General features: G+C 44.3%; 4 protein-coding genes and 1 long non-coding RNA gene across 8 annotated transcripts; 2 read left to right on the plus strand and 3 right to left on the minus strand.

Moving 5' to 3' along the window:
* Positions 1-4574: 4574 nt before the first annotated feature.
* Positions 4575-12198, minus strand: sdhaf1 (succinate dehydrogenase complex assembly factor 1). 4 transcript variants are annotated; one of them, XR_006002085.2, is made up of 3 exons: positions 12011-12192; positions 7832-7963; positions 4575-5167 (listed from the first exon to the last, which is right to left on the minus strand). XR_006002085.2 is itself a non-coding variant. In XM_041885867.1 (3 exons), exons 1-3 carry the CDS (start codon positions 8538-8540, stop codon positions 5027-5029), a joined length of 330 nt encoding a protein of 109 aa, XP_041741801.1. In that variant the 5' UTR covers positions 8541-8696; the 3' UTR covers positions 4575-5026. The 4 variants fall into 4 exon arrangements, 2 of the variants coding, with proteins under 2 accessions (XP_041741801.1, XP_041741802.1); XR_006002084.2 differs by lacking the exon at positions 12011-12192 and adding an exon at positions 8516-8696; XM_041885867.1 differs by lacking the exon at positions 12011-12192 and adding an exon at positions 8484-8696.
* A 4495-nt stretch (positions 12199-16693) lies between these two features.
* On the plus strand, positions 16694-40951 carry LOC121573701. The gene is made up of 3 exons (XR_006002086.2): positions 16694-16746; positions 40570-40575; positions 40643-40951. It is a non-coding gene; the product is annotated as an uncharacterized LOC121573701 (long non-coding RNA).
* qpctlb (glutaminyl-peptide cyclotransferase-like b) lies at positions 21633-48543 on the minus strand. Its single transcript, XM_041885869.2, has 7 exons — positions 47769-48543; positions 47280-47426; positions 46827-47129; positions 46180-46341; positions 23143-23242; positions 22597-22713; positions 21633-22269 (listed from the first exon to the last, which is right to left on the minus strand). The coding sequence occupies exons 1-7, from the start codon at positions 48000-48002 to the stop codon at positions 22124-22126; spliced, it is 1209 nt and encodes a 402-aa protein (XP_041741803.1). The 5' UTR covers positions 48003-48543; the 3' UTR covers positions 21633-22123.
* Positions 48544-59891: 11348 nt separating this feature from the next.
* On the plus strand, positions 59892-60383 carry LOC121574357 (meiosis initiator protein-like). The gene is made up of 2 exons (XM_041886976.1): positions 59892-60053; positions 60171-60383. Exons 1-2 carry the CDS (start codon positions 59950-59952, stop codon positions 60328-60330), a joined length of 264 nt encoding a protein of 87 aa, XP_041742910.1. The 5' UTR covers positions 59892-59949; the 3' UTR covers positions 60331-60383.
* Positions 60384-64573: 4190 nt separating this feature from the next.
* Positions 64574-67565, minus strand: LOC121574183 (signal-induced proliferation-associated 1-like protein 3). The gene is made up of 7 exons (XM_045222709.1): positions 67325-67565; positions 66850-67215; positions 66439-66604; positions 65605-65833; positions 65330-65456; positions 65003-65081; positions 64574-64869 (listed from the first exon to the last, which is right to left on the minus strand). The coding sequence occupies exons 1-7, from the start codon at positions 67342-67344 to the stop codon at positions 64726-64728; spliced, it is 1131 nt and encodes a 376-aa protein (XP_045078644.1). The 5' UTR covers positions 67345-67565; the 3' UTR covers positions 64574-64725.
* Between the last annotated feature and the right edge of the window lie 3152 nt (positions 67566-70717).

The raw sequence follows: 70717 nt of genomic DNA on the forward strand, positions 1-70717 counted from the left end.
TGGCGCAGTGGTCTAAGGCACTGCATCGCAGTGCTAACTGTGCCACTAGAGATCCTGGTTCGTATCCAGGCTCTGTCGCAGCCGGCCGCGACCGGGAGACTCATGGGCGGCGCACGATTGGCCCAGCGTCGTCCAGGGTAGGGGAGGGAATGGCCGGCAGGGATGTAGCTCAGTTGATAGAGCATTGTGGGTTGTGGGTTCGATTCCCACGGGGGGCCAGTATAAAAAAATATGTATTCACTAACTGTAAGTCGCTCTGGATAAGAGCGTCTGCTGAATGACGTAAATGTAAAATGAAGACCAAGGAGCTCTCCAAACAGGTCAGGGACAAAGTTGTGGAGAAGTACAGATCAGGGTTGGGTTATAAAAAAAATATCAGAAACTTCCACGGAGCACCATTAAATCCATTATTAAAAAATTGAAAGAATATGGCACCACAACAAACCTGCCAAGAGAGGGCCGCCCACCAAAACTCACGGACCAGGCAAGGAGGGCATTAATCAAAGAGACCAAAGATAACCCTGAAGGAGCTGCAAAGCTCCACAACAGAGATTGGAGTATCTGTCCATAGGACCACTTTAAGCCGTACACTCCACAGAGCTGGGCTTTACAGAAGAGTGGCCAGAAAAAAGCCATTGCTTTAAGAAAAAAATAAGCAAACACGTTTGGTGTTCTCCAAAAGCCATGTGGGAGACTCCCCAAACATATGGAAGAAGGTACTCTGGTCAGATGAGACTAAAATTGAGCTTTTTGGCCATCAAGGAAAACACTATGTCTGGCGCAAACCCAACACCTCTCATCACCCCGAGAACACCATCCCCACAGTGAAGCATGGTGGTGGCAGCATCATGCTGTGGGGACGTTTTTCATCGGCAGGGACTGGGAAACTGGTCAGAATTTAAGGAATGATGGATGGCGCTAAATACAGGGAAATTCTTGAGGGAGACCTGTTTCAGTCTTCCAGAGATTTGAAACTGGGACAGAGGTTCACCTTCCAGCAGGACAATGACCCTAAGCATACTGCTAAAGCAACACTCAAGTGGTTTAAGGGAAAACATTTAAATGTATTGGAATGGCCTAGTCAAAGCCCAGACCTCAGTCCAATTGAGAATTTGTGGTATGACTTAAAGATTGCTGTACACCAGCGGAACCCATCCAACTTGAAGGAGCTGGAGCAGTTTTGCCTTGAAGAATGGGCAAAAATCCCAGTGGCTAGATGTGCCAAGCTTATAGAGACATACCCCAAGAGATTTGCAGCTGTAATTGCTGCAAAAGGTGGCTCTACAAGGTATTGACTTTGGGGGGGGGGGTGAATAGTTATGTATGCTCAAGTTTTTTTTATTTTTTTTTTCTTATTTCTTGTTTGTTTCACAATAACTAATATGTTGCATCTTCAAAGTGGTAGGCACGTTGTGTAAATCAAATGATACAACCCCCCCCAAAATCAATTTTAATTCCAGGTTGTAAGGCAACAAAACAGAAAGAAATGCCAAGGGGGGTGAATACTTTCTGCCTGTCTGAGCCTGCCTTATTAACACCACTCACTACACATACATCACACACACCAAACTACAACACACACACAAACATACAAGCTTAATATACCCTAAAATGCTAAACAAAGTGGGTACCCACACAGAAAACCTATACACACAGCTGCCCCCCGAGGCCAGTGGATGTTGATGGTTGGTCCATTCAGAGCGCTCTCAATGTGGTGTAATGTCTTGAGTGGTCATTCACCTCTATGAGTTCTGAATCTGATGATGTGCCCACTGATTAAAGAGGACTCCTGACTGTCTGGTCACAGTGTATGACTATGAAATCCTGCACTGGTCTGTGAACAAGATACAGGTACTACTGGGTAATTAACTTGGTATTGGCATTGTTTTCAATCAACAAGTAGAAATCCTTTTTCCATCTTCTCTCAAAATGTGTATGTTAATTTACTGACATCTGTCTTGTAAAGTAAAACCATCATGAATCACTAGAGCTCCTTACTTTGTCTGAATATCAAAGAGCATCATTAAAACCTACGCCTCTCATACTTTTTTTTACATGAATTGCTCAGAAGGCTTCTCGATAATTCATATCACATATTATCTGAAATATAAAGAGAAACAAAACATACCTGATTTTTTAGATCTTGATTAATCCGATAATTCCACACTTTATTCAAACAGTTTTTGCCCATCGCCATGGTGAGACTTGATCCACAGTTTGAGGTACCTGCACAGAGCGTGCTTTTCCGAGGATCTGATGATCAGTGACCATGGAGATGAGAGGGAGTGAGAGAGAGAGCGAGAGAGAGAGCGAGAGCAGATAAAACCCATGTGTGCAAGCATACCTTGATTGGTGTAATCATTTCTAGATTTCAGAAGCTTTTCTATTCAGGTCCTCCAACCTGTAATCAACATTCAATCTAATATTCCCTCTCACTGGGCAGACAGTGACTGATGGTCTTCAATATATTATTGATATGCAAATACTGTATCTTAACTGATTAAAACACTGGATTTGGACTGTAAACTGATTAAAACACAGCAACTTGTTATTCAACAGTTTAATTGTTTTTAGAGAACATTTTGCCTGCAACATCTGACTGCAAATGTGGCATTCAAATACATTAGACCTTCAGAGGTCTTCTGAGGTGGTTCACAGCTCATTGATTAAACTCTTATCAGGCTTCATCAACTGATTAACTGAGTCTAATTTTCAGACAACCAACACATAATTGATTTTCTCCTCTCTCTTTTGTTTCTGTACCAAATGTCTCAGCTACAAGTTGTGCCTCCTCTCTGTTGTAGGTTGTGTGGGAGGGATGGCTTTGTTCTCCCTGACTGCTCTTTTGTGTTTGTCCATCTGCCTTTAATCTTGGATGAGGGCTGAGGGGTACTAGAGGGGCATTGGTCCATGCTATGACACTAGATCACTGAGTGCCCAGGTGCAGAAGAAAGCGGCTGTGCATGAATGAGTGACACCTGCCTTTACACCTATAGTGCTTTCAGAAAGTATTCATACCCCTTGACCTTTTCCACATTCTGTTGTGTTACAGCCTGAATTTAAAATGGATTAAATTGAGATTATCACTGGCATACACACAATACCCCATACTGTCAAAATTAAAAGCTGAAATGTCAATAAGTATTCAACCCCTTTGTTATGGCAAGCCTAAATAAGTTCAGGAGTAAAAATGTGCTTAACAAGTCACATAATAAGTTACATGGACTCAGTCTGTGTGTAATAATAGTGTTTATTTATTTTATTTTTTTACCCTCTTTTCTCACCAATTTCGTGATATCCAATTGATAGTTACAGTCTTGTCCCATTGCTGCAACTCCCGTACGGACTCGGGAGAGGCAAAGGTCGAGAGCCATGCGTCCTCCGAAACACGACCCTGACAAGCCGCACTGCTTCTTGACACACTGCTTGCTTAACCCTGAAGCCAGCCGCACCAATGTGTCGGAGGAAACACCGTACAACAGGCGACCGAAGTCAGCGTGCATGCACCCGGCCCGCCACAAGGAGTCACTAGAGCGCGGTGGGACAAGGACATCCCGGCCGGCCAAACCCTCCCCTAACCCGGATGACGCTGGGCCAATTGTGCGCCGGTAATAATAGTGTTTAACATGATTTTTGAATGTCTACCACATCACTGTACCCCACACATACAATTATCTGTAAGGTCCCTCAGTCGAGCAGTGAATTTCAAACACAGATTCAGCCACAAAGACCAGGGAGGTTTTCCAATGCCTCGCAAAGAAGGACACCTGTTGGTAGATGGGTTTTTAAAAAAGCTGTCAATAACCTAAAACACAAGGCCAAATATACACTGGAGTTGCTTACCAAGACAACATTGAATTTTCCTGGGTGGCATAGTTACAGTTTTGACTTAAGTCGACTTGAAAATGTCTGTCAAGCAATGATCAACAACCAACTTGACAGAGCTTGAAGAATTTTTTAAAGAATATTGTGCAAATATTGTACAATCCAGGTGTGCAAAGCTCTTAGAGACTTACCCAAAAAGACAAAAAGCTGCTGCCAAAGGTGATTCTAACATGTATTGACTCAGGGGTGTGAACACTTATGTAATTAAACATTTCTGTATTTATTTTTCAATACATTTGCAAAAATGTCAAAAAACATGTTTTCACATTGTCATTATGGGGTAATGTGTGTAGATGGGTGAGAATTATTATTTTTAATCCATGTTGAATTCAGGCTGTAACACAACAAAATATGGAATAAGTCAAGGGGTATGAATACTTTCTGAAGGCACTGTACAAAATATCCTTCAGCTGACTCTTCTTTTAGTGATTTCAGATCGTATATCAATGTGTCTAGGAAAGCCTATTTTAAGAGCATATCTGCTAGTACAAGTTTAATGCTGTAGTCTTGTGTTCATAAGTTCTATTTGCATCCATTATTTATCCGTCTTAAAATGTTCTTGTATCACTTACCACACTGACACTTTTCATGCTGTTATGCACAGAATGAAACATGGCAATGTCCCTAAATCATACAACCCATTCCTGTTCTTTATCCTGTGTTCAATAATTTGCCAAAAAAAGCATCACAACAGTCTCCCTTTTAATATAGATTCATTACAATAATTAAAATAAGGCAATATGTATCATATTAGACAATATATGAAGACAACATACAACAGATTGACAACAATTAAATCTGCCTTAGATAAGGCTAAAACTACGTTATGAAAATTATATCAAAAACATGGTTTAGATTAATTTAGGTTTGATAACAATCTAAACATTGGTCTGGTCATCTCCTGGTCCATGACATAAAGCTTTTTATCCAGTATTCTTTGTACTGTAGCACAATCTTGCAATATGGTTGTTTGCAATACAGCAATAGGGGGAGAGAGAGAGTGCAGATAGAACCCATGTGTGCAGGCATACCTTGATTGGTGTAATCATTTCTTGATTTTAGAAGCTTTTCTATTCAGATACAGTGGTCAGTCAGAGATAGTGAGCTACAACAAAGAAGCTGTGTGTAAGCTGTGTTGGACTCATAGTAGGGGTGCAGAATCAAGTGCCTGTACTCGAGCAGCAAAAAGCAAAACCTGCTTCTCAACCGCTGCATTGATTTCCTCCTGTGAGGCACGTGGATTCTTCTGCACAAAGTCTGCAATGCTCTGGATACATTCTTTCTGTGGGGACAGAGGTAAAGCAAGCAGGTTAGCAAGTGTCTACCCAGACACATAAACATGAACCACATGAACACTACAGTCAGGGCCGGCTCTATGGGTTGGTAAAGCCAGGCATGGATCCCCCAGATAGAATTTGTGCCCCCCCAGTTTTGTTTCCCCATAAACATAACAAATGGTATATGAAGTACCCTGCCCGGTTTTGCCAATGTAGTGCTGCCAGGCCTGCCAGTTGCACAGACCGGGACAGAGGCTATATGCCGGGTGTACGCTCATGGTCTGAGGAGGGGTGAGGGAGGGGGGATGTAATAATGTCATATTTAGCATTTAAAATCCCAAAATGCATTCTGATTGGGCACCTAGCCATGCAATGTCACAAGGTACCGCCTTTATTGCCTTGTTTAGGAAGCTCATTGGATCCCAGTGCCATTAAAAAAAAATATTATTACAGAGAGGCAGCTACAGCTAATAATAGCCTAGATAGCAGCTTCATTCAGTTTTGGTAACGGCGCGCTGAATAATTATAGCTAGTTGGCTAAGCTTTGATCAGCATGGATATCCAAAAATGGCTGGGCACTGCCAAGAGCAAAAAAACTGAGGACCACAATGTCGAGAGTGATGCCAAGCTCACCGACCAGCCTGCAGGCCCGACCACCAAGGTTGAGGAGCCTAGCAGCAAATGCAATAGCCGCCCATCCCCCACACTGCCTGCTGACCAACAAGATCAAGCAGAGCCAGGCCCTAGCACCAGCAGCACGAGGGTAACATCACAACAAGCACCTGCACCTCTATTACCCCAGCCACTGGAACCTGACGACCTGTTGAATCTAGCCCAAACTGAACCAATGGAATCAGAGTTTGTGGCTCGCACATTCTTGCAAAGTGAATTCACAACCACAGCCAGCAACAACAAATGGACCCCACTCAGTGTTCTTCAAAAGATACAGCGGGCCTTTGTCAGCAATGCCGACTGTGCTGGTGGCACTGAAACATGATTAAACATTTTTGGGGCATCTACAGCAATGTGTGAAAATTCGTTCACCACCCTGAAGAACATAGTCATTGAACACAGACTCTGAACACAGAGCATGTTACATCAACGAAAAGTCCAACTTATCCAGATGGCATTTGAGAGGGACCTCATATAGCTCAAATGAACAGCAAACCTGGTTTCTAAAAACAGATAAAGCAACACCTCACGGCACAACGCCTCTTCCCTATTTGACCTAGATAGTTTGTGTGTATGTATTGATATGTATTGATGTGGTTCTGTCTTTGAGCTGTTCTTGTCTATTAATGTTCTGTATTATGTCATGTTTCATTTTTTGTGTGGACCCCAGGAAGAGTAGCTGCTGCTTTTGCAACAGCTAAATGTGATCCTAATAAAATACCCAAAATACCTGACAAGTAAATTTAGCCAGGAAGGAGAATGAAAATAGAAACTTCTCATGAGGTTCAACACAGCATCGAGGAGGCTGCAACTCTTCTAAATGTTAAGCTGCAACCTCTATGGCCCTGGCTACCGTGCCAGAATTATTTATTCATTGGTTTTCCCTCATGTAAGCCTACTGGTTGTTTGGCAATTCTTTTATATGTAATGTATAGTTTAGGCCTTTGCTTTTTACTTCAATGCATCTTTTAGATGTATCTGTGATTCTTAATGTCATCGATTGCTTTTACGGGTCTAATTGCTATTGATAAATATACAGCTTTGCGTTATTTGATGGGTATAAGGACAATGACCAATGTAGCCTAATTGGTTGTGCTATGAGGTGAGCCCTGGCACAGTGCTCCTGTTGTCCTGGCTGTCCACTCCGATGGTGCTGAAATTGGCAGCGCATCTAACTTTATCCTTTCATCGGGCTCTTCAACATCACGTGCTTTCTTGTGTGCAAAATGACATTTGTTGTGTATATGGCTGCATTTCAGATAGGCCTACATTTTTTGTACATTTTGTATGTCGCAGAAATAGGACCAATACCGCGTGTAGCCTACTAAAAGAAGTAGGCATTACACAGTCATTGTGTGATAGGCTACTGTAAAAGTGGCGTCAATACTATGAAAACAACACATAGCCTACCCCCCTCCCTGCTCTCTTGCTATAGCGTGTGTGTGTGTGTGTGTGTGTGTGTGTGTGTGTGTGTGTGTGTGTGTGTGTGTGTGAGAGAGAGAAACTCTCCCACACAGAAAATATTGCGCACCTGGAGAAGTAGCGGCTTGGTTATGCTTATTGCGTAGTGTCACAAATTCGACAGCAATGTAGCCTATAGTTCTAATTATTGAAGTTTAAGCTATGAAGCATGTAAGAATCTTTGATAGCCTAGTGGTGCTCATTCTGTCAAGCTGATCTGTGTGTGTTGGTATGTGCAAATTATGTGTAGGCCTACGACAGCTATGGCTGCATTTCGGATACTCTTGTATGTCGTAGTGGGGCGCATATCTTTCTTGTATTATTATTTAAAACAAAGGTTTTTGATATGTAGGACCATGGACTTAAAATGCCCGCTCAGGCAAGTCATCCTCGAGCCAGGCCTGACTACAGTATATTTGACAGGTTGTAATTTTAAAATTATAAAACGCGTGTCAACTTCTGCCAAGATTGTTTAGTATGTAGACTGCTCCTATAGACTATAAGAATTGTCTTTCCATTCTGTTTCATCAATTCACCTTAAAAGCGTCCACTTCTCTTTGTCCTGTGAGACGGTTCATGAGCTCTTGTGCCACCTGAATGCCTGTGAAGGCCTTTAGGATCTCCTTGTCTTTTTCGCTGTCTGAATGGAGCCAGCCCAAAAGGGCTAACTGAAAAAAGAGAGGGCAAGTTAGCAACTAAGTACATGTTACAACAACCACATCTATGATCTTACAGGCACCACTCTTCATTCATTTATCAGCCAAACGACAGCCCTGCCCTGCAGTGCCACTTAGTTTTCTATAGCTGAGCTATGGGGCTGGAGAAATAACCACTCTCAAATTCAAAGACGGACCTATGGATGCAAGAACTGACATTCTTTATAAACAACAGAGTAAAACAACCTTGTATTTTGGGATATAATGGCATAAGACAAAATGGTATTTGAAGTACCCTGCCCGGTTTTGCCAATGTAGTGCTGCCGGGGATATCATTAATTCAAATGTCCACATTGAACAGATCAAACAGGCTCTAACCAATAATGTATATGCCTATGACCCTAACCAGAGCCATGTATTAAGATACATCTAAATATATGGCTCTGACTAACCAATCTATCTGCATGACATTATATCTATTAATTTGTTAGCAAGTAAATAAATCCAGGCTTTATCAATCGAAAATGCTGACCTGCTGGAATAACTGCGAATTGGACATTTCACCTGGGCACGATGATCCGCCGGACATCTTTTACGTAAAACAAATATAAAAGCTACTATAACAAGAATTCTGTAGATATGTAATTATCCGATTAAAATGAACAAAAATGTAGTCTCAATCTCAAAAGACTCACAGGCCAAGAACGAACGCCGTGTCTCCACTTCCTGTTTACATTTAACTACATTACTTCGTGTGCTAAGATCTGCTACGCAAATTACCGCCCCCTAGTGGCTATAGTGAGAACCTTACATATTAATATATAATAATAATATAATGGTATATATAAACTGGGTGGTTCGAGCCCTGAATGCTGATTGGCTGACAGCTGTGGAATATTTAGTATTTATTAGGATCCCCATTAGCCGCTGCAAAAGCATCAGCTACTCTTCCTGGGGTCCACATGAAACATTACATAATACATATTACAGAACATTATTAATCAAGGACTGAAATACATACATTTTAAACGTCACACATTGCCTATGTCTCTTCACAGTCCCCTTTGTGCAGTAAGGTATTATTTTATCTGTTTTTTTTTACTTGTTTTATTGCTAGCTTGAGTTACCTGGGGGGCAGAGAGTTCCATGTAGTCATGGCTCTATTAGAAAAAATCTATTTTGGACAGATTTTGGCGAGAGATAACCCTCTCGCTTCGCCTATTCCTCTCTGATAAGGCGTAGGGTCAAGGGGTCCATTTGGGATTGGGCCATTAGCTTTGTCTACTGTCTGGTGCAGACTGGCAATGTCTAAATTACTCAGGCATTTCTAATTTACTGTATATTTCATTAGCATTCAATCAAATCAATCAAATCAAAGTTTATTGGTCGCATACACAGTTTAGAAGATTTTATAGCAGGTGCAGCGAAATGCTTATGTTACTACCTCCTAACAATGCAGTAAAAGTATACAACAATTTTATTTTTATTTTTTTATTATAATACAAATATTAAATGCCATAACTTGACCTCTTGTCACACGTAAGCATTTAATAGTGTTAGCTAGACCTTTTACATAATAGTAAAATATACTTCCTATACTGATGATAAAGTCTTTAATCCAAAACACGTAAATGTAGCTAGATGAAAGTAAGTATTTTACAACAATGACCAGAGCAACTGGTCTGCTCAACCCAACAAACTCACTGGCCAGAGATTGACTTAAACATTTTCAGTGGTGTCCAGCTCTATGACAGAGTACATTGGTGCTGTCATACAGTTCAGATCCATGGCCATCGCTTAGGACAATACTGCACTTACTCAGCTACAGACTGAATGGAGTAGTAATCTGACTAGTGAATGATGAATGTAATACAGTGTATTATCCACATAACTATAGGTAGCTACAACAGAGGGTGTGAAGACGGAAATAGTGTTGGTTATCTCTCTGCCTTAGGTTTGGAGAAAGTTCCTAGTTGCTTTGTGTTCACATCTTTCAGCTGGTCTAGCTGTCTCTGTCCGCGCCGGTAAAGGTATTCTATGTGCATGACATCAGTCTTCTTGATGCTGGAGTTCTCTCGGAACTCATCCCGGATCCTGGGTAGAAAGCCTGGCTTGTCCTGGCCAGCACGCAGGAACTGGCGGTACAGAGACAACACCTGTTTCTGCAGCTTACTGTGGCGTGCCATGGTGTGGAACACAGGGCACCAGCAACACAGATGACCAGGGAGGACGACTGACCTGAGGATTAAGCAGTCTCACCGTTGACTAAGTCACAACTCATGCATCAGTGTGTAGATGAAGTGTCTCCTAAACCTATGGGAGAAAGACATAGTGGCTGGTGAAACAAGGATCTTATCTGGCCATGTTAGTTGTCATTATAAATCTTCTCTTATGGTTATAGCTAGGTGTGTTGCTGAAGATACAACTATAGCTACTGTCCTAAATAATTTATTAGCGTCACGACAATGCCTCTTCCCCCTCAGAAGGCTGAAAAGATTTGGCATGGGCCCTCAGATCCTCAAAAAGTTCTACAGCTGCACCATTGAGAGCATCTTGACTGGCTGCATCACCGCTTGGTATGGCAACTGCTTTGCATCCAACCGCAAGGCACTACAGAGTGTAGTGCGTACCGCCCAGTACATCACTGGGGCCAAGCGCTCTGCTATCCAGGATCTCTATACCAGGCAGTGTCAGAGGAAGGCCCTAAAAATGATCAAAGACTCCAGCCACCCAAGTGACTGTTCTCTCTGCTACCGGACAGCAAGCGGTACTGATGCACCAAGTCTGGAACCAACAGGACCCTGATCAGCTTCTACCCCGAGCCATAAGACTGCTAATTAATTAACCAAATAGCTAACGGACAATCTGCATTTACCCTTTTTGCACTAACTCTTGACTCATCACATACGCTACTGCTACTGTTTACTATCTGTCACTTTATTCCTAGTTATATGTACATATCTACCTCAATTACCTCGTATGCCGGTTCCAGGCATAAGCGGTCGCTTAGGGCCCCCAGTAAGAATAATAGAATACACCAGGTGCAATTTCGAAATTTGGTTGTGCATCAGCAGTTTTTCTCTTGTTATGTCAGTCACTGACAGTTACTCAATTAGCCATGTCAGCTAACAACTTTTAGATTGGTAGTTTGTCTAGCCAGCTTTCTAAACTTGTAGTATTCATGGCTGAATACCGACAAGCACGCAGGGCACGTGCCCAGGGGCCCTGACCTCCAGGGGGCCCCCATTAATTTTGTTAGTCATTCTCACTCAGATATCATATTAACATGACATAAGTCATTACAAAATGTGTAGAATTGCAGGAAATTAGCTTTAAAACTGCAAAAATGTCTCCCCACCCCATGGCAAATGAGTAGAATTGCAGAAAACGTGCATTAAAACTGCATCATTTTCTCTACGCCCCATGGCAAAATGTGTAGAATTGCAGGAAATTAACTATAAAAACGTACATTTCTCTCCACCGTCAAGAGGGTGGTTACTATAATGTTTTACCGTGAGGTGGAGTGCCCCCCAACCACATCTTGCTTAGGGCCCCCAAAAGTATTGAGCCGTGCTGCCCTTGTATATAGCCAAGTTATCTTTCATCATTGTGTATCTATTATTACTTTTATTATAATGTGTTTTACTTTTCTATAACTTCTCAATTTTTTTCCTCTCTATGCATTGTTGGGAAGTAAAAACATTTCACTGTTAGTCCACACCTGCTGTTTACGAAGCATGTGACGAATACAATTTGATTTGAATGACAGCCCATGAACCCTATTATCCCTGATGATAAATAAAGTGTGGACAGTACAGCAACAGTATTATATCACTGAGTCACATCAATAAAATCCGAGAACTTCTAGCTTGCTCGCTTTCTGACTGACCTATTCAAACCACAAAGAAGAAAACTTTACAAAACATTTTACATATAGGCTATTACTCAAACACCACAATATGGGTTAAAGTCAATTAGCTAGATAGATAGCATAGCTAGCTAGCTGACTTTACAGGGGTAGATAGAACTGCTAGCTAGCTAGCCAGCCAGCTAACCTACCTTTGGCTTGACAGTCAGTGTCAACTTCGAAAATAGCTTCGCTGGTCTTTGACAATGAAGTGCGTCTCATATCAACTGTGAACCTTTCATTAATAACCTATTTAGCTACCACTTCAACAGTCTCAGCTAATATTGCTAACACACTACCACAGATGGAACAATGAGACAGATTTTTCACCGGATGTATAAATCTGACGCATCCGGTTGGCGTTTCCACTCACCACCAAATATGGGGAGTGGGAGAAGATTGAGCGAGATGGATTTTGGCCGATATTCCGCAAATTTTCTCATCGATCAAACATTTGATCTCAATATAGTTTTCTGTTCCAAAACTATAATCTGTTATGAACAGAGTGGCCTAAGTTTTGCTGACTTTACCCTTTGCCAAAGTTTCTAGAAAGGTGCATTGTTTTGGAGTGCAAGAGCGAATTGAATTATTGCACATGCGCACTTCACAGCGTAAGCGTTCCCTAACGGAAATATGCAAATACCAATAGGATCTCGCTAGCTCGTACTTGGCTCGGCCCACTATGATTCATTTGCTTCATTGAAAACGACAGTCTGTGGTCTATCTTGGGTTAGCTTTAAAAAATATTTGACACTAGCTAACACAGCACGACCTTAATGATAACTCATGTTATGTTTATGTTACGAAAGCCAAAGACGACGGTGCTATTGCTTTGGGTATTACACTTCCCTCTATTGGCTTGGATGTCTCACTTCACAATGTTGCTGTCAGCTCAAATCAAATCAAAGTTTATTGGTCACATGCACAAGATACAGGATGTAAATGGTACAGTGAAATGCTTACTTGCAAGCTCTCAGAAACAGTGCAATACACATTTATACAAACAAATACACAGTAAGTGATAAAGTAGTAAAAAATAAGAAAATTCGTAATGTTTGAAAATATATACATATAATAAGAATATACAGAATAGACAATGAAATTTGCTAAAGTGAGTAGGGACATGGTTGAGTAGCATAGATAAATAATTGTGACATGCCTTTCATTATTGTGATGACTATTATTTATCGAATAATTACCTACTATGTTTAATTGTTACTAGATTAATTTAATCATGTAACAATTAACTCATTAGGAATTTGGGGCACCACAGGAAAAGTTGTTTAATGAGTTACCGTTTCCCGAATTAACTAAAGATATCTTGATATCTCTGTTTCAATATGCTTTACATTGTAGTCACGACAGACAAAGATATTTATTTTTATTTTACCTTTATTTAACTAGGCAAGTCAGTTAAGAACAAATTCTTATTTACAATGATGGCCAAACCCGGACGATGCTGGGCCATTTGTGCGCCGCCCTATGGGACTCCCAATCACGGCCGGTTGTGATACAGCCTGGAATCGAACCAGGGGGTCTGTAGTGACGCCTGCACCACAGTTAAGCAAACTTTACTAGGCTTGTTGTCAACCCGCACATTCATACAGTACGTTCCAACTGGTTTCCGTTTCCTGTGTAACATCAATATGAGTAACATCAATATTGCTACATGTTCTTATTTTTATTTATTTTTTAACAACAAAGGCAGACTCCACCTAACTTTGGCTTGTAGTCCATGTCTGCAATAAACTGGAATGTGAACTGAATGTTTGTTTACGGTCTGACTGTCCATTAATTATTATTATTTTTACCTTCCCACAAAGTCTTTCAGGTGTATAGGTATTCAAATGGCCCTACCAGACCTTGTGTGGGGAGTGTTGATTACATCAGGAGGTGCTTGACCTGAGATGTTCGGATCTACTTGTTGAGGTGCAGCGTCCACCTCTAGGTTGTGTTCAGCACCCTGCTGGGTGTCAGCTGGTGCTCTGTTTACTGGCTCTGTGCCAGGCTCCTCAACAGTGGGGAAATCCTCCTCTATTTCTCTGCTCTTCCTCAGGTGTCACCTGTTCCTCCCGAAGACTTCTCCCTGTTCTGTCTTCACCTCATAGGACCTTTGCTCCACTGGTCTGACTACTGTGGCCCTCTGCCACCAGTGTTTCTGTCCTGTGAGTGGGTGAACTCTCACCCTGTCATCTCGTTGCAGCTCTGTGAGATCCTTAGCAGAGGTGTCGTAGTACTTTGCCTGTTTCTGCTGTCTTTCTTTGAACTTCTCCAGCTGACAGTTTGCCATCCCGGGTCTCAGAAGATTTTCACTCATTATAAGTAGTGTCTTTGTACGTTTTCCCATGAGCACCATTGCAGGGCTGCTGTCTGTTCCTTGTGACGGGGTATTTCTGTGATGCAGCATTGCCAGGTATGGGTCAGCACCTGCTCTCTTTGCTTTTGCCATCAGTTTTTTGGCTGTTTTCACTGCCGATTCCACTTTCCCATTACTTTGCGGGTATCCTGGAGACAATGTTTTGTGTGTAAAGTCCCAAGCCTTGCTGAAACTTCGGGACCATTGTCTGAGTAAAGGATGTCAGGTATCCCATAGCGTGCAAAGTGTGTCTTCAGTTTTCGAATTACCGTTTTCGACTGTGTGTTCTCCAAATGGTCCACTTCCCAGAAGTTGGAGAGATAATCAACTGTGACCATGTAGTCTGTCATTGAACTGGAGCAGGTCAGTCCCTATTTTTTCTCAGGGACGCTTTGGTGCATCATGGGGCCTCAACGTTTCTTTCTGCTGCTTCAAACCCCATGCCGTGCAGGTGCTACATTGTGCCATGTATGTTCTCAGCTGTGCATTCATGCCTGGACAGTAGACACACTCGCGAGCACTTCTCAGACATCCCTCTGTTCCTATGTGTGAGGAATGGATTCTCTGCATTATCTCTGACCTGAGGGCAGTAGGCACAATGACTCGCTCACCTCTGAAGATAACTCAATTTTGCACACTCAGCTCATCTCTGTTGTGAAAATACATGGCTACTTCCAAGGGTACATGTCCTTTCACTTCAGGCCACCCCTGCAGGATCACATTTTTCAGTGTCTGGAGCTCCCGGTCCAGCTCAGTGGCTCTCTGGATGTGCTTTAGTCTCTCGCTTGACACAGGGAGGAAGCGTATCATATTGATTGATTCCACTTCGACCTCCACAGGGCCTCTGTTGTCTTGTTCTGTGAGGTACGCCCTGCTCAGGGTGTCGGCCAGAACCACATGTTTTCCCGGAACGTATCGGAGACTGACCTCATAGTCTTGGAGTCTCATGAGCATGCGTTGTAGTCTTTTTGGTGCGCTGAGGAGAGGCTTTGTCATGATGCTCTCTAGAGGCTTATCTGACTGCACTTCCACAGTTCGTCCATATGTGAATTGGTGGAACCTCTTCATGCCAAACACCACTGCAAGCAGCTCCTTCTCTATCTGTGCATACCCTTGTTCAGTCTCTGTCAGGTTTCTGTCATGGTCCAGAGTCGCTGCTTCATTGTTGTCTCGTTCTCCCACAATCAGGATGTCATCTGCTATGATTTTGACTCCTGGAAGACCTTCCATTGCCTGGTTCAACTTCCTCTGAAAGATCTCTGGGGCTGGACTGATTCCCATTGGCATGCGCAGCCACCTGTAGCGTCCCATGGGAGTAGAGAACGTGGTGAGATAGCTGGATTCCTCCTCCAGTTCCACATGCCAAAATCCATTTTTTACATCAAAAACAGAGAACACGCGTGCTCTGTTCAGATCTGGCAGCACGTCTTCAATAGTGGGAAATGGGTAATGGCTCCTCTAGAGCGCCTTGTTGAGAGGTTTCGGATCAATGCACACTCTTAGTTTTCCAGACGGTTTCTTCACTACGATCAGGCTGCTAATCCAATCTGTGCTTTTTTCAACTGCTTTTGTCATCCTTCTTTTCTCTGGACCACTGAGCTCCTCTTTGAGTGGTTTATATAGTGCTACTGGCACTCTTCTCTTTGGCAGCTGGACGGGCTCCACTCGCTCATCCACTTCCAGCTTCAGTTTGCCGGGTAAGCATCCATCTCCCCGGAATACATCAGAGTACTCGTTTAATTTGCTCTTTAGTCCAGGATCCTGTTGTTTTCGATGGCCAGGATGTTGTGATGCTGCACAGTAATCAACTCCATTGCCTGGATAGCCTTACTGCCTAGAATGGGCCTGTGCACATTCTTGTTGACTACGATGAACTCAACTCGGTAGGTTTTCTTATTGCGTGGATTGATCACTCTAAGTGTGCACTTCCCCAGTGGCGTCAGAGTACTCTTGTTATACATCACCAATACCTGACTGCAGAGCTCTAGGTGACTGGCTTTTATGAGGTTTGCAGGGATAACATTACAACTAGCACCACAATCTAGCTGAAATCTGACTGACTTTGTTGACCAGCATGGTTGCAAAGAGAGCTGCATTGGGGTCTGTGGTTTTCTCCTGCACCACGTTGATGCTCTCTGACTTTGGCCCTAGTGTGATGCAGAGAACATCCTCACCGCTCTTTGAGTCAGCTAACGCATTTTCCATTGCCAGGACTCTGTTTCTCTTGCTGGTCCCTGCACTTTTGCAAACCGTAGAGAAGTGATTGTTTTTCCCACAGGATTTACATTTTTGTCCATATGCAGGGCATTTTTCCTTTTTTCTCTCATGTGTCTGTCCACAGTATCTGCATTGTATAATGCTCTGTCCCTCTGTAGGGTCTCCTCTCCCTCTCGGTATATCTTTCTGTGTGACTGCTTGCACTGCTACAGGGCCCTGCACATTTATGACTTTAGCTCTCTGTCTGGACAGTTCTGCAGCTCTTCCAATCTGTATGCATTTCTCTAAACTGAGATCAGTCTCTCTGAGTAAGCGGTCTCTTAAGTGTGGTCTGATAAGAGAGTCTGTGATTACTCCAAAGTTGCAGGTGGCCACTAGAGTCCTCAATTCAGTGAGATATTTGTCTAAACTCTCATCTTGGCCCTGACTTCGCATGAAAAAATTATATCTCTCAATTGTTTCATTTTTCTTGGGATCACAAAATGCATCCAGTGCTGCAATTACTTCCTCAACAGAGAGATTGTCTTTTGTACTGCCCACACAGTCTCACAAATCTCTCTGTCTTTTCCCCCAATGAGATAATACAGTAGCTTCACTTTGTAATCCTCAGGTTTTCTCATTGTAAGAGCCATGTACAAATTGAATTCCTCTTTCCATCTTTTCCAGGTCAGTGCTAAATTACAATCATCAAAGTCTATTTTTCCCGGAAGTTTCAGTGCATTTTCCATGGCGATTTATTCGTAGAATGGAACGTTAGCTACTCACGAATCTGCTTGTATCCACTAGCCAGCTAGCTATTGGATACGATAGCTAGCTAACGTTAACGTTCGGCGCGATGACTAGCCTGTAAACGTGGCACATTTTCAAACTCCCACCTGGGATGTATTCTTCCTTTAAATCGATGAGATCCAGGTTCTTTTGGATACCGCTGCCACCATGTTTCAATATGCTTTGCGTTGTAGTCACGACAGACAAAGATATATAGTTAAGCAAACTTTACTAGGCATGTTGTCAACTCGCACATTCATACAGTAAGTCCCAACTGGTTTCCGTTTCCTGTGTAACATCAATATGAGTAACATCAATATTGTTACAATCTCTTATCATTTAACAGTCATTTATTAATCATTTACCTCTTATCAGTCTCATTCTGAAAGTCGTAGGCTCTTTAAGTCTGCACGAACCCGGGTCTTACTGATCATTCCGTACCACACAAATTGATTTAATTGTTTATTTACTAACTAATAAAAAATGATAACACAAGATACAAACACATACACGGTATAGGTAGGGATTAAAAACTTAATACAATGAAAACGTGTCCCTAGCGGACTAACACAACACTTGGATACACATGGACCTATACTCATAGTAATCCTAATAATTTGCCAAGAACTGCCGCCTGTTTGGTAAGAAGTAATGCATGTATTAACGTGTTTGTCTTCATCGTCTCTGTTGGACCCAGGCCTTCGTGGGAAGGGTCGATTGGGCCTTCTCTTTTCAGATGGCCTTTTAGATGTAAGGTTCAGATGTAAGGCTCAGATTGTCCATAAGAGGTCACAATGTCCTCCTTCTTAGTCGTCTGTTTACTTTCACTCGTTCTGGAAGTGGTCTTCTGAGGATGGCTCGACGATCCCCTGTGGAGTGATGAGAGCAGTGTAGTAGACGATGGTTTGAAGAGAGTAACAGGATGGTCCCACTTAAATTCACCTTCTTAGATACAGTCCTTAGAACAGCTACTCAGCCTTAACATTGATTGTTAGTGAGGCAACTTTGTTGTCTTCACCTCCTGTTGATGTTCAGGGTAGGGACCAATATGGACAACAGCTGCAGTTTGAGGTCCATCTAGTCTAATCAGATAATTCTTATCTCAGTCTTTTATGCACTCTGGTAAAGAGGAGTGTTTCCATCATACTGACACGCTCTCTGAGCTCCCTCAGGTGTGGCTAGTTACGAGGTAAAAGTATTATCATCACAATGATTTTGTTATAAAGCTAAAATCACATTCCTATCTTCACGGAAACATTGTCTTCCTCCTTGATATTTTCTACATAATGTAAAGGATGTAAACCTGTAAACAGCCCCCCGTAGGTAAGAGGGTCTGGTTGTTGTCGGCCATTTACCAAGCTAATATGAGGCCTTTGATCCTCACCCAGGGAGAGTCATGACATAATCATAACAAATAGTACCAGCAATGGTGCATGTGTGCGTGTGTGAGGTGTGTGTAAGGGTGGGTGAGTGAGATTCTGCAAATAGTCTCTTTAAGATACAGGTGTGAAGACAGTCAGTGCAAATAGTCCTGGTAGCCATTTAATTAGCTGTTCAGGAGTCTTATGGCTTGGGTGTAGAATCTGTTAAGAAGCCTTTTGGACCTAGACTTGGCGCTCCGGTACTACTTGCCGTGCGGTAGCAGAGAGAAAAGTCTATGACTAGGGTGGCTGGAGTCTGGCAATTTTTAGGGCCTTCCTCTGACACCGCCTGGTATAGAGGTCCTGGATGGCAGGAAGCTTGGCCCCAGTGATGTACTGGGCTGTACGCACTACCCTCTATAGTGTCTTGCGGTCAGAGGCTGAGCAGTTGCCATACCAGGTGGTGATGCAACTAGTCAGGATGCTCTCGATGGTGCAGCTGTAGAACTTTTTGAGGATCTGAGGACCCATGCCAAATCTTTTCAGTCTCCTGCGGGGGGATAGGCATTGTCGTGCCCTCTTCATGACTGTCTTGGTGTGTTTGGACCATCATAGTTTGTTGGTGATGTGGACACCAAGAAACTTGAAGCGCTCAACCTCCTCCAATACAGCCCCGTCGATTAAAATGGGGGCATGCTCGGCCCTCCTTTTCCTGTAGTCCACGATCATCTCCTTTATCTTGATCACGTTGAGGGAGAGGTTGTTATCCTGGCACCACACTGCCAGGTCTCTTTCCTCCTTCCTATAGGCTGTCTCATCGTTGTCAGTGATCAGGCCTACCGCTGCTGTGTTGTCGGCAAACTTGATGGTGTTGGAGTTGTGCTTGGCCATGCAGTCATGGGTGAACAGGGAGTACAGGAGGGGACTGAGCACGTACCCCTGAGGGGCCCCCGTGTTGAGGATCAGCGTGGCAGATGTGTTGTTACCTACCCTTACCACCTGGGGGCAGCCCATCAGGAAGTCCAGGATCCAGTTGCAGAGGGAGGTGTTTAGTCCCAGGGTCCTTAGCTTAGTGATGAGCTTTGAGGGCACTATGGTGTTGAACGCTGAGCTGTCGTCAATGAATAGCATTCTCACGTAGGTGTTCCTTTTGTCCAGATGGGAAATGGCAGTGTGGAGTGCAAATTGTGGATCTGTTAGGGCGGTATGCAAATTGGAGTGGGTCTAGGGTTTCTGGGATAATGGTGTTGATGTGAGCCATGACCAGCCTTTCAAAGCACTTCATGGCTACAGACATGAGTGCTACGGGTCAGTAGTCATTTAGGCAGGTTACCTTGGTGTTCTTGGGCATAGGGACTATGGTGGTCTGCTTGAAATATGTTGGTATTACACACTTGTTCAGGGACAGGTTGAAAATGTCAGTGAAGACACTTGCCAGTTGGTCAACGCATGCTCGGAGTACACGTCCTGGTAATCCGTCTGGCCCTGCGGCCTTGTGAATGTTGACCTGTTTAAAGGTCTTACTCACATTGGCTACGGAGAGAGTGATCACACAGTCGTCCAGAACAGCTGGTGCTCTCATACATGTTTCAGTGTGCAGGTACAGTTTAGGGTTAGCTGTTCAACAGCCTGGAGAAAGAAGCTGTCTCGGAACCTGTTGGTCCGAGACCTGATGCTCCGGTACCGCCTGCTGGAAGGTAGCGGCTCAGATGTTGGGGGGAAATTAACGTTTCAACAAATTTCTCATACATTAAATAAAACAAATCAAACAAGTTTATATATTTGTTTTTTTATTTAAGAAAATATTCTCAGTGGAATTCTATGCAAGCTATCATTCATTTCATATGTATTTTTTTATACAGTACAATAAAAGTATGAGGCGATGTCAGATATTAGTGCAATACAAGGGTTGAGGTACATTACAAACCGTGTATTTTGGGTCCTGGATGCTGATTGGCTAAAGTAGTGTTTCAGCCTTGTGTATATCAGACAATATACCATGGGTATGACGCAAAAATACTTGTTTACTGTTCTACTTATGTTGGTAACCAGTTTATAATAGCAATAAGGCACCTCTGGGGTTTGTGGTATATGGCCAATATACCACACCCCCTCGCGCCTTATTGCTTAAGTACAGCGTCAATCAATCTTTCACATAGGAGATTAGATTACTCCAATTGGAGCCAGGGTGACTGCTTGTTGTGCATGAACTACTGAGTGTTTTGTTTCTTTTGGCAAAATAACAATAATACATGTTGTCTAGTATAACGGACATTATACTTAGCGAGTACCACTTCTTCCTGATTCAGCTCACACCGAGGCTCGTACCCAGGACTTTCCTTGCTAGCACACATGACCTCCCTCCTGAAGCGTCTTACCAGTCGACGCCACACGAAAAGCTTGCTATACACTGGTGCAAGTAGGGACACTTCAGGCTGAGGAGTAAGTTTCACACATCCCCATGTGCAACACTAGCAGAAACAGACTGGCACCCAGGCTATGTAACAAAACAGTGGCAGCATCCATTCACACAGTCTGGTTCATACATTATAATAATGTTGGAACTGAGTATGCTGTAACAAGTATTGCGCATAGAATAGTTTCTCATTATGCATTATTACATTCTGCTGGCTGACACCTCATGTCAAGGCCATTGTTATGCTACAATAGTGGATGCATACAGTACGCAATAGATAATCCTTTTCAATTAGTTATCACTTTTGGCCAGTTAACTGGTGGATGCAACTATTTCAGTACACAAGTAATATGTAAAGCATTGGCACTGAACCTACTATTGCTGCTTGTAGATAAATCTCTAAATATCTTAATGCTCAATATATAAAGTCATACCAATACATTTGATTAACCTTCATCCTAATACATAGTACATGTATTTCAACAAACAGAGTTGTTGGGTCAAGTAATACTTTGTATTACTTGCATTAGCTACATGCACAATTACATTCCATATAATCTGGCACTTGCCAAAGCACATATTTATTGCTATATTATTCCTGGACTGTCTGTCCTCAACATATAAATGACTTTTGGGGGAACAAATATGTACAGTAATGTCTGTATATCACGTCTTTATTTAGACTTTTAAACTGTTTTTTATCCACATGATCTAGCTTCCCTCACTGGGAAACACTATATACTCTAATGTGCACAACCTCATTTACGGAACATATTGAAAAAAGGCACATCATTAAGTTTAACAATCTGTTCTTGCATAAATCTGAGTCCCACATCGATTATGGGAATTAGAGGGACAGGGAATGTAAAAGGCCTCTATAATCAAAATCCTAATTTCAACAGTTTTATAGTGTGGCTCCAGAATGGATAAAGCAAAAACAATAAGACTAGGGTATAGAATGTGGGATTATCAGTGATGTGGAAAAATTGCATGGTGTGATAGGACTTTGGAAATGTATGATGTGGGGATGTGATACAAAGTCATCAAGTGGGAGAGTGCTGGTATTATAAAACAAGGGTGGGTGATTGTGGCATAAAATCGAACGGATCCATGCGTATGATCAATAATAATGGGGGAAAAATGTCAGTCAGAGTCCTATGTATTCAGCGAGGAACACCACTAGCACCTTGGTGAGATTCTCGATAGTCTGAGAATGGATGTGTTCCGCTGTGTCCTCCAGAGTGTGCATAAAGGAGGGGAAGGGCGTTGTGATCATGTGTAGTACTGGAACCCCTGCAGGCATAGAGCAGAGTGGGTGAGAATGGCAGAGAGACAGGGGAGGGGAGAAGACAAATGAGATAGGGTAGAGTGTAGAGGACAGATGGGGTAGACAGAGTTTGATAGCGCGAGAGAGAAAAAAGGCAGATGGTACATTAAGTTCTACAGGGATAAAACTAAAGCAGAGGGAGGGAACCAATCTCTGTAAATACAGTACAGTCATAAGGCCATAGTCTAATCAGCTGTGTAAGTATTCAAGGTGTACTGTTAAACATCCATTCTTGTTAGTCAGTAAATGTGCTCTCTAACCATCTGTCTATCTATGTGGGTGTGATCCCTCACCCTGCTGGAGGAAGGGCACATGGTCGTCCTCCACAGGGCCCAGGTTTATGTCCTTCCTAAAGTAGCTCACCTCTCTGGGGTGGGAGGACAGCAGACCCAGCTTATGGAGCCTCCTCTCTGGCAGACAGACATGACAGCCACCGTGGGTCAGGGTCAAGGCCAATGATAAAGAGGGGGTGGGGTAAGCAGAGAGGAGACAGAAAATTGAGGGAGGAAGAACAGCTCACTCCAGGTGTCTTATTACTGTGCCTGAGTGAAATTAAAGTCAGATCAGCACAGGAGAGCCTGGTCCTGTATCAGCATGAGTCAGTCATCCACCTGCCAAACTCTCTTTGCCTTGCTCCCTGGTTCTTTCTGTTATTCTAGTGTACCTCTGCCTCCTTCCCTCTACTTCACAATCTCCATTACAACATGTTTCTGCCCCATTATGATTACAGTGAGCAATCAATGGGATAATAATTCATTAATTTACCTGGCAATACAGGCAATTGTTGTGATACTGTATATGGAGTAAAAATGTTGAGAAGTGGGGTGGGGGGGCCTTACCTGCATATATGAGCTCATCAAACCAGCGTATAGTATTGTCAAAGTGGTTGACAAACATAGGGTCAGGTGCACCAATCAGATCCAACAGAACAAACAGGTCCTGCCAGTAAAAGTCAGCAAATCAACACACAGAACACTCAGTTAAGCGAAACATACATTGTGTCATGACTGTCCACGAGAATCCAAATAGGTCAGATCAGGTTTCCAATGAATAAGTTCAATCAGACCCCTCTCTCACGTAGAGGAGGAAGGAAACAACTAGTGGAGATTAACAGCTCACGCCCGGTCGTAAATCAACAAAGAAGGCCCTCCCTCTCCAGATCCACCAAAGGAATGTCTTTGTTTCAATATACTTTTTCCCGCTGAAACTAACACGTTCAAAAGCGAATACTGGAACAATATTTCGAACATAAAATGTGGGGAATGGTCAGAGGCGATCTATGGAAACTGATGTCATTTTGTTTGTTATTTTGTGACATCATAAAAATTGTTATAAAGGAAATACTGTAACTTGGAAAGTATACCCACTACATGTATGAAATGTCCATCCTATACGTTGTGCATGTAATATGAAAAATGATGAAAGTATATTTGTTAAGAGCGGGATTTGATTTAAGAAGCTATAAAGAGATAATTGTTTTCGATAAACTCTGCACAGTAAGTAGTCACCGCCCAAAGTGAGGTCAGAAAGCGTGTCAGCCTGACGGAACCACCCCTTTTCGAGCAGAGTGTATAAAAGATGGGTAAAGAAATTAACATACCAGACCAGAAAACGTGAAAGCGGCAGCTACACATTTAAAATCACTGGTACGGCTGATTAGCTGTCCTAAGTAAGGTATCTTCAAAAGCAAATTTAAGTAGGACAAACTGCTACTCTGCTCAAACCATCTTTTTACGCTACTCTCACCCCCCACTGGGGAACCATCGATACGGCTGGCTAGCCTATCTTCAAAGAAGCAACCTCCAGAGCGACGGGAAGGAAAATCAATTCTGTAGTTCTGTTCAGGACTACATGACAAGTCATTGGAGACCGGACAACTACGAAGAAGGACATTGTGAACCATTTTGGACAAGAAGAGCCTTACAAGCGTGCAGCGAAAAGGCCCAACCCCTTTCCAAGGCTGTATTTCACGTAAATACATTCATGATTTCTTACTCAAAGCGGGCGGCAGTTCATGTGCCAAGTATATGGGTACTGTAGGCGAGAGCAGTTTCTGAATGTTTTCAACGTATTAAGTGTCTGTCTCTCTCTCCCTCCTCTTTAACTAACAGCCATGTTGTCAGTCCGCTAGGGACCTGTTTTCTCCAGTCAATAACTGGTGTGTTTATCCTGTGTTCCCATTTAATTAGCTAGTAAATAAATAATTAAACCAATTTGTGTAGTACTGAATCATAAGTAAGGCTCTGGTTTTTGCAGATGCCAAGAGGTTACGACTGTTCAGAATGATGATACAAGGTTATGATAAATACGTTTACTGTTTATAGATGTGATAGATAAAATACCTTTTAGAGTTTAATTCGGGAGATGGTAACACTTTAAAGAACCGCTCTCCCGGTGCCCCAAATCCTAATGAGTTAATTGTTCCATGATTAATTTCATTGGTAACAATTAAACATAGTGAGTTAGAGAAATAAGTATTCAGATTAATGTTAAAAGTCAAGTCACAACATATTGGCGCCCTGTGTGAGGAATCTAAGACAAAATTAGGCCTTACTGTTGAATTCAGTCTACAGGAATTGCGTAGCAAATTATACACCAAAGAGCAGTAAGAAGGATTCTCGTTGAGTGGTGTGTGTGTGTGTTTCCGGTGATTGTCTCCGGTGTTGTATATCTGACAGTGTCAGAGTGTGTAGGGTGAATTATTAAATTTCCAGAGCTAGGACATGAGGCCAGGACATTTGAGAAGATATATTTGTTTGGCCGAAGCGAAGTATTATCTCTCGGTCTCTCGCGCTTCAACAGCGTGAGTAGACGCGGCGAGTATTTCTTTATATTACCGCGTGTTCCGGTAACATTGCTAGCAAGAAACGCTGATTGGGTTGAACGTGAGACGTCGTTAGTAAACCCCCGTTCCCGAATTGAAGGGGACCTGTTTGTGCTTGAAGTGAACATTCTTGTACAAGAACGGCTAGCTTTACATTAGAAGCTAAGCTAACAAACAGAGAGAAGCCATTCTTTGTTTACAGTGGAAATCCCGCGCTTTGGGCGACGGAAGTCCCGCCTTTGCTGGAATCGCGTGTTATTTCAGCTTTCAAGGGTAAGTGACCCCTTGTGGTGAAGTTTCGCCAATTACCTTTTTGTGCTTGAAGTGAACATTCTTGTACAAGAACGGCTAGCTTTACATTAGAAGCTAAACTAACAAACAGAGAAGCCATTATGTGTTTACAGCGGTAATCCCGTGCTTTGGGAGACGGAACTCCCGCCTTTGCTGGAATCCCGTGTGATTTCAGCTTTCAGTGGTAAGTGACCCCTTGTGGTGAAGAATCGGCAACAATTTTTTGGAGAATTTATTTTTGTAACAACTGGTTACACTTTATAATATCCAATCAATCTCAACTGATTGTTAAATCGAATGAGACAACGATATCCAAAGAAGTTAAATTGCCAAACAAACCTTTTTACCAGGTTGATCATTCGGCTAAGGACCAAATTAATTTCTTCCAACCAATGAGACATTTTAAACTTGTCAATCTTAACCTAGATACAGCGACGATTTCAGGTTAAAGTTTAATTCCCAGGTAGCCTATACAGGTATGATTAATCATTAACATTGCTTAATCAATTAAATTCGCTTTTGCAAGTTCATTGAAGTCCAATTCCCACATTACTGATCCAGTATTGATGATTCATTAATGTCTATAAATTAATTAAAATCGTTTTTGCAGCTTCCAACGAGTCAAAACCAACTTTACAAAACAAAATAATAATGTGCAAGTTAGAGGGGGTGGCCCCCATTCCCCCGCTAATAAGTGAAAATAGACTAGAAATTGCGACAAATGCCCTCCAAAATAAACCAGGCGCAGGCCTTGTAAAGGTTCTCTTTTGTTTAGCCCTGAAGTATGGCCACCAGCAGAGATTGACGTTGGTCCAGTACCGCAGTGCACAGCAGAAGCACGAGCAAGAAACGGTTGAGATGAAGGGACAGGTGAAGAGAACCAGGAAAATAATGACAAAAGCAAAGGAACTGCGTTTGAGAAAGGAACAATTAAAAGAAATGGAAAAGACTTGAGGAAGAACGAGCACAAACTCTTGAACAAAATTGTCTTCTACAGGAACGACAATCTGACGAGTTAGCTACGAACAGGGGCGCACATCTTGATAACATGCATGCAGTTTTGATGAACGTCACTCAAATAAATAATGTTCTAGTCCAAAAGCTGCAGACCAAAGACGATCAGTTAACGAACACAATGACGAAGTTGGATGACAAAACAGCGGAATTCATTGAAGTCACTGACCAAATGAATGACGAGAGAACCCAGGTGAGGAATATGGACAAAATAATCTAAGCAAGCGGAGGAAATCTCATCATTGAATCTTTCACTCAGCACTCAAGACCTCTACCTGCAAACCATGACAGATATGTGAGGCCAAATGGAGCAAGTGCGACACTCACGTGTCTAAAATAAGTACTCTAAGCACCCAAGTGCACTCTGCTATGCAGCAGAATACCACCCTTAGGTACCACCTGGAGGAACTCCAGAAAAGCGCGACTACCCAACAAAGCAACCAAGCTCGCAACTGGAGCTCGGGGCACAAAGGAGTGAAGACTACAGAAGGTTTCAGACTTTACCGCTCTCAGGGGTCCCTCAGTCTTTTCCTCTTGGCCATTCGGCACAGAGTAATATGGCACCTCCTCGCCAACAAAGCCAAAGTTTGGCTTCTCCTCTTGGCCCATACTTCTCCAAAGGATGAAGCAAACCCTCCCTGCGCACTTGGCACAGAATGCCTTGACAAAATTGTCAAAAACTTCCACACCTTTGACCCTGTTCCAGGGAAGCCAAACGACACAGACGTTCTTAGCAGACATAGAGGACGCCTTAGATGGCTACCCGAATGCTACGGATACTGATGTGGATTTTTACATTAATGTGGGTTTTTGGATTGGTGCATCTATGTTGCTAGGTAAGAACTTGGTTGGTTCCTCTCACTGGGTTTGTGTGTGTGTGAAATGGGCATCTGACCTGTGTTCGGGTCAAATTCTACAGTTGTCTTGTCTTATCAGTGACTGAAACCAGACTGTTGCCTTGTGGCTCTCCTTAGGCATATCGCTGGAACGAACCAGAAATGTGGCCAATTGGATGGAAACCTAGCTAGGGTTGAACAGAGTTCAGGCTAAACCCTGTCTCTCCTTGGGCGTCTTCCTGATTAATTACAGCATGACAGGGTGGGAGAGAGGTGTTGGGCTTGGGTATGTTTGAGAGATTGATTGTGGACCTGCCATGTCCACAATCAATCTCCAGGTCAAGCCAGGGTGAGCCAGGGTTGAACAGAGTTCAAACTGAACATGATTATTTTTACATGACAGGGCTGTTATTTGTGCATGACAAGGCTTGGTTGGTCACACCACCATTGTTTCCAAACTGAATACATAGGAGGGGAAGTCAGATTTCACCACTATCATAGACTAAGGAAGTGGGCGGAGCGGTCAAGAGGTGGAAACTGGAGAAAGTGGTGGGGGAACCCAAGAGGGAGGGGTTAAGCTAAAATGTAAAATGACTATATAAACAGAGCTGAGAGGTGGAAGAGAGATGCTCTGCAGACCACCTCGGCTTTATCTAATTGTAATACAGTATACCTTAATTCTACAAAAACTCTGGAAATACTTTGGTTCTTTGATCAGTATAAGGACAAATTTGCCACAACAATACTGACAGGCTTTACCTGTTGAAGTGAACGTCGAATAGACACGTGAAAAGGTTAATCCGTCTACAACAGCAACACGTGCAAAACGACTACGCTAAACTTGCCACGGTGTTGAAAATAGAATTCAGTGGTTCTGCGACTCGCAAACGGGAAAGCTCGCTGGCCGACACTGTCAAACAAGCTCGGAATGAACACCCACAAGCATACCATCATAGGCTTCGTTCAGCTTACTTTGGCCTACTCACTGAAACAGGAATGGAAGAGTTATTACCATTCAAACAAATGTTGTTTCTGTCGAACATGTATCACAACTTCATTAACTACTTGGGCCCTTCAGCCCACGTTGGTTTGCCAATCTCAGAACTCAGAGAGCTTGCGAGCACAGCTTTTGAGGCATCAAAAGTGAGCCACACTAAGAGCCCTGGAATCTCGGTTTTCAATATTGAGCTGAAGCACTCACTCAAGTTAGAGGGTGCGGCATCAGGGATATGAGTGGTGAGAGATGACGCACAAAAATGGTGTCTACCACGACATCAATAACCATGTGGTCAAAATAACTATAAAGAATGTCGCCAACCACACAGGTGTAACAAAGGGTTCAATGACACTAAAAACGTAAACAGATGCTCTCTAGAAGTTCTGCTAGGCGTGGAATTGCCGGAGAATGGGTCCACTGAAATTAACACCATTAGCAAAGATGTAAACAATCCAATAACCCCCATTCTCACTCAGAACCCAATCCAATGCCAGCTCGATCCAGAAACAAGCCCACGGGCTTTGTCAATAGCCAATTCCATTTAAACTCAGATAAGTCGATCTGTTTTCACCATGAACACAAATGGCACATCACGCCATTGCGAACAATCGCTCCACAATCGCGCAACTCTGAAAGTCGCTACCTGGAAACCGTCCTGGAGGATTGCTTAACCTGTGATGTGCTAATTGAGTCGGGCTCGACAATATCGCTAATCTCTCAAACATTGTTCAATAATCTCAAAACGTCTGTGAACCCAGCTAAACATTGGTTAAAAATGGAACGATACTACACTAAACTTCGAGGTTTCACTCAGACTACCTCGCCTCTCACAATGAAAATCATGCTGAAACTACACAAATGTATCGCTTGTTCACCCTGTGTAGGTTACCAGCCTTGACACTGAACACCTGCTACTCGGAGCAGACTTGATGAATCGTTTGGTCCCACTGATGGATTGGAAAAACAACCAATTGTGGTCACATGTAACCGTGCCGTCTCCACTGACCACACTATCTTCTCCTAACGCTGGCTGCAACACAGTCATCCACAAGGAATATCTGTCGACAGGACCCCTTGGGAAAAATACGTTTCGATACCTCTTGGTGCAGAATCTGACTCAAGCAGATATTACGATATCTCGGCACATTCAAATCAGCAAACCTGATAGACTATTCATGTCATGTTGAGGCAGCAGTCTCTGTGAGTGAGCAACTTCCCTCCTCCCTGGAGTCATGTGATACTGTAGCTGTTACGGATACAGGTATCCTGTGTTTTTGTGTGTTTCTCTCCTTCTGCCCTAATCACAGGTGTCCTGTATGTTCCTGATTGGTGGTCGTTGAGGTGTCTGCTGATTGGACCAATCAGTGAACATTCCTGTGAATTGCACCACCTGTTACGCGTTTGTTCAATCACACATCCCATTTTATAAAAACCAAACTTGTGTTTGTTGCAAGAGAGAGAGAGATTTTTTCCATATGTGAGTATGGACACTGTTGTGTCCTGTGTGTTGTGTACTCACTAAGTTGTTGGTTACCCTGTTGGTAACTTTATTAGAAACTATTTCTTTACCTGAGTGTGGATACTGTTGTGTCCTGTGTGGTGTGTACTTATTTAATTGCTGATTACCCTGTTTGGTAGCTTTGTGTGTTTCTGGGAAAAGGGGAGTTTAAGCTAGTTGCCCTTGGGCGTACATTACCCGTAGGAAGAAATCTGTCTATAAACACTAGTTAGACCTGGAGCGGACCACCCACTGTATTTTTGTATGGTAGCAGTAGCCTAGCGGTTCTTGAGGCAGGCAAGATCAGTTTAGGGGTTTTACACTATTGTTTCATTTCTTGGGTCCTGCTCAGCCCTTTTTCCCAAACCCTTACCGTGTGTTCAGAAATAAACACTTTGTGTTTGACGGTAGTTCATGGTTGTTGGGTCATTTTTGGTTCTCACTGTTCCCTGCCACACTTATAATTTACATGAATTTATGTTACGGGTCTTCCATCCACCCTAGATGTTTAGAGCCACGGGGTTCGTAACATAAAGTGGGGGCTCGTCCGGGATCCTATCTATCCCATGCTACTCATGTAAATTAGTCAGTGTCTGGTTCAGTGTTGAGCTTGGCAGCTGTAACTACCTGTTTTTTTTGTGTGTTCAGTAGTCGACGGCTCGTGTTGCTAGTAGGATGGCTACTTTTGAGTTGGAGGCATTTTTGGAAAACCCTACGTGGGAGGTTTTTGATAATTGCCGTAGAGTGGATCTACAGGCTTTGGCTGACCACTTTTCTGTACCCATACCGAGGGGTTTAGTGAAAGCAGAAGTTAGGGAAGTAGTGCTAGCGATATTGTTAAACGAGCGAGTGCTTGAGTTACCGCCGCCTGAGTCTGCTGCTCCTGTAGGGGATGTGGTTGCTGTTCCTGTAAGCCCATCAGTGTCTGAGGACGAGGCTAAGGCTCCAGCCACATTGCCCCGTTATGACCCACTCTCCCCACTGACTGACAGTGATGCCAGGATCGATGTCCGCTCGACACGGCTCCAAATGGAGGCGGAAGAGCGGGCACAAATCAGGCAAGACAAGCTGGAGATGCGTAAGCTAGAGGCAGAACAGGAGACGCGTAAGCTAGAGGCAGAACAGGAGACGCGTAAGCTAGAGGCAGAACAGGAGACGCGTAAGCTAGAGGCAGAACTGGAGACGCGTAAGATGGAAATGGAGATGCGTAAGATGGAACTGGAGGTGCGTAAAATGGAACTAGAGGCAGAAACAGCGAGGTTAGTCTCTGCTAATACTATGCCTGCTAGTGAGCCATCCTCACCAGCTGTGTCATCTGCTACGTTTGATATTAGTAGGCAGATCACCTTGGTACCTGTGTTCAGGAGTCAGAGGTTGATTCCTATTTCAGTGTGTTTGAACGTATAGCGGTAGCATTGAAATGGCCCGACGAGGTATGGTGCCTATTACTTCAGTGTAAACTAACAGGTAAAGCCCAAGAGGTTCTGGCAGCGCTACCTCTTGAAGACAGTTTGAATTATGAAGTGGTCAAAGCTACTGTTCTTCGTGCCTATGAGCTTGTTCCTGAGGCATATCGACAAAGATTTAGGTCTCATAAAAGTCTCCTACTCAGACTTATGTGGAGTTTGCTAGAGACAAAGGAAATCTGTTTGACAAATGGCACAGTGCTAGTAAAGTAACTGATTTTAACTCTCTACGGGAGTTAATCTTGTTAGAAGAGTTTAAAAATTGCTTACCCGAACGCATTGTAGTTTATCTGAACGAACAGAAAGTATCCTCACTGTCGGAAGCGTCTGTATTGGCAGACGAGTTTGTGTTGACGCATAAGAGCGTGTTTTCGGCTCGACGGAGAGCAGGGCTGCGGAGTTGCTAACTTTTAGTCCTAGTCGACCAGCAGTACATCCAGCACGCCCAAAAGATGTGCGTCACTGTTTCTATTGTCATAAGGTGGGACATATGGTTAATGATTGCTTTCTGCTAAAACGCAAACCGGGGATGCCTCAGCACGCCAGGCCGCCAACGGGTGTTGGGCTGATTCGTACGGTTGTAAGGGCCGGAATCAAGACAGAGGCCTCATAGTGAATGTGGTTTGAAAGGCCCTGTCCCAGATCACAGTTATGAACCGTTCATTTTTGAGGGGTTTGTTTCTATATCAGATGACGAAGCGTCTCAGCGTCCAGTTAGAATCCTCAGAGATACTGGTGCGGCGCAGTCGTTCATACTCGCTGATGTGTTGCCCTTGTCCAGTAATACATATTGTGGTTCCAGTGTGTTAGTACAAGGAATTGAAATGGGTTTCGTCCCAGTGCCATTGCACTTTGTGAACGTACACTCTGAGTTAGTCAGTGGATTGTTCAGAGTTGGCGTACGTCCTATGTTGCCAGTAAAAGGTGTGACATTTATAATGGGCAACGATATTGCCGGAGGAAAGGTAATACCCATATTGGAGGTATTGGATAAAAGTGACCAGTCTCTCTCCGAGGAGCTGGCACAGGGTTATCCAGATGTGTTCCCCGCTTGTGCTGTCACACGTGCTCAAGCACGACAAGTGGGTGAAGTGATAGATTTGTCAGACACGATTCTATTCAGAGAGTGTGACCCAGAGGATAGTTCGGGTGCTACCTCTGGTAAGCTGGGTGCAGTCTGACCAACAGTCCAGAGAAAGGAAGAAGGATGTGGAACTTGTTGCTGAGGCAATACAGTTACCAGTTACTCGTGAGCAGCTGATCGCTAACCAACAGGTTGACATTAGCCTGGCTAAATGTTTTTCTAGTGTTGTCTCAGAGGACGAGCTAAAGAAGAAAAAACATGGCATACTTCATTGATGGTAATCTCCTCATGCGTAAATGGACATCCCATGTTGACGCTGGCGGAGATTGGAATGCTGTTTACCAAATAGTGATTCCTACAGCCTTTCGACCAAATGTTTTATCCCTCGCTCATGATCACCAGTGGTCCGGACATCTGGGAGTCACCAAGACTTATGATCGTGTTTTGCGACATTTCTTTTGGCCTGGCTTAAAACAAGATGTGGCTCAGTTCTGTCGGACTTGCCACACCTGTCAAGTAGTTGGGAAACCGAACCAGGTTATTTCCCCCGCGCCTCTTTGTCCCATACCGGCCATAGGTGAACCATTCGAACATGTGATGGTTGATTGTGTTGGACCATTACCAAAAACAAAATCTGGTAACCAGTTTATGTTGACAATTATGTGTGTGCCACCAGGTACCCAGAGGCCATTCCTCTGCGAAGGATTACTGCTCCGGTGGTGAGTAAAGCGTTGATCAAATTCTTCTCAACTTTTGGATTACCTAAGGTGATACAAACTGATCAGGGTACGAATTTCCTTTCTAAACTTTTCAAACAAGTGTTAAAATCCTTGTCAGTTATACACCGTGTGTCAAGCGCATATCACCCAGAGTCTCAGGGTGCGCTTGAACGTTGGCATCAGACCCTGAAGTCTATGCTCCGTAAATATTGCTTGGAATCTGAGAAAGATTGGGATGAGGGAGTTCCTCTAGTGTTGTTTGCTGTCCGTGAGACAGTACAGGAATCCCTAGGGTTCAGCCCAGCTGAACTGGTGTTTGGACACACCATGAGAGGACCTATGAAAGTCCTTAAGGATCAGTTTTTGTCACAAGAGTTGTGTGTGAAAGAAAATGTGTTGGACTACGTTAGTCGCTTTCGTGAGCGCCTACATGCTGCCTGTGCTCTAGCAAAGGAAGCGCTGTCTTCCCTCACAGAAACGGATGAAACGACACTATGACACACAGGCTGTTTCTCGTTCACTGCAGCCAGGTGACCGAGTTCTTGTGTTGTTGCCTGTGCCAGGAGCGTCATTGTCAGCACGTTTCTCTGGTCCTTATGTCATTGAAAAGAAACTAACTGAAACTGACTATGTGATACAGACTCCTGATAGAAAACGCCAATCTCGTGTGTGCCACGTTAACATGTTGAAGACATACCACAACAGACCCGTCACTCAGGTAGACAGTCCAGAGAAACTGGCCGAGTCGGCTGTCTCTGTTGCTGCTACGGCTGTAGTGGGAGGTCATGTTAATGATGTGGACGGAGATGGTTTGGAGTTGCGCAATACTCAGCAGCAGTGTGCTAGATTGCCCAATTCAGAGATGCTGCTGTCTCTCCCGTCAAGCCTGATTCATTTAACGGACAGACAGTCAGATGATATTGTGAGACTATTACACAGCTTTCCATGTCTTTTTAATGATGTTCCTACATGTACAAATGTGTTAGAACATGACATTAATGTTGGAAACGCTGCACCTATCAAGCAACATCCTTATCGTGTCAACGTCGCTAAGAGAAAGATAATGAGGGGTGAGGTCGGTTATTTGCTGGAGAATAACCTGGCTATGCCAAGTTCAAGTCCTTGGAGTTCTCCGTGCATTCTGGTTCCTAAACCTGATGGGACATCCAGATTATGTACGGACTATCGGAAAGTCAATGCGGTCACAGTGCCCGACTCGTTCCCGTTACCCAGACTGGATGACTGTATTGATACTGTTGGTGCTGCTACTTATGTAACCAAATTAGATCTTCTAAAAGGTTACTGGCAGGTGCCGTTAACCCCACGTGCCTCCGACATCTCTGCATTTGTGACCCCAGATCACTTCCTACAATATGCTGTCATGGCATTTGGGATGCGGAACGCACCAGCCACTTTCCAACGCCTGGTTAACACAGTATTGGCTGGAGTTCCTAATTGTAGTGCTTACCTTGATGATCTGGTAATTTATTCAACTGAGTGGTCTGATCATGTTAACACTCTAAGGGTAGTGTGTGAACGTCTAGCAACCGCTTCTCTAACCCTGAACTTAGCAAAGTGCGAGTTTGGGAAGGCCACTGTTACTTATCTTGGTAAACAGGTCGGCCATGGTCAGGTGCGCCCTCTAGATGCCAAGGTCTCAGCTATAAACGCATTTCCCGCACCTACCACCAGAAGAGAGCTACGCCGTTTTTTAGGGATGGTTGGCTACTACCGTAGTTTCTGTAAAAATTTCTCTGCGGTAGTTGCTCCATTAACGGAGTTGCTCAGTCCGGCGAGAAAATTTGTATGGTCTGAAGATTGTTGTACTGCTTTCAACACTGTTAAAGCACTCTTGTGTAGTACTCCTGTTCTTGCTGCGCCAGATTTTGAGCGGCCGTTTAAACTGGAGGTAGATGCAAGTGCCAGAGGTGCTGGTGCTGTTCTACTGCAGCAAGACCAGAGTGGAGTGGACCATCCTGTCTGTTATTTTTCACGGAAATTTAGCAAATGTCAGACAAACTATTCCACCATTGAACAAGAAGCTCTAGCTTTGTTGTTAGCTCTGCAGTACTTTGAAGTTTATGTTGGTTCCAGTGCATTACCAGTGGTAGTGTATACTGACCATAACCCCTTAGTTTTTCTCCACCGGATGTACAACCAGAACCAACGACTTATGCGTTGGGCACTTGTCGTGCAAAATTATAATTTGGAGATCCGCCACAAAAAGGGGTTAGATAATGTGATGGCAGATGCTTTGTCTCGTGTTTGATGATCTAGGTTTTTTTTTGTTATCCTGGCAGGATGATTATTGAATTTTGGGTGTTGTGATAGTACAGTGTGTCGCAAACCATTTTGGTTTGCTCTTTTAAGGGTGGGGAGTGTTACGGATACAGGTATCCTGTGTTTTTGTGTGTTTCTCTCCTTCTGCCCTAATCACAGGTGTCCTGTATGTTCCTGATTGGTGGTCGTTGAGGTGTCTGCTGATTGGACCAATCAGTGAACATTCCTGTGAATTGCACCACCTGTTACGCGTTTGTTCAATCACACATCCCATTTTATAAAAACCAAACTTGTGTTTGTTGGAAGAGAGAGAGATTTTTTTCCATATGTGAGTATGGACACTGTTGTGTCCTGTGTGTTGTGTACTCACTAAGTTGTTGGTTACCCTGTTGGTAACTTTATTAGAAACTATTTCTTTACCTGAGTGTGGATACTGTTGTGTCCTGTGTGGTGTGTACTTATTTAATTGCTGATTACCCTGTTTTGTAGCTTTGTGTGTTTCTGGGAAAAGGGGAGTTTAAGCTAGTTGCCCTTGGGCGTACATTACCCGTAGGAAGAAATCTGTCTAAAAACACTAGTTAGACCTGAGCGGACCACCCACTGTATTTTTGTATGGTAGCAGTAGCCTAGCGGTTCTTGAGGCAGGCTAGATCAGTTTAGGGGGTTTTTACACTATTGTTTCATTTCTTGGGTCCTGCTCAGCCCTTTTTCCCAAACCCTTACCGTGTGTTCAGAAATAAACACTTTGTGTTTGACGGTAGTTCATGGTTGTTGGGTCATTTTTGGTTCTCACTGTTCCCTGCCACACTTATAATTTACATGAATTTATGTTACGGGTCTCATGTCCATCCACCCTAGATGTTTAGAGCCACGGGGTTCGTAACAGTAGCGAAGATGAACTTCTCTTGTCCTTCAGACACTTCCGCAAGCACCGCGGCCATCTCAGGAAACAAAGCATCAACGTTCAGGGTGGACTCTGCTTCCGACGATACATTTTCAGCTTTGAGGGGGACTGAAACCCCTTACAATGTAACTAACGGTGTCAGTCCCAACACTGACCCCATGACTCCAACTGGTGAAACACTGTGCAATATCACAGAAAGATATCCTCGCCTCAGTTCGCAAATACTGGAACGGTTGCCACACGTGGACGCTGTGGTGAATGGCAGGCCACGACAGCCACTGAGCGTTTTGAAGCACAAACACCAGGACATTTGGTTTAAAAGGTTACAGCCAACCTTCTAACAACGCGGCTGCTGACAACTCGTACACTAAAAAATAGAATCCTCCATTCAGGAGGAAAGTTATTAGAAGTCATGAACCATGATCACACCGCGTACGACTGGTTCAGTGCTTATAGAGTACTTCCATTGTGAGGTTAGCTCCTCCGTGGATAACATAGCTATAAATAAGACTCCTTCATACCTATCGCCACTACAAAGGTGTAAGACACATGGACTTGTAGTAAAAACACTACAGGTCTCCTTGGCATTTGGCTTGAGGTCGGCACTGTTTCAATATGCTTTGCGTTGTAGTCACAACAGACAAAGATATATAGTTAAGCAAACTTTACTAGGCATGTTGTCAACCCGCACATTCATACAGTAAGAGTCAACTGGTTTCCGTTTCCTGTGTAACATCAATATGAGTAACATTATTTTTATTTTTTTTAACAACAAAGTCAGATTCCACCTAACTTTGGATTGTAGTCCATGTCTGCAATAAACTGGAATGTGAACTGAATGTTTGTTTACTGTCTCTGACTGTCCATTAATTATTATTTTTTACCTACCCACAAAGTCTTTCAGGTGTATAGGTCTTCGGATGGCCCTACCAGACCTTGTGTGGGGAGTGTTGATTACGTCAGGAGGTGCTTGACCTGAGATGTTTGGATCTTCTTGTTAAAATGCAGCATCCACCTCTAGGTTGTGTTCAGCACCCTGCTGGGTGTCAGCTGGTGCTCTGTTTACTGGCTCTGTGCCAGGCTCCTCAACAGTGGGGAAATCCTCCTCTATTTCTCTGCTCTTCCTCAGGTGTCGCCTGTTCCTCCTGAAGACTTGTCCCTGTTCTGTCTTCACCTCATAGGACCTTTGCTCCACTGGTCTGACTACTGTGGCCCTCTGCCACCAGTGTTTCTGTCCTGTGAGTGGCTGAACTCTCACCCTGTCATCTCGTTGCAGCTCTGTGAGATCCTTAGCAGAGGTGTCGTAGGACTTTGCCTGTTTCTGCTGTCTTTCTTTGAACTTCTCCAGCTGACAGTTTGCCATCCCCGATCTCAGAAGATTTTCACTCATTATAAGTAGTGTCTTTGTACGTCTTCCCATGGGCACCATTGCAGGGCTGCTGTCTGTTCCTTGTGACAGGGTATTTCTGTGATCCAGCATGGCCAGGTATGAGTCAGCACCTGCTCTCTTTGCTTTTGCCATCAGTCTTTTGGCTGTTTTCACTGCCGATTCCACTTTCCCATTACTTTGCGGGTATCCTGGAGATGATGTTTTGTGTGTAAAGTCCCAAGCCTTGCTGAAACTTCGGAACTCATCTGAAGAGTACTGGGGACCATTGTCTGAGTAAAGGATGTCAGGTATCCCATAGCGTGCAAAGTGTGTCTTCAGTTTTCGAATGACCGTTTGACTGTGTGTTCTCCAAATGGTCCACTTCCCAGAAGTTGGAGAGATAATCAACTGTGACCATGTAGTCTCTGTCGTTGAATTGGAACAGGTCAGTCCCCATTTTTTCCCAGGGACGCTTTGGTGCTTCGTGGGGCCTCAACGTTTCTTTCTGCTGCTTCATACCCCATGCCGTGCTACATTGTGCCATGTATGTTCTCAGCTGTGCATTCATGCCTGGCCAGTAGACACACTCGCAAGCTCTTCTCAGGCATCCCTCTGTTCCTATGTGTGAGGAATGGATTCTCTGCATTATCTCTGACCTGATGGCAGTAGGCACAACGACTCACTCACCTCTGAAGATAACTCAATTTTGCACACTCAGCTCATCTCTGTTGTGAAAATAAATGGCTACTTCCAAGGGTACATGTCCTTTCACTTCAGGCCACCCCTGCAGGATCACATTTTTCAGTGTCTGGAGCTCCCGGTCCAGCTCAGTGGCTCTCTGGATGTGCTTTAGTCTCTCGCTTGACACAGGGAGGAAGCGTATCATATTGATTGATTCCACTTCGACCTCCACAGGGCCTCTGTTGTCTTGTTCTGTGAGGTACGCCCTGCTCAGGGTGTCGGCCAGAACCACATGTTTTCCCGGAACGTATCGGAGACTGACCTCATAGTTTTGGAGACACATGAGCATGCGTTGTAGTCTTTTTGGTGCGCTGAGGAGAGGCTTTGTCATGATGCTCTCTAGAGGCTTATCTGACTGCACTTCCACAGTTCGTCCATATGAGAATTGGTGGAACCTCTCCACGCCAAACACCACTGCAAGGAGCTCCTTTATCTGTGCATACCCTTTTTCAGTCTCTGTCAGGACTCTGCTGGTGTATGCTATTGGTTGTCCTCCCTGCATCAAGGCTGCTCCTAACCCACTCTCTAAAGCATCACACTGTAGTACAAGCTGCTCTGTTGGGTTGTAGCATTTCAGCACAGGGGTCTGTGCAATGGTATCCCTGATTTTATTGAAAGGCTGCTCATGTCTCTCTGACCACTCCCACAGTGAGTCCTTGTGTGTTAGCTGCCGCAGTGGCTCGCAGAGCTCTGTGGCATGGCTGCAGAACTTGGCTAGGTAGTTTACCATGCCCAGGAAGCACTGCACCCCCTGCACATCTGTAGGCCTAGGCATCTGTTTGATGGCTGTCACTTTTCCTGGGTCCACTTTCAACCCCTCTGATGTTAGCAGGTGGCCAATGTAGGGCACTTCCTTCAGCCTGAGCTGCAGCTTCTCCGGATTCAGCTTGATATTGAGCTTCCTGCATCTGTCCAGGAGCACTTTCAGGTTTTTGTCGTGGTCCAGAGTCGCCGCTTCATCGTTGTCTCCTTCTCCCACAATCAGGATGTCATCTGCTATGATTTGGACTCCTGGAAGACCTTCCATTGCCTGGTTCAACTTCCTCTGAAAGATCTCTGGGGCTGGACTGATTCCCATTGGCATGCACAGCCACCTGTAGCGTCCCATGGGAGTAGAGAACGTGGTGAGATAGCTGGATTCCTCCTCCAGTTCCACATGCCAAAATCCATTTTTTACATCACAAAACAGAGAAGACGCATGCTCTGTTCAGATCTGGCAGCACATCTTCAATAGTGGGAAGTGGGTAATGGCTCCTCTTGAGCGCCTTGTTGAGAGGTTTCGGATCAATGCACACTTTTAGTTTTCCAGACGGTTTCTTCACTACGATCAGGCTGCTAATCCAATCTGTGCTTTTTTCAACTGCTTTTGTCATCCTTCTTTTCTCTGGACCACTGAGCTCCTCTGAGTGGTTTATATAGTGCTACTGGCACTCTTCTCTTTGGCAGCTGGACGGGCTCCACTCGCTCATCCACTTCCAGCTTCAGTTTGCCGGGTAAGCATCCATCTCCCCGGAATACCAATGGGGCGGCGCGCAATTAGTCCAGGATCCTGTTGTTTTCGATGGCCAGGATGTTGTGATGCTGCACAGTAATCAACTCCATTGCCTGGATAGCCTTACTGCCTAGAATGGGCCTGTGCACATTCTTGTTGACTACGATGAACTCAACTCGGTAGGTTTTCTTATTGCGTGGATTGATCACTCTACGTGTGCACTTCCCCAGTGGCGTCAGAGTACTCTTGTTATACATCACCAATACCTGACTGCAGAGCTCTAGGTGACTGGCTTTTATGAGGTTTGCAGGGATAACATTACAACTAGCACCACAATCTAGCTGAAATCTGACTGACGTTTTGTTGACCAGCATGGTTGCAAAGAGAGCTGCATTGGGGTCTGTGGTTTTCTCCTGCACCACGTTGATGCTCTCTGACTTTGGCCCTAGTGTGATGCAGAGAACATCCTCACCGCTCTCTGAGTCAGCTAGCGCATTTTCCATTGCCAGGACTCTGTTTCTCTTGCTGATCCCTGCACTTTTGCGAACCGTAGAGAAGTGATTGTTTTTCCCACAGGATTTACATTTTTGTCCATATGCAGGGCATTTTTCCTTTTTTCTCTCATGTGTCCGTCCACAGTATCTGCATTGTATAATGCTCTGTCCCTCTGTAGGGTCTCCTCTCCCTCTCGGTATATCTTTCTGTGTGACTGCTTGCACTGCTACAGGGCCCTGCACATGTATGACTTTAGCTCTCTGTCTGGACAGTTCTGCAGCTCTTCCAATCTGTATGCATTTCTCTAAACTGAGATCAGTCTCTCTGAGTAAGTGTGGGTCACATGTGCCACACACAATCCTGTCCCTGATAAGAGAGTCTGTGATTACTCCAAAGTTGCAGGTGGCCACTGGAGTCCTCAATTCAGTGAGATATTTGTCTAAACTCTCATCTTGGCCCTGACTTCGCATGAAAAAAATTATATCTCTCAATTGTTTCATTTTTCTTGGGATCACAAAATGCATCCAGTGCTGCAATTACTTCCTCAACAGAGAGATTGTCTTTTGTACTGCCCACACAGTCTCACAAATATCTCTGCCTTTTTCCCCAATGAGATAATACAGTAGCTTCACTTTGTAATCCTCAGGTTCTCTCATTGTAAGAGCCATGTACAAATTGAATTCCTCTTTCCATCTTTTCCAGGTCAGTGCTAAATTACAATCATCAAAGTCTATTTTTCCCGGAGGTTTCAGTGCACTTTCCATGGCAATTTATTCGTAGAATGGAACGGTAGCTACTCACAAATCTGTTCTTCTCCAATAGCCAGCTAGCTATTGCATACAATAGGTTGCTTAACTACAAAGATATGTAGTTAAGCAAACTTTACTTGGCATGTTGTCAACCCGCACATTCATACAGTAAGTGGTACAACTGGTTTCCGTTTCCTGGGTAACATCAATATGAGTAACATCAATATTGCTACAGGCACCAATTCTTACTGACACACGGTCATTGACATGAAAATTATCTGATGACATCAGACTCACTCTGCCCAGGTTGCAGCCTACCAGGATACTTGTTTTTTTTGCCTTTGGCATGTGCGCTTGTGCAAGCATAAACGCACAACGGAACATTTAATGAGGATTTACACTAGGATCACTTAACGGTCCGAGCAAAATACCAGTCTTGGTAAAGCGGTAAATAGACCCTGAAGCCCTTTGACTCTACAGCTACATTAGTCACCAGTTTCTCCCCAGAGGTTCATAGGTCATCCCTGTACTGTCTGAAGCTAGTGCCTTACAGCTGTAGCCTTATCATTTAGTTATCAACTTAGGATAGTGCCCTAAGCAACACACCACTAAGTAGGATCGTCCTAGAGATTAAATTAGACAAAATGCCATGTTGGAGTCATTTAGCTAAGATCGTGGACGTATATAGAATAGAGTCCAATTAGATCAGGGGTGTCAAACGTCCGGCCCGCGGGCCAGATCAGGCCCGCAAACGGGTTTAATCCGGCCCGCGAGATGATTTTGAAAAAAATATAAACACTTTTTTTTTTTGTAAAGTATAAAAATGCGCTGCAATTTTTCAATAAAATAAACTGCTGTTCCAATTGCGTCCACTGGATGGCGCAATAGCAATTGTGTTAAGCAAGCAAACTGTTTATACCGGGGCAGAGCAAGTAGGTCAAGCACGTGCAGCCAATGAGCTACTTTGTTTTGCCCGCGATATTTATTACGGCTTCTACTTTTAACATTATGTGCTTTGGCACCCTCATTGCCCCAATATGTCTCTGTCAAAAAAGAGAAAAGTGGACGCAGAGTGCAGAGTGTTCCAAGAAAAATGGTCATCCTATTTATTCACGGAATTGAATGGGATAGCTGTATGTTTGGTGTGTTCAGAGCATGTTGCAGTGCTGAAAGAATATAACCTTCGTCGCCACTATGTGAGTCTTCATGCCGACAAATATGACAACTTTCAAGGACAGCGGAGATGAGAGAAGGTGAATGAACTGTTGGCGGGTCTGAAGAAACAGCAGTCTGTGTTTACTCACAGCCGAGACATCAGTGACGCTGCAGTGAAAGCTAGCTACCTCATTGCTAATGAAATCGCAGTGGCTTCAAAACCATTTAGTGAGGGTGAATTTGTAAAAACATGCATGATGAAGGCAGCGGAGATTGTGTGCCCTGAAAAGCGGCAGGCTTTTGCGAATATCAGCCTGACAAGAAACACAGTTGCAGACAGGATTTCTGATCTTTCAGTGGATTTGGACAGCCAGTTGAAGCAAAAAGTAAAGTCATTTATTGCGTTTTCGGTTGCAATTGATGAAAGCACGGACATTACAGATGTTGCACAACTGGCCATTTTTCCATCCGCGGAGTTGATGACACATTGACCATCACCGAGGAGTTCGTGGAGTTGGTGCCGATGACAGATACAACGACAGCAGCTGATATTTTTACCGCACTCGTCGGCGCGCTGGACAGGGTCGGAGTGGACTGGTCCCGCGCTGTCAGCCTGGCTACAGATGGTGCGCCCTCAATGATCGGGAAAAAAGCAGGCGTTGTGACAAAGTTCAGAGAGAAAGTGCAATCTGCAAATGGAGGATGTGATTTTTTGACTTTTCACTGTATTTTGCACCAGGAGGCTTTGTGTTGCAAGTCATTAAAGATGGATAACGTCATGAAGGTGGTCATCCAAACTGTTAATGGTCCAAACTGTGGTCCTCTGTAGCTCAATATATATTAGAGCACGGCGCTTGTAACGCCAGGGTAGTGGGTTCGATCCCTGGGACCACCCATACACAAAAATGTATGCACGCATGACTGTAAGTCGCTTTGGATAAAAGCGTCTGCTAAATGGCATATTATTATTATTATTAATTTCATCCGATCCAGAAGCCTGAATCACCGTCAGTTTGACAGCCTTCTCAGAGAGAAAGACCACATCTATGGCCTGCCATACCACACTGAGGTAAGATGGTTAAGCCGAGGTGCTGTGCTGAGGCGTTTCTTTGATTTACGAGAAAAAATTGAACAGTTCATGGAAGAAAAGGTCAAACCAGTGTTAGAATTTCATTCCGCAGAATGGATGCAGGACCTTGCATTTATGGTGGATGTTACAGAGCACCTGAATAACTTGAACAAACAGCTGCAAGGGCGCAACAAAGTTGTCACGCAGTATTATGACAGCATACGTTCTTTCAAGTTGAAGCTGTCAATGTGGGAGACGCAACTTGCCGGTGGTGATGCAGCTCACTTCCCCTGTCTGAAAAATGTGTGCGCGACCCAACATGTGGCAGACATGAAGCGGTTCAAAGATAAAATAACGGGACTGTTACGGGAGTTTGAGCAACGCTTTCAGATTTATGTTTATATGTTTTTATGTTGATGTGCTATTGTTTTTAATTGTTTTTATCTTATTTGTATATTTAACCTATTCTTGACTGTGGTTCTTGCACTTGTTTGGGGAACAGGATTTCATTATTTTTATCTACATTTCTGCCTGAGAAATGACACCCTGATATAGTTCTGTGATCTGTGAAACAGTTCTGTTAATCACTGAGGCATTGTGTGTTTGTGTGTTCTTTTTCTTTAGAATTTTCAAATAAACTTGACGTGTTTTATGATTAATAGTGATGTTGTTCTTGTACTATTTTGGACACACTGTCCTCAGGCTCCAGCTTTATGTTGTATGTTGATCGTATTAAAACAAAGAAAACAATCTGAAGTTGTTGTTTTTAAGTTATATATACCATGATTTTTCCGGTCCGGCCCACTTGGGAATAGATTTTCCTCCATGTGGCCCCTGAGCTAAAATGAGTTTGACACCCCTGAATTAGATGATTAAGGTGTGGTAACTATTTTTGTTTGTATTGTTATTCTTTTAATATTTTATTTTTTCATTTTCTTTGCCACTTAGGAAGTGATACTGCCACAAACAAGTTCCCCATACAACCACCAGAAAGTGCCACAACGCCGCTCATTTGGGGAAGAAATGTAATGTATTGTGTGAGTGTTGTGCGTTATTAACGTCTACCTAAGTTACTGCCTAGATCCACCAGCCTGGACAACCGGACGACGGGTCCGTAACGACGATCCGCAACCAGGACATCCCATGGCCATTCTTGTGGTGGTCTGCAGCTTCAAAAATCCTACAATGGTTAAACCACCAGAGGGGGACAATTACGACGATCCACAACCAGGACATCCCGTGGTCATTCTTGTGGTGGGTTGCAACTTGCAGAATCCTTCCAAGATTGAACCCACCAGAGGGGGACTGTCATGACTGTCCACGAGAATCCAAATAGGTCAGATCAGGTTTGTAATGAATAACTTCAATCAGACCCCCCCTCTCATGTAGAGGGGGAAGGAAACAACTAGTGGAGATTAACAGCTCACGCCCGGTCGTAAATCAACAAAGAAGGCCAGGCTCTCCCTCTCCAGATCCAAAGGAATAACTGTTTCAACAGACTTTTTCCCGCTGAAACTAACACGTTCAAAAGTGAATACTGGAACAATATTTTGAACATAGAACGTGGGGAATGGTCAGAGGCAATCTATAGAAACTGATGTCATTTTGTGATGTCATTAAAATTGTTATAAAGGAAATACTGTAACTTGGAAAGTATACCCACTACATGTATGAAGTGTCCATCCTATACGTTGTGCATGTAATATGAAAAATGATGCAAGTATTTTTGTTAAGAGAGGGATGTGATTTAATAAGCTATAAGAGATAATTGTTTTCCATGAACTTTGCACAGTAAGTAGTCACCGCCCAAAGTGAGGTCAGAAAGCGTATCAGCCTGACGGAACCGCCCCTTTTCAAGCAGAGTGTATAAAAGATGGGTAAATAAATTAACATACCAGACCAGAAAACGTGAAAGCGGCAGCTACACATTTAAAATGGTTGGAACTTTCAATCTCAACAGGAGGTGAAGAAAATAAACTCACCTCCCAGACAATCACTGGTACGGCTGATTAGCTGTCCTAAGTAAGGACTCTTCAAAAGCGAATTTAAGTAGGACAAACTGCTACTCTGCTCAAACCATCTTTTTACGCTACTCTCACCCCCCACTGGGGAACCATCGATACGGCTGGCTAGCCTATCTTCAAAGAAGCAACCTCCAGAGCGATGGGAAGGAAAATCAATTCTGTAGTTCTGTTCAGGACTACATGACAAGTCATTGGAGACCGGACAACTACGAAGAAGGACATTGTGAACCATTTTGGACAAGAAGAGCCTTACAAGCATGCCGCGAAAAGGCCCAACCCCTTTCCAAGGCTGCATTTCACGTAAATACATTCATGATTTCTTACTCAAAGCGGGCGGCGGTTCATGTGCCAAGTATATGGGTACTGTAGGTGAGAGTAGTTTCTGAATGTTTTCAACGTATTAAGTGTCTCTCTCTCTCGCTCTCTTCTTTAACTAGCAGCCATGTTGTCGTCAGTCAATAACCGGTGTATGTTTATCCTGTGTTGCCATTTAATTAGCTAGTAAATAAATAATTTAACCAATTTGTGTAGTACTGAATCATAAGTAAGGCTCAGGTTTTTGCAGATGCCAAGAGGTTACAACTGTTCAGAATGATGATATGATACGAGGTTATGATTAATAAGTTGACTGTTTATAGATGTGATAGGTAAAGACCTTTTAGAGTTTAATTCGGGAGATGGTAACTCTTTAAAGAACCACTCGTGGTGCCCCAAATCCTAATGAGTTAATTTAAATCAGGTAACAATTAAACATAGTGAGTTAGAGAAATAACAGTCTTCAGATTAATGTTAAAAGTCAAGTCACAACAATTGCATACTACATAAGGCTTGGAAAGGGAACATTGTAACATACACTAACAAAGCCTCACCAAAGCATTTAACAGGGTGGTATGTTCGGCTCCTGGGGGGTGAGGGGTGCGGGACATTTGGTCAGCAAGGTAACGTGAGCCATACAGAGAGTCGGAGGGGCTCGGCTGCTCAAACGCCTCATTACCATCAAAGAAGACCAACTGCAACGTCACCTGTGACTTCTGCCAGAGAGAAACAATTATTCAGGGGATGGGGTGGTAGATCTTCTTGTAATATAACATACAGTATATGCTTAGAAAAAAAAGTTATTGGTCGAATAATATGTGACTACCATTCAATATCCTTTCAAATGCATTGCTTCTGCTGCCAACATGGGAGATGACAGGTGAGTGTTAATGATGTCTGGGCTCCAACCCATCAATGTCTGCACAGTTTAAATTGGAAATAAATGTATGAATAATTAATGTGTGAGCATGGGTCAAACTCTAGATATATAAATAGTCTGACATCTCAGGAGAGAGGCAAACTCTTCAGAGGGTAGCCCACCCACACACTTTTATCAGTTTTCCTACACTTTCTGCAAATCCAACATTTTATATTCCCAGTGCTACGGGGAATTAAAAAGGATCTGTCAAGTCATCACTTTCATCCTTGCCCTCTAAAGCATACCTTTGCCCTACAGTAACAGAGCAGACACAGTATTTACCTGTTCTTTTAGCACTTTCAGGTGGACGTCCAGTGCAGTCACCAGCTCCAGTATCATGGCACAGGGGACGGCCGCATCGCTGGCCCCTAGGAACCTCCTGAGAGGACCGTCTGGGGTTTTGGAAGCTGGGGGCATGGCCTTGGAGTCGTAGTGGCAGGCCAGCAGCAGACGACGCGGGGCCGAGGGGTCCAGGACTGCTAGCAGGTTGGAGAAGGTGATTAGTCCCTTTGGGGTAGCAGAGTTAAAGGAGTCGACCTCCAATGACCAACCCGCTGACAGGAACTCTAGATGGCTGTAGATGTGCTGTGGCAACCACAGAAAAACAGTGTGATTTTAATTTCAGTAAACAAAGTGTTAATTGTTAGAATAACAGAGATGAAGAGATAACAGTTCCACTGTAATTACAGACGTTCTACCCTGATGTCTCTTGCTGGAGTCAATAGAGTTCCTAACCTCACGCACCCTACGGCTGCCCCTGGTACCTGGCAGTCTCTCTACCAGGATGGGCCTCAGGAGAGAGTACCACAGCCTCCCCGAATTTACCTGGCCCACCAGGCGCTTGATCTGGGCCACAGTGGACCTACGGGGGTTATGGGTCAACTGCAGAAGGGGAGGACAGCAGGAGAGAGGAGGCAGTTGCAGTATCTTTTTCACATATGCATTTTGAAAACTGTCTGTCACCTTGCAGAAAATATTGTTTATTATTGAGCAATCAAAGATCTGACTTGAGGTTAATTTTCTGCCATCAGTGAAGTGTATCAATATAGATGCTATTATAGCATCTATAGTTGAACAGAGGTTTAAGTATTCCTGCTGGCTGGGGCACCTAGGCTGTAGCAAGATAGCATTACCTAAAAAGTAGGCTTCTCCTTTAGGCTTAGTGCAATATTGGAAAACAGGAGGCTACAATACACAATAAACAATACAGTATATATCACCTACCTTGTCTCTTATTAGGTCTGGCACACGAAATTGTATGTTATCGCCCATATGAATACTGTCATCATCATCGCTTTTATCATTACTCGATAAATAAAATCCAAGTGTCAGAGCCATAGCCAGCATTCCGCATAGGCATACGAGAAGCACCCGAACTCGGGACATCCGGAGCCGGTTGCAGCGTCCCAGGAGCAGCTCCGTGCCCGTAGCAGATCGGTGCCTCCGGATGGTTCTCATGACTTGAAGTACCGGTAGATTCACACAACAGTACAGTCTGGTACAGAGCCTCTCTCAACTGTGTGCGTTACAGTGCGTATGACTCCAGGCTAGTGTATGGCAATGGAGACGAACCCGCATATTAAATATCACACAAAAAACAATACGCCACCTTCCATGACTGATTCACTGTTTATGTAATTAATGAGGCCACTGGCTGCTTAGACTCGAGCCCAGCGTGAGCAAATAAACACGAAAAGTGTATGACATCTATTATTTCATTTGACACAATCTCAACAGGATAGGCTAGAATTCAACAACAACATACAGGCTACTTTCCCTGAACCGAGCACTTGCGCAGTCATGTTGCGACATACATGCAGCGGCGATTCTATCAAATTAAATCTACCAACGTTGTGACGAGCACTGAGTATACGAAGAGGCTGACGCAGGAATGAACAAGGTCAAGGTTTACTTAGCAATGACAAAGAACAAGTAAACGACACGACGCTAAACAATCACACACAACATCATCCTGAACAGTCCAGGGCTAAATAGGGGTGCTGATGAGATGATGAGGTGCAGGTGCGCTGGAGGTGATTAGAGTGCTTTGGGTTTCCATTCCGGTGTTGCCGAGGTGGTGCGTTCAGACCAGTGGCTCAGTAGACCGGCGAATCAGAGCGCCGGAGGGGAGCAACGGGAGGAGACGTGACACACGTCCACACTAGTCGCATATTGACTCCCCCATATCATTCACATGGCTCCATTTTTGCACCCCGAGGTTCCGTGTCTGCGGTTGGTACAACTGTGGTGGCTATCTGGTGTATTCAGGCAGACAAGTTCAGCGTCTGCTTGCTCCGACCTGTACCTGCTGCGAAAATTGTTGTGCGCGAAAAGCATTCAGGAGTATAGGCTTGCTATCAATTTATGGAGGGAAAAAAATTGATTGGAAAAGTTGCGTAGGGTATTTGGAATACATTCTGAAATGACAACAGGCTAGATTTAAACAAATAAAATACCTGCACATTAGCCCCCAAAATCTATATTTATATGTGTATTGTGACTCCCGAGTGACGCAGTGGTCTAAGGCACTGCATCGCAGTGCTAGCTGTGTCACTAGAGATCCTGGTTCGAGTCCAGGCTCTGTCGCAGCCGGCCGCGACCGGGAGACCCATGGGCGGCGCACAATTGGTCCAGCGTCGTCCAAGGTAGGGGAGAGTTTGGCCGGCAGGGATGTGGGTTCGTTTCCCACGGGGGGCCAGTATGAAAAAAAGAAAATAACCTTTTATGCATTCACTAACTGTAAGTCGCTCTGGATAAGAGCGTCTGCTAAATGACTAAAGTGTAAATGTATTCTTTTACCAATATCTGTATAATTGTACATTGTTGAATGAATGAATAAATGATAGAACCAAACCATCGATTGGTTGATCAAGTTGGCTACATTTCTGCATGGTAACGTTCAAATCCAATAGATTTCTTAAAAATCTTAGAACGTTCAATGTACTCGCTAGGAAAGGTCTGTGTCTAGCCTAGTGCATGTCTTTGCCTGAATACAGTACGGTTACATTATGTGGGTGGGTGTTTCTGTGTGTGATGTCTCTCTAATCTATTTTCAGAAGGAGACTGGTCCACATGCTGCGCTATTTTGACTTTCTTCAGAGTATGATCCAGACCCTGAAGTGCCGCTTGCCCCCCCACTGCATCCCCAAGCAAGAACCCGACACAGGTACCACCCCACCCAAGCATCAAGACAAGTACAGACTACGTACTTGAGTTTCATATCAATGCATTTACACTGTGTGTGTGCATGCACAGGGTCTGAGAGTGAAGAGAACACCCCTTCTGACCCCTGTACCCCCCCTCACACTCTAAAGGCCAAGCGCAAGCATGTCTGCAGTCGTTCCCGCAAGAGACCTGCCCTCACCTCAGGTACCAGCCCCACACATCTCCCCATGACATTATGTTAAACACAGTCAAAGACTATTGTGAAGTGAGGAGAGTAGTTCTGTTAATTACATCAAATATGATTACAAACTAGTTTTGTGTGTAATAACCAGAATGTTGCGTTTCTGTTTGCTTTTCTCAGATGTTAAGGCAGAGCTTCAGATGAAAAGAAGGAGATTGTACAAAGCTGTAGCCAATGGAAAAATAGTTGACCTAGAGGAGAAGGGTGTGTCTGTCCCCATGTGGGGAGTGCATTCTGATTGGTCAGAGCTCCAGTCTAGTTATAGCCATGGGGTGTGGCCTGTGTATGACAGCCACTCCCAGCCAAGTTCCCTGGATTCAGGCTTCAGCCTCAATCAGCTGCTTCCCCTGATCACGCCTCTGGAGGGTGAGTAAGACTGGAGGGTCCTCAGAGGTTACAGGGCTATACAGGACAGGTGTGTTTAGGACAAATGTACCTGAGTCAATGCCTCTCTCTATGTCTTCCCCAGGGAGCTGTGGGACTCTGTGGACTCCATCTCCAACACAGGGAGGCCACTGCTCTGTCTGTGAGGACCGCACCGGCAGCGAGAGCAGCCCAGGGAGCGGAGTCCCCGACACTCCAACTACTGGGTAGGTTTACATCCCTGTAGCCGGTGGCATTCATGCCTGTCTTTTATAGTATAACTTAGTATATTATTATTGCATGTGTTTTCAACCCATATGTGTGTGTTTAGGCCAGGATCACTTTTCCTGAAGGACCGCATGCTTGGGGTCATCCCACCCATGGGAAGGAAAAGGGAGCCCTTCCTCAGCCCTGCTGCTACACCCCAATGCCCCACCCTGCTCCCCCTGCTGCCTCAGTTTAGGAAGGGAGACAGTCTGAACCTCAGCCCCTCCCTCCTCACGTCCCCTGCCTGGGGCCTCAGCCACTGCCTGCTGCCTGAGGGCCAGGAGGAGCTCCACGGTAACACTCCTTTTAATATCACACGCTCAATATTAAGATGCTTGAACCTTGTCCTTAGTGACCAGGAAGTTGCTGCTTTATGTTATTGGGTACATATGAGACCCTACCTGCCATTGAAGTGTATTTGAAGTGTCTGACTTCAAATATATTAAGGGAAGCTCGCTGTAGTGTGCAGTCTACCAAGCAGTGCAGTCTGTAAAAGCTGGCTTTAACTCAATTGGAAGGATTCCATCAGATTTTAATCATCTACAGTTCCTGGTGCAAGAGAGAGTGAAACATAGCCAAGAGCCAACACACACTCACAGCCCTTCATCTTTTTACAGTGCTGTTCGAGAATGTTTGGGTCAACCCTAAAACGACCCACACGAAAATGTCCCGCCTGCCCCATCGACTCGGTAAGCCTCACAGAATCATGTTTTCACAACACAAATGTTTTTTTATTTTGTTATCTTTTTTATTTTATTTTAGGGGGTAGATCAGCTTTAATATTGCAGATAGATTGTAACTTCCATCAACTGCATCACTTCCAATCCCCCATATGTTTTTTCTCCCCGCAAATATATATATATACACATACAGACATATATACATATACACATACATATACACTGCTCAAAAAAATAAAGGGAACACTTAAACAACACATCCTAGATCTGAATGAATGAAATAATCTTATTAAATACTTTTTTCTTTGCATAGTTGAATGTGCTGACAACAAAATCACACAAAATTTATCAATGGAAATCAAATTTATCAACCCATGGAGGTCTGGATTTGGAGTCACCCTCAAAATTAAAGTGGAAAACCACACTACAGGCTGATCCAACTTTGATGTAATGTCCTTAAAACAAGTCAAAATGAGGCTCAGTAGTGTGTGTGGCCTCCACGTGCCTGTATGACCTGGGCATGCTCCTGATGAGGTGGCGGATGGTCTCCTGAGGGATCTCCTCCCAGACCTGGACTAAAGCATCCGCCAACTCCTGGACAGTCTGTGGTGCAACGTGGCGTTGGTGGATGGAGCGAGACATGATGTCCCAGATGTGCTCAATTGTTTTCAGGTCTGGGGAACGGGCGGGCCAGTCCATAGCATCAATGCCTTCCTCTTGCAGGAACTGCTGACACACTCCAGGATTACTTTATCCTATCCCAGGTATTCCTTAAAGAGGTGGGGTTTCAAATGTCTCCGGAAGGTGGTGAGTGACTCCGCTGTCCTGGCGTCGTGAGGGAGCTTGTTCCACCATTGGGGTGCCAGAGCAGCGAACAGTTTTGACTGGGCTGAGCGGGAACTATGCTTCCGCAGAGGAAGGGGAGCCAGCAGGCCAGAGGTGGATGAACGCAATGCCCTCGTTTGGGTGTAGGGACTGATCAGAGCCCGAAGGTACGGAGGTGCCGTTCCCCTCACTGCTCCATAGGCAAGCACCATGGTCTTGTAACGGATGCGAGCTTCAACTGGAAGCCAGTGGAGTGTGCGGAGGAGGGGGGGTGACGTGAGAGAACTTGGGAAGGTTGAACACCAGACGGGCTGCGGCATTCTGGATGAGTTGTAGGGGTTTAATGGCACAGGCAGGGAGGCCAGCCAACAGCGAGTTGCAGTAATCCAGACGGGAGAAGACAAGTGCCTGGATTAGGACCTGTGCCGCTTCCTGTGTAAGGCAGGGTCGTACTCTCCGAATGTTGTAGAGCATGAACCTGCAGGATCGGGTCACCGCCTTGATGTTAGCGGAGAACGACAGGGTGTTGTCCAGGGTCACGCCAAGGCTCTTCGCACTCTGGGAGGAGGACACAACGGAGTTGTCAACCGTGATGGCGAGATCATGGAACGGGCAGTCCTTCCCCGGGAGGAAGAGCAGCTCCGTCTTGCCAGGGTTCAGCTTGAGGTGGTGATCCGTCATCCATACTGATATGTCTGCCAGACATGCAGAGATGCGATTCGCCACCTGGTTATCAGAAGGGGGAAAGGAGAAGATTAGTTGTGTATCGTCAGCGTAGCAATGATAGGAGAGGCCATGTGAGGATATGACAGAGCCAAGTGACTTGGTGTATAGGGAGAATAGGAGAGGGCCTAGAACTGAGCCCTGGGGGACACCAGTGGTGAGAGCACGTGGTGCGGAGACAGCTTCTCGCCACGCCACTTGGTAGGAGCGACCGGTCAGGTAGGACGCAATCCAGGAGTGAGCCGCGCCGGAGATGCCCAGCTCGGAGAGGGTGGAGAGGAGGATCTGATGGTTCACAGTATCAAAGGCAGCAGACAGGTCTAGAAGGACAAGAGCAGAGGAGAGAGAGTTAGCTTTAGCAGTGCGGAGAGCCTCCGTGACACAGAGAAGAGCAGTCTCAGTTGAATGACCAGTCCTGAAACCTGACTGGTTTGGATCAAGAAGGTCATTCTGAGAGAGATAGCAAGAGAGTTGGCTAAAGACGGCACGCTCAATAGTTTTGGAAAGAAACAAAAGAAGGGATACTGGTCTGTAGTTGTTGACATCAGTGGGATCGAGTGTTGGTTTTTTGAGAAGGGGTGCAACTCTCGCTCTCTTGAAGACGGAAGGGACATGGCCAGCGGTCAAGGATGAGTTGATCAGCGAGGTGAGGTAGGGGAGAAGGTCACCGGAGATGGTCTGGAGAAGAGAGGAGGGGATGGGGTCAAGTGGGCAGGTTGTTGGGCGGCCTGCAGTCACAAGTCGCAGGATTTTATCTGGAGAGAGAGGGGAGAAAGAAGTCAAAGCATAGGGTAGGGCAGTGTGAGTAAGACCAGCAGTGTCATTAGACTTAACAAACGAGGATCGGATGTCGTCAACCTTCTTTTCAAAGTGGTTGACGAAGTCATCCACAGAGGGGGGATTCAGCAGGGAGGAAAATGTGGCAAAGAGCTTCCTAGGGTTAGAGGCAGATGCTTGGAATTTAGAGTGGTAGAAAGTGGCCTTAGCAGCAGAAACAGATGAAGAAAATGTAGAGAGGAGGGAGTGAAAAGATGCCAGGTCGGCAGGGAGTTTAGTTTTCTTCCATTTCCGCTCCGCTGCCCGGAGCTCTGTTCTGTGAGCTCGCAATGAGTCATCAAGCCACGGAGCTGGAGGGGAGGACCGAGCCGGCCGGGAGGATAGGGGACACAGAGAGTCAAAGGATGCAGAAAGGGAGGAGAGGAGGGTTGAGGAGGCAGAATCAGGAGATTGGAGGGAGAAGGATTGAGCAGAGGGAAGAGATGATAGGATGGAAGAGGAGAGAGTAGTGGGAGAGAGAGAGCGAAGGTTGCGGCGGCGCATTACCATCTGTGTAGGGGCAGAGTGAGTAGTGTTGGAGGAGAGCGAGAGAGAAAAGGAAACAAAGTAGTGGTCGGAGACATGGAGGGGAGTTGCAGTGAGATTAGTAGAAGAGCAGCATCTAGTAAAGATGAGGTCAAGCGTATTGCCTGCCTTGTGAGTAGGGGGGGACGGTGAGAGGGTGAGGTCAAAAGAGGAGAGGAGTGGAAAGAAGGAGGTTTAAGTGTTCCCTTTATTTTTTTGAGCAGTGTACATATCCTTTTTAAAAATATATTTCCCTTTATTACTTTCCAACCCCACCACTAGTGAACAACAATGCTTAGGCCTCTACTTCAAATCAAATCAACAAAAAAATTGCCACATGCGCCGAATACAACAGGTGTAGACATTACCGTGAAATGCTTACTTACAGCCCTTAACCAACAATGCATTTATTTTTTAATTAAAAAGTAAAATAAAACAACAACAACAAAAAAGTGTTGAGAAAAAAAGAGCAGAAGTAAAATAAAATAACAGTAGTGAGGCTATATACAGGGGGGTACCGGTGCAGAGTCAATGTGCGGGGGCACCGGCTAGTTGAGGTAGTTGAGATAATATGTACATGTGGGTAGAGTTAAAGTGACTATGCATAAATAATTAACAGAGTAGCAGCAGCATAAAAATATGGGGTGGGGGTGGGGGGGCAGTGCAATAGTCCGGGTAGCCATGATTAGCTGTTCAGGAGTCTTATGGCTTGGGGGTAGAAGCTGTTGAGAAGCCTTTTGGACCTAGACTTGGCGCTCCGGTACCGCTTGCCGTGCGATAGCAGAGAGAACAGTCTATGACTAGGGTGGCTGGAGTCTTTGACAATTTTCAGGGCCTTCCTCTGACACCGCCTGGTATAGAGGTCTTGGATGGCAGGAAGCTTGGCCCCAGTGATGTACTGGGCCGTACGCACTACCCTCTGTAGTGCCTTGTGGTCAGAGGCCGAGCAGTTGCCATACCAGGCGGTGATGCAACCAGTCAGGATGCTCTCGATGGTGCAGCTCTATAACTTTTTGAGGATCTGAGAACCCATGCCAAATCTTTTCAGTCTCCTGAGGGGGAATAGGCTTTGTCGTGCCCTCTTCACGACTGTCTTGGTGTGTTTAGACCATAATAGTTTGTTGGTGATGTGGACACCAAGGAACTTGAAGCTCTCAACCTGTTCCACTATAGCCCCGTCGATGAGAATGGGGGAGTGCTCAGTCCTCTTTTTTTTCCTGTAGTCCACAATCATCTCCTTTGTCTTGGTCACGTTGAGAGAGAGGTTGTTATCCTGGCACCACACGGCCAGGTCTCTGACCTCCTCCCTATAGGCTGTCTCATCATTGTCGGTGATCAGGCCTACCACTGTTGCGTCGTCGGCAAACTTAATGATGGTGTTGGAGTCGTGCCTGGCCATGCAGTCATGGGTGAACAGGGAGTACAGGAGGGGACTGAGCACGCACCCCTGAGGGGCCCCCGTGTTGAGGATCTGCGGGGCAGATGTGTTGTTACCTACCCTTACCACCTAGGGGCGGCCCGTCAGGAAGTTCAGGATCCAGTTGCAGAGGGAGGTGTTTAGTCCAAGGATCCTTAGCTTAGTGATGAGCTTTGAGGGCACTATGGTGTTGAACGCTGAGCTGTAGTCAATGAATAGCATTCTCACGTAGGTGTTCCTCTTGTCCAGGTGGGAAAGGGCAGTGTGGAGTGCAATCGAGATTGCATAATCTGTGGATCTGTTGGGGCGGTATGCAAATTGGAGTGGGTCTAGGGTTTCTGGGATAATGGTGTTGATGTGAGCCATGACCAGCCTTTCAAAGCACTTCATGGCTACAGACGTCAGTGCTACGGGTCGGTAGTCATTTAGGCAGGTTATCTTAGTGTCTTTGGGCACGGGGACTATTGTGGTCTGCTTGAAACATGTTGGTATTACAGACTCAGTCAGGGACATGTTGAAAATGTCAGTGAAGACACTTGCCAGTTGGTCAGCACATGCTCGGAGTACACGTCCTAGTAATCCGTCTGGCCCTGCGGTCTTGTGAATGTTGAGCGTGATCACATAGTCATCCGGAACAGCTGGTGCTTTCATGCATGCTTCAGTGTTGCTTGCCTCGAAGCGAGCATAGAAGTGGTTTAGCTCGTCTGGTAGGCTTGTGTCACTGGGCAGCTCGCGGCTGTGCTTCCCTTTGTAGTCTGTAATAGTTTTCAAGCCCTGCCACATCCGACGAGCGCCAGAGCCAGTGTAGTACGATTCAATCTTAGTCCTGTATTGACTCTTTGTCTGTTTGATGGTTCGTCTGAGGGCATAGCGGGATTTCTTATAAGTGTCCGGGTTAGAGTCCCGCTCCTTGAAAGCGGCAGCTCTACCCTTTAGTTCAGTGCGGATGTTACCTGTAATCCATGGCTTCTGGTTGGGGTATGTACGTACGGCCACTGTGGGGACGACGTCATCTATGCACTTATTGATGAAGCCAGTGACTGATGTGGTGTACTCCTCAATGCTATCTGAAGAATCCCGGAACATGTTCCAGTCTGTGCTAGCAAAACAGTCCTGTAGCTTAGCATCTGTGTCATCTGACCACTTTTTTATTAACCGAGTCACTGGTGCTTCCTGCTTTAGTTTTTGCTTATAAGCAGGAATCAGGAGGATAGAGTTATGGTCAGATTTGCAAAATGGAGGGCTAGGGAGAGCTTTGTATGCGTCTCTGTGTGTGGAATAAATGTGGTCTAGAGTTTTTTTTCCTCTGGTTGCACATTTAACATGCTGGTAGAAATTAGGTCGAATGGATTTAAGTAGTCCTGTATTAAAGTCCCTGGCCACTAGGAGCTCTGCCTCTGGATGAGCGTTTTCCTGTTTAGTTATGGCCTTATACAGCTCATTGAGTGCAATCTTAATGCCAGCATTGGTTTGTAGTGGTAAATAGACAGCTATGAAAAATATAGATGAAAACTCTCTTGGTAAATAGTGTGGTCTACAGCTTATCATAAGATACTCTACCTCAGGCGAGCAAAACCTTGAGACTTCCTTAGTATTTGATTTTGTGCACCAGCTGTTGTTTACAAATATACACAGACCGCCACTCCTTGTCTTACCGGAGTCAGCTGTTCTATCCTGCCGATGTAGCGTACAGTGGGGGAAATAAGTATTTAGTCAGCCACCAATTGTGCAAGTTCTCCCACTTAAAAAGATGAGAGAGGCCTGTAATTTTCATCATAGGTACACGTCAACTATGACAGACAAATTGAGGAAAAAAAATCAAGAAAATCACATTGCAGGATTTTTAATGAATTGATTTGCAAATTATGGTGGAAAATAAGTATTTGGTCACCTACAAACAAGCAAGATTTCTGGCTCTCACAGACCTGTAACTTCTTCTTTAAGAGGCTCCTCTGTCCTCCACTCATTACCTGTATTAATGGCACCTGTTTGAACTTGTTATCAGTATAAAATACACCTGTCCACAACCTCAAACAGTCACACTCCAAACTCCACTTTGGCCAAGACCAAAGAGCTGTCAAAGGACACCAGAAACAAAATTGTAGACCTGCACCAGGCTGGGAAGACTGAATCTGCAATAGGTAAGCAGCTTGGTTTGAAGAAATAAACTGTGGGAGCAATTATTGGAAATGGAAGACATACAAGACCACTGATAATCTCCCTCTATCTGGGGCTCCACGCAAGATCTCACCCCGTGGGGTCAAAATGATCACAAGAACGGTGAGCAAAAATCCCAGAACCACACGGGGGGACCTAGTGAATGACCTGCAGAGAGCTGGGACCAAAGTAACAAAGCCTACCATCAGTAACACACTACGCCGCCAGGGACTCAAATCCTGCAGTGCCAGACGTGTCCCCCTGCTTAAGCCAGTACATGTCCAGGCCCGTCTGAAGTTTGCTAGAGTGCATTTGGATGATCCAGAAGAGGATTGGGAGAATGTCATATGGTCAGATGAAACCAAAATAGAACTTTTTGGTAAAAACTCAACTCATCGTGTTTGGAGGACAAAGAATGCTGAGTTGCATCCAAAGAACACCATACCTACTGTGAAGCATGGGGGTGGAAACATCATGCTTTGGGGCTGTTTTTCTGCAAAGGGACCAGGACGACTGATTCGTGTAAAGGAAAGAATGAATGGGGCCATGTATCGTGAGATTTTGAGTGAAAACCTTCCATCAGCAAGGGCATTGAAGATGAAACGTGGCTGGGTCTTTCAGCATGACAATGATCCCAAACACACTGCCCGGGCAACGAAGGAGTGGCTTCGTAAGAAGCATTTCAAGGTCCTGGAGTGGCCTAGCCAGTCTCCAGATCTCAACCCCATAGAAAATCTTTGGAGGGAGTTGAAAGTCCGTGTTGCCCAGCGACAGCCCCAAAACATCACTGCTCTAGAGGAGATCTGCATGGAGGAATGGGCCAAAATACCAGCAACAGTGTGTGAAAACCTTGTGAAGACTTACAGAAAACGTTTGACCTGTGTCATTGCCAACAAAGGGTATATAACAAAATATTGAGAAACTTTTGTTATTGACCAAATACTTATTTTCCACCATAATTTGCAAATAAATTCATTAAAAATCCTACAATGTGATTTTCTGGATTTGTTTTTCTCATTTTGTCTGTCATAGTTGACGTGTACCTATGATGAAAATTACAGGCCTCTCTCATCTTAAGTGGGAGAACTTGCACAATTGGTGGCTGACTAAATACTTTTTTCCCCCACTGTATATATATATCATAATAATCTCGCTCAACCCCTCTGCTGAGCACACCAGACACAACAAGAGAAATGACAATCACACCGAGCACCACAGAAGAGAGATGGGATATGGAGCTTCCCCAAAACCTACAATAACTCAACCCTAGTCTTCGTGCGGATTCGCGGTGGGTAATTACGCACTGTAGCCCGCTGGCAAGGAATTAAACCCCCCAGCAAGCTGGTAGATTCCCCACACAAAAATAACAAACATTTAACCATGCCCAACGTATTCCAAAACATAACACGTCACTAAGCCTATCAGTGGAAAAGGCTATAGCTCCAGGTAGCAAATGTCACTACCCTACCCACATCTCCCACTGAGGTACACAGCCGATTGTACTCACCTCCTCAGACCGATGTCCCAACAGCGAGTAGAGCAAGAGTTTCCAGGCTGGGCAGGGCCTGGAAACTAACCAATGTCTCTCTCCAACGCAGTACACAACCCAAAAACCAAAGGCAACCAATACTGGGCCTATCAAACTAACAACATTTACAAACAAAGACCCTACAGAATTTGACATTAACTCCACGTTTTCTCCCAAACACAACACGTTCAAGATCCCGGACGAACCCCCACTTGTCACGAACCGGCTCAAGTTCGTAACAAAAAGGGAGACACAGTGGAGACAAGAAATACCAAAATATATATTTATTAACTAAAGTAAACTAAATAAACTTAACAATGGTGTGTGTAATCAGTAATCAGTAGTGTATGTGAGTGTTATGCATGCATAAATGTAATAATGCAAGGTGTTGAAAGGTGCCAAAGCAAACAACCAAAAACCACAAAACTACCACAACAAAAATCACTCAAGGTGTCTGCATGGAGAGAGTCTCCCCAATGAATGTGGATGAGGTCCATTTATCCTGGGACACACCCGGGCCCAGGTGTTTCCCATGTAGCTGACAACCCTCCCAACTCCGCCCACCGGCATCCTAATAAGGAAACAAGAGCAAAGAGAGAGAATACGGCAGACAGAGTGGGAGGGTCGTCACACCCCATAACCCTGTGTTTCAGCTGGATGTACTGTACCTCTGTGTGTCTGTAACTAAGACGGCTGCCATGTCTCTGAACAGCACTCACGCTGGCACCCCGTCTACCATGGTCACCAAGGAGCTGGCCAGCCTGTGGCACGTCATGCCCAAGCAGGAGAGGCGTGTCTACTGGTCAGTATCCAACCACTGTGTTGGTCTCTGTACTCTGATATTGTAGTTTGGTAATGAGAGGATGTGCTTAATCAGTTTCATAGAGGAATGTGTGTTTGCTTTATCTCTCTCTCTCAGTCTGAAGGCTTGTCGCTTCAGCCGCCAGCAGAACCGAAACGTAAGGAGTGAGTTCGTGGAGGGAGAGGGAGACAGGGAGGAAGAGGATTGCGTACCCAGCCCCCTCCACATGCTGCTGGCCCAGAGAGACCTGTGTGCTGCATCCAGAGGAGGCTCCTAGAGAAGCTACCTCCTCACACTGACCCTTCACTGACCATATGCACCTAGCATTGGATGTCCATATTTATATCTGTGTCCAGATTCAAATCAACAACACTGTTTATTTAAGAGTCTTACTGTATGAGTTAATTATGGAGTTCTTTGGAGATTAAATTATATTCTCAAACGCAGAGACTTAATCTCTGTGTCTAGCGCACCCCATTTCAACTGTTACTTATTGTTTTCTACTTCAAGTTGAAAGTTATTTATACAAAATGTTCAAACTTGGTTTTACAGATATCATTGATGACCATTTTTGTAGGGAGTTTTGTATTTACATTAAGTGAGGTCTTCCCATGGGTTATAATGCCAAGGCAGTGTTTTACTAGTCATATCGTTCTGACGTTTATTTCATCACTGTATTTATGATCATAATGCAAAGGACCAAATACATTCCAGACTACACAGTATGTAGCACAAAACTATCACTTGCACCATGAACTGACAGATTTATTTATTACCTATTTATAAACACTGAATTTATTAATATGTGGAATGTCTTTGTTTCTATATTACACATTGTGTAAAGTAACATTTTACCAGGCAGGTAAGAACCGAAGTCTTACTGTTTATTGAGTTATTCAAATTGAGAATTTAAGTTTGCTGAAGTGTTTCAATGCATGGTGTCAAAATATGTTTATAAACTAGGTGGTTCGAGCCCTGAATGCTGATTAGCTGACAGCCATGGTATATCAGACCATATACCGCGGGTATGACAAAACATTTATTTTTACTGCTCTAATTACGTTGGTAACTAGTTTATATAATAGCAATAAGGCACCTCTGGGGTTTGTGGTATATGGCCAACATACCACAGCTAAGGGCTGTATCCAGGCACTCCGCTTTGCATCGTGCTTAAGAACAGCCCTTAGCTGTGGTATATTGGCCATATACCACAACCCCTCGGGCCTTATTGCTTAATTATACACTAAATGGCCAAAAGTATGTGGTAATGTTAGCTATTCTAGTATCACTTTGCAGTCCACCACCTGCAAACAGCCGTCAATATAGTTTAAGTGATTATGAGCGGGGAAAGGCCATTACATTAAGCAGTTGAATGTTTTTCTTTACTGATGTGAATACACTACATGACCAAAAGTATGTAGACACCTGCTTGTCAAACATATTTTTCCAAAATCATGGGCAATAATATGGAGTTGGTCCCCCCTTTGCTGCTATAACAGCCTCCACTCTTCTGGGAAGGCTTTCCACTAGATGTTGGAATATTGGTGCGGGGACTTGCTTCCATTCAGCCACAAGAGCATTAGTGAGGTCAGGCACTGATGTTGGGCGATTAGGCCTGGCTTGCAGTCAGCGTTCCAATTCATCCCAAAGGTGTTAGATGGGGTTGAGATCAGGCCTCTATGCAGGCCAGTCAAGTTCTTCCACACTGATCTCGACAAACCATTTCTGTATGGACCTCGCTTTGTGCAAGGGGGCATTGTCATGCTGAAACAGGAAAGGGCCTTCCCCAAACTGTTGCCACAAAGTTAGAAGCACAGAATCGTCTAGAATGTCATTGTTTGCTGTAGCGTTAAGATTTCCCTTCACTGGAACTAAGGGGCCTAGCCCGAACCATGAATAAACAGCCCTAGACCATTATTCCTCCTCCACCAAACGTTACAGTTGGCGCTATGCATTTGGGCAGGTAGCATTCTCCTGGCATCCGACAAATCCAGATTTACACCACTCCAGCTAACGCTTGGCATTGCGCATGGTGATGTTAGGCTTGTGTGTGGCTGCTTGGCCATGGAAACCCATTTCATGAAGCTCCCAACAAACAGTTATTGTGCTGATGTTGCTTCCAGAGGCAGTTTGGAACTTAGTAGTGAGTGTTGCAACCGAGGACAGATAATTTTTACGCACTTCAGCACTTGGCGGTCCCGTTCTGTGAGCTTGTGTGGCCTACCACTTCGCGGCTGAGCCATTGTTGCTCCTAGACGTTTCCACTTCACAATATTAGCACTTACAGTTGACCGGGGCAGCTCTAGCAGGGCAGAAATTTGACAAACTGACTTTGAAAGGTGGCATCCTATGACAGTGCCACGTTGAATGTCACTGAGCTCTTGGGCCATTCTACTGCCAATGTTTGTGTATGGAGATTGCATGGCGGTGTGCTCGATTTTATACACCGGTCAGCAACGGGTGTGGCTGAAATAGCCGAATCCACTAATTTGAAGGGGTGTCCATATACTTTTGGTCATTTTGTGTATGTTCTGTAAATAAAACTTCTTAAATTGTTATTACTACTTTGTTGAGTTATTTGAGACAAGTGAACATTTATTTTAGATACCACACAATATAGTATTTTAGATTATTAAAAATATAACATTCATTCTTTGAACAAATCAACAGTAAAAATCACATTGTGTAGCTCAGTTTTTCATAATCTAAAGTCAAGGCCACTGTGCCCTCAAACTAAGTGTACTTAGTAGTCCTTTAGAAGTTTTTATTACTTTACTTTGGGCATCTCAGGTTAAAGTATATTCACGGTGCTGGTAATACAATCTGGTAGTTATTACTCAGCCTTCTCCATACCAGAATTTATGAAATTTGAAGGAATGTGACCACACAATCTGGCAATGTACAGAGCAGCAGGTCTCTAAACAATTAACTTTCTGTTGTGTAGGTAAAGGAGGACAGAAGTTATGAGTCCCATTCATCACTTCATAGTGGATTCCTACTGGAGGGATTTTTATATATATACACATACAGTACCAGTCAAACGTTTGGACACACTTACTCATTCAAGGGTTTTTCTTTATTTTTACTATTTTCTACATTGTAGAATAATAGTGAAGACATCAACACTATGAAATAACACATATGGAATCATGTAGTAACCAAAAAAGTGTTAAACAAATCAAAAATATATTTTATATTTGAGATTCTTCAAAGTAGCCACTTTTTGCCTTGATGACAGCTTTGCACACTCCTGGCATTCTCTCAATCAGCTTCATGAGTTAGTCACCTGGAATGCATTTCAATTAACAGGTGTGCCTTGTTAAAAGTGAATTTGTGCGTTTGAGCCAATCAGTTGTGTTGTGACAAGGTAGGGGTGGTATACAGAAGATAGCCCTATTTGGTAAAAGACCAAGTCCATATTATGGCAAGAACAGCTCAAATAAGCAAAGAGAAACGACAATCCATCATTACGTTAAGACATGAAGGTCAGTCAATCTGGAACATTTCAAGAACTTTCTACGTTTCTTCAAGTGCAGTCAGAAAAACAATCAAGCGCTATGATGAAATTGGCTCTCATGAAGACCGCCACAGGAAAGGAAGCCCCAGAGTTATCTCTGCTGCAGAGGATAAGTTCATTAGAGTTACCAGCCTCAGAAATTGAAGGCCAAATAAATGCTTCACAGAGTTCAAGTAACAGACACATCTCAACATCAACTGTTCAGAGGAGACTGCGTGAATCAGGCCATCATGGTCGAATTGCTGCAAAGAAACCACTACTAAAGGACACCAATAAGAAGAACAGACTTGCTTGGGCCAAGAAACACGAGCAATGGACATTAGACCGGTGGAAATCTATCCTTTGGTCTGATGAGTCCAAATGTGAGATTTCTGGTTCCAACCGCCGTGTCTTTGTGAGACGCAGAGTAGCTGAACGGATGATCTCCACATGTGTGGTTCCCACCGTGAAGCATGGAGGTGGTGTGATGGTGCTTTGCTGGTGACAATGTCAGTGATTTGTTTAGAATTCAAGGCACACTTAACCAGCATGGCAACACACCATTCTGCAGCAATACGCCATCCCATCTGTTTTGGGCTTAGTGGGACTATCATTTGTTTTTCAACAGGACAATGATCCAACACACCTCCAGGCTGTGTAAGGGCTATTTGACCAAGAAGGAGAGTGATGGAGTGCTGCATCAGATGACCTGGCCTCCACAATCACCCGACCTCAACCCAATTGAGATGGTTTGGGATGAGTTGGACCCCAGAGTGAAGGAAAAGCAGCCAGCATATGTGGGAACTCCTTCAAGACTGTTGGAAAAGCATTCCAGGTGAAGCTGGTTGAGAGAATGCCAAGCGTGTGCAAAGCTGTCATCAAGGCAAAGGGTGGCTACTTTGAAGAATTTAAAATATATTTTGATTTGTTTAACACTTTTCTGGCTACTACATGATTCCATATGTGTTCTTTCATAGTTTTGATGTCTTCACTATTATTCTACAATGTAGAAAATAGTAAAAATAAAGAAAAACCCTTGAATGAGTAGGTGTGTCCAAACTTTTGACTGGTGCTGTATATCTACATTTTGCAGACAATAACATAAAACAATGTTTTCCTCCACCCCTCTGTTCAAGTTATCCCTCTCTCCTCTTAGTGTTGTTGGTCATACTCTCTCTAGGCATCATTCCTGGGTCCACGTTGAACAAGTCTGAGTTTACAGAACTTTTCATTGGAGGAAAGAGACTCCTCCCACAGGCGCTGGTTGGTCTCCCTCAGAATCGTCACTTCCTCCATCAGGGCCATCTTGTCCTGCCTCTCCTGACCGTCACAGAGAGAGAGAGAGAGAGAGAGAGAGAAAGAGGTCATTGGGGTTATTTAAAAAGAGATGCTGAGGTATTCAACACATGGATTTAATGATGACAGATGGGGGTTGTGTATCTGAGGCAGAAACCTTCTCCAGGTTGCTCTCCAAGTGTCTCAGCAGCACCTCCAGGTGGTGAAGTCTATCAGACAGATCACTGGGCACTTCACTATAGAGAAGAAAAACATCTTGTTAATACAGAATAACTTAAACACAAAGTTCATGAGGGGAAAAAAATAATGTGCTGAAGGTTAATTAAAATGCACAACTCCATAGTGGCACACTCCATACTATTCCCATGTGTGTTTGAGAATGAATAGCCAGCACTTACAGGACCCACAGTTTCATTAAGTCAGAGTAGAGCCATTATGAGTGTGTGTCCACACAGTAAAGGGAATGGGACCATAGGGAGAGTACCTTCTTAGTGCGGGCTGGGAATTGTATCCCTGAGGAGTGTAGTAATTGGGTGGGCAAGCAGCGGGTCCACCCTCTGATCCATGCTTAATGGGCTTGCTGGGGAGAATGGGCTCCACTGTCCTCTGTGCTACAAACATTACAAATAAATGCACCATACACTGACATCACAACAATCCCTGCATATTCTCATTTAGTCTTAAATGCCATGCATCTCACAAACATTCATAGGCAAGCTCAGGCACATGGACATGCTTCTTGCACACATACTCTCCTACCCTCATAGGCCTTGGCAGCGTTGACTAGGTTGCTCCACTCCAGGCTCCCGGCAGGGTCCGGTAGGGGGATGTGCCCAGAGTCCCAGCCCTCTGTCAGGGACAACTCAGAGGCAGACAGGTCCTCCAGCCCCACCAACCCTGGGCAGTCAGACACTGGGGAACAGGCAAGACTATAGTCCAGGGGACCACTGTCTAGACTGATCTCTGTAGAGAGGCTATGACGGCAGTACTAGAGGACAGGAGGAACAGGGGCTGTGGTCAGTCAAATGTGTAAATGAACATTCTTGAACTTTAAAGGTCCAATGCAGCGGTTTTTATCTCAATATCAAATCATTTCTGGGTAACAATTAAGTACCTTACTGTGATTGTTTTCAATTAAAATGGTCAAAATGAAATGAAAATAGCTTCTTAGCAAAGAGCAATTTCTCAACCAATAATTTTGCTAGGACTGTCTGGGAGTGGTCTAAGTGGAATGGAAAAACGGAAAACTAGCTGGCAGAGAGGTTTGGAACTCTCTTTCTTATTGGTCAATTAACTAATTTACCGCCTGGTGATGACACCAGGCAGGCCAAAATTCCTTCACACAAAACAGGCTGAAATTTCAGGTGGTCTTTTCAAACAGCTCTTACACTAAAAGGCCATTATCATCATTTTCACAATTTCACAGTATTATTCCAACCTCATAGTGTGGAAATATATATAAAACACAGGAAAATCACGTTTTTGACTGCATTGGACCTTTAAGGTTCGTACTCATATTGAATTTGAGTATGTTAGAACAATATTTAACACCTGTGCATCTGTGATGCGTGTCTAGGTGTGTGTCTAACTTACTGCATCCCTCCCTGAGTCCTCTGATGTGTTGTCCGGTATGATGAGCCTCCTCAGTTCCTCCTCTAGATTTGTTGTCTTGCGGGTCTGTCGCGGAGAGGGAGGTCCCCGCAGCGAGGCCAGGACACGTGGCTGACCAAACACGTTCTGGGACGTCATGTCCACCTGTCTGATTACAGAGTGGTACTCAGTAATCAATAATCATTCTCAACACGCTGCAAATCCTGTTTGGATCAACTCAATAGAAATCCTCTTGGAACCTTACTCTGTCAACTCAGATCACATACCCTTTTCTCTAAACATTATAGAACTATAATCAAATTACATATTAATGAAGTAAGTACTTGATACATGCACTATACAACTGCAATAATATAGAATAACTTTCTGTCTCTCTCTCATGCTCAAACTCACCTCTTGATGCTGTTACTGTGAGAGCTGTTGTTGGTCTTGATGGTGTTGCTGTCTGTATTGGTGTTGTCCTTGTGCTGCCAGGTTATGAGTCTCCTATAGACAGGAGTGGGACTGAGGCTTGGCTGGTAGACCGGCTTGGGACGAAGGCTTGGTTGGTAGAGAAGCTTGGGGCTGAGGCTTGGCTGGTGCTGCTGCTGGTTTGGTCTGCGCTGCTGCTGGTGCTGGAAAGGCTGACTCTGGTGCTGGTCCTGGCTCTGCTGCTGGCCAGACTGGTTGGAGTCCGAGGGGCGGGATCTGATAGTGGCTCTGAGCATGTGAGGTTTGTCCACTGTGGTAGTCTTATATCCCTGAGGGCTGCTGTAGACACTGCAGGCAAAACAAACACACACATATCAGAACCACAGGTAGAGCACAAACACAGACACACACAGCAGCACACGCACATGGCACGCATAGAGAAATTATTGAGACTTACCCAAGCATTAATCCAATCATTTATTGCTGCCACGATGCCCCACCCAGTGTGTTTGTATGTAACAGTTGTGTGTCATACAGTGGTGGTGGTGGTGGGGGTTGGGGTCAGTGAACTCAGAATACTCACACACATCAATCTATACCAGGGTCCCTCCCACTAGTGTCTCTGTCTCACTATGCCTGTCTCTCACCTGTGTGTCTCTTTAGGAGAGTATGTGTGCAAGAAGCATGTCCATGTTCAATTGCAGCTATGGGAGAATGTATGATCAGACTGGTTTGGAAGTGTAAAACTGAGAGTGGGGGAGAGAGAAATGCATAAGCATGATGGTAGTACTAGGCACCCTTGTTCAGCCCTAACCTTGTGCAGTCTAGAGGACTCTCATATAACACCAGCAAAACTCATTGCCTGGTTAAGCTGAGCTAAGGCTTCGCTATATGAGAGGAGGGACTGTCCAGAGCTAATTGTTAATCTGAGTGTGGTCAATGCTCTCCTTGTTCAAACATAGCTGCATTGTACTGCACTGGGATTCAGAACTCTGGGTTGCACTGAATAGCACAGATTGAACAAATTAATGTTGAAGGAATTCATCAAATGTAATCAATTGCTTTTTTTCTGCAAGACCTTTTATATTCTATTAATATCAATCCATTATTTTCCTGTCCATTTTAACATCCCAACCATAAAGCATGTATCAACCAAATCAGTGACCATTCTTCTGGTCATCTTCAGAGAACAGGTTGTAAAACTTTATTGTTGCAAAAGTGTCTCGACTAACCCCCACAGGTTAGTGCCTACAGGCCTAATGCCAGCACATAACTACAGCAGGCTATCTGTGGTCAAGACCTCCTGTAGCTCAGTTGGTAGAGCATGGCGCTTGCAACGCCAGGGTTGTGGGTTTGTTTCCCGCAGGGGGCCAGTATGAAAAATGTATGCACTCACTAACTGTAAGTCACTCTGGATAAGAGCGTCTACTAAATGACTAAAATGTAAATGTAAGACCATCAGCAACATTTCCAAAAGCATCCCTCAATTATGGCCACCCACAAAACAGCAGGATAACATAGTCTAAGTACTTATTGACAAGAGTTATCAGTCACCACTGATGTTCTGTTGTTTTGGCAACAAAATACAACAGACACGATTACACAGTTTCTCAGCCATCATCTGCACATCTACCGGTGTGCTGCTAGCGAGCTACCAATCCTGCCTACTAGCACACAGTGTCCTTCGCTCCTGCTTGCCTAATACCTACCCTCGCTGTTGTTAACAGAACAGCAGGAAAACAGTGCCCTACAAGCGGGGGCAAAGGAACCGGTTGGCATCCAATGTTATTGTGCATTACCGCCAGTCTGTTTAAAAATGGACCAATAGAAGTATAAAGTGGGGTTCCTGCAAATGCAGGAATGCCCACATACAGGAACGCCCCGAATTGCGTGCCGCAATTGCACCCTTCTAAACTATTCATATTTCATGACGTCATAGGCTATGTTGCCTGTTAATATTTGCTGAGTAAACCATGTAGATCATATAATAGCCTAGCAACAAGTTATATGAAATCCACACATTTAAAAACAAAATTGTTGTCGCAGATGTATTAAACAGATCTGTCACTGTTGTTTAATTTCACCAAGGTAAAATTGGTTTCATATTGGATATTCGGTTCTCTCTCATCAATAGCTATTGAACCAAGCATGCCATGACTATGATAATGATATATTCTGAATAAGGGGAGGATGGACAAAAAAAACACAGCTTTTTTGGGGGGGACATTTAGATTTGAATCTAAAATACCATCACTATGAAAATTACATATTCTGAATCAGGGAGGATGGACAAATATCCACAGCGTTTTTATTTTAGAAATGTCATATAATTCTCTGCGACTTTCAATCTTTAGTAGCTCTTACACACAGCGTGCCATGCCTATGAAAATGACATTCTGAATTGGGGGAGGATGGACAAATATCCACAGCTTTTTGTTGTTGTTGAAATTTTTGTATATATTTTTGTCAGCTTTCAATCTTCAGTAGCTCTTACATAAAATGTGCTATGATTATGAAAATGATCTATTCTGAATCTGGGGAGGATGGACAAAAATCCACCGTTTTTTTTTAAACGTTTATTTATTATATATTTTTTGGGCTTTCAATCTTCAATAGCGCTTACATAAAATGTGCTATGATTATGAAAATGATATATTCTGAATCTGGGGAGGATGGACTAAAATGCACTGCTTATTTAAAAAATATATATTTTGGGGGGGCTTTCAATCTTCAATAGCTCTTACACAAAGCGTGCCATGACTATGAAAATGATATATTCTGAATCAGTGGAGGATGGAAAATAAAAAAAACAATTTCCCACCCAAATAATACGTTGAGTGCTTTCGGAAAGTATTCAGACCCCTTGAATTTTCCACATTTTTTACGTTACAACCTTATTCTAAAATGGATTAAATAGTATTTTTTTCTCAGCAATCTACACACAATACAAAAACAGGTTTGTAGAAGTTTTTGCAAATGTATTACAAATAAAAAATGGAAATATCACATTTACATAAGTATTCAGACCATTTAGTCAGTACCTTGTTGAAGCACCTTTGGCAGCGATTACAGCCTGACGCTACAAGCTTGGCACACCTGTATTTGGGAAGTTTCACCCATTCTTCTCTGCACATCCTCTCAAGCTCTGTCAGGTTGGATGGGGAGCATCGCTGCACAGCTTTTTTCAGGTCTCTCCAGAGATGTTCAAGTCCGGGCTCTGGCTGGGCCACTCAAAGACATTCAGAGACTTGTCCCGAAGCCACTCCTGCCTTTTTTTGGCTGTGTGCTTAGGGTTGTTGTCCTGTTGGAAGGTGAACCTTCGTCCAAGTCTGAGGTCCTGAACGCTCTGGAGCAGGTTTTCATCAAGAAGCTCTCTGTACTTTGCTCCGTTCATGTTTCCCTCGATCCTGACTAGTCTCCCAGTCCCTGTCGCTGAAAAACATCCCCACAGCATGATGCTGCCACCACCATGCTTCACCGTAGGGATGGTGCCAGGCTTCCTTCAGACGTGATGCTTGGCATTCAGGCCAAAGAGTTCAATCTTGGTTTCATCAGACCAGATAATCTTGTTTCTCATGGTCTGAGAGTCCTATAGGTGCCTTTTGGCAAACTCCAAGTGGGCTGTCATGTGCCTTTAACTGAGGAGTGGCTTCCGTCTGGCCACTCTACCATAAGGCCTGATTGGTGGAGTGCTGCAGAGATGGTTGTCCTTCTGGAAGGTTCTCCCATCTCCACAGAGGAACTCTGGAGCTCTGTCAGAGTGACCATCGGGTTCTTGGTCACCTCCCTGACCGAGGCCCTTCTCCCCCGATTGCTCAGTTTGGCAGGGCAGCCAGCTCTAGGAAGAGTC

This window comes from Coregonus clupeaformis, chromosome 9 (genome assembly GCF_020615455.1).
Source record: "Coregonus clupeaformis isolate EN_2021a chromosome 9, ASM2061545v1, whole genome shotgun sequence".
NCBI classification, from domain to species: Eukaryota; Metazoa; Chordata; class Actinopteri; order Salmoniformes; family Salmonidae; genus Coregonus; species Coregonus clupeaformis.

What these genes read in the sequence shown, in the direction of transcription:
- sdhaf1 (XM_041885867.1), bottom strand. Translation starts at nt 8,540, where the DNA reads ATGTCCGGCGGATCATCGTGCCCAGGTGAAATGTCCAATTCGCAGTTA. An exon ending in ATTCGCAGTTATTCCAGCAG is followed by an intron (nt 7,964 to 8,483) that starts GTCAGCATTTTC and finishes CTCTTTTTTCAG; the next exon opens with TTAGCCCTTTTGGGCTGGCT. An exon ending in GAGAAGTGGACGCTTTTAAG is followed by an intron (nt 5,168 to 7,831) that starts GTGAATTGATGA and finishes CTGTCCCCACAG; the next exon opens with AAAGAATGTATCCAGAGCAT.
- qpctlb (XM_041885869.2), bottom strand. Translation starts at nt 48,002, where the DNA reads ATGAGAACCATCCGGAGGCACCGATCTGCTACGGGCACGGAGCTGCTC. An exon ending in GCAGCCGTAGGGTGCGTGAG is followed by an intron (nt 47,130 to 47,279) that starts GTTAGGAACTCT and finishes TGGTTGCCACAG; the next exon opens with CACATCTACAGCCATCTAGA. An exon ending in TGAAAGTGCTAAAAGAACAG is followed by an intron (nt 46,342 to 46,826) that starts GTAAATACTGTG and finishes TCTCTCTGGCAG; the next exon opens with AAGTCACAGGTGACGTTGCA.
- LOC121574357 (XM_041886976.1), top strand. Translation starts at nt 59,950, where the DNA reads ATGTCTCTGAACAGCACTCACGCTGGCACCCCGTCTACCATGGTCACC. An exon ending in CAGGAGAGGCGTGTCTACTG is followed by an intron (nt 60,054 to 60,170) that starts GTCAGTATCCAA and finishes TCTCTCTCTCAG; the next exon opens with TCTGAAGGCTTGTCGCTTCA.
- LOC121574183 (XM_045222709.1), bottom strand. Translation starts at nt 67,344, where the DNA reads ATGATTGGATTAATGCTTGG. An exon ending in ATGATTGGATTAATGCTTGG is followed by an intron (nt 67,216 to 67,324) that starts GTAAGTCTCAAT and finishes TTTTGCCTGCAG; the next exon opens with TGTCTACAGCAGCCCTCAGG. An exon ending in AGGACTCAGGGAGGGATGCA is followed by an intron (nt 65,834 to 66,438) that starts GTAAGTTAGACA and finishes CCTGTCCTCTAG; the next exon opens with TACTGCCGTCATAGCCTCTC.